Source organism: Artibeus jamaicensis, unplaced genomic scaffold, assembly GCF_021234435.1.
Source record: "Artibeus jamaicensis isolate MK-2021 breed Jamaican fruit bat unplaced genomic scaffold, CSHL_Jam_final contig_233, whole genome shotgun sequence".
Classification (NCBI taxonomy): domain Eukaryota; kingdom Metazoa; phylum Chordata; class Mammalia; order Chiroptera; family Phyllostomidae; genus Artibeus; species Artibeus jamaicensis.
In genome coordinates this window covers 25,431,541-25,503,391 of record NW_026521486.1, presented here as the reverse complement: position 1 = coordinate 25,503,391, position 71,851 = coordinate 25,431,541, and the positions used below count along the sequence as shown (strand labels likewise).

Here is a 71,851-nt window from a genome sequence, read left to right as displayed (position 1 = left end):
AACTTTTACATGTGAATATAATAGGATAAAGCAAATAAGTAATTTGTTAATGATGTTCGAAACTACCATATGCTGTGGCTCAGTGGATAGAGCGCTGCCTGTGTGAACCAAAGGGTCACCGATTTGATTCCCAGTCAGGGCACACGCCTGGGTTGCGGGCCAGGTCTCTGTGGGGGAGCACGAGAGGCAACCGCACATTGGTGTTGCTCTACCTCTCTTTCTCCTTCTTTTCCCCTCTCTCTAAATATAAAATATTTTTTAGAAGAAACTACCATATATACACATAGAATAAGCTAAAGAAAATTAAGTAATTGTGTTAATGACTAAGAGTGAAAAGATATAAAATCAAAGAGATAAAGAAAACTGTATTTGGATTGGAAATAAGAGTATTAACTCATGAAATATTTCTTTCCTGGGAGAATACGTATTTCTAGCTCCGCCCAGGGAAAAGGCCTCGAAGCAATGACCAACCCAATGAGGACCCCTAGTGCCCAGACTGTAACCTCCAAATACCATGTCTCACCAAAGAGAACGTGGGCTCCTTGGGCAAACAGGTCAGTTCCAATGTGGAGCAGGAGTGAGACCGGAAACCTATTCATACTAGAAAATAAGGACGCCACTGAAGTCCGCCGGGTCACAGGAAGACACTCCCAATGGTCAAAACTGAAACAATTAGAAGGGTCTCCCAGCAGTCAAATATAACACATTATCAATAAAAATGACTGCAATAAAGTAAAACATATAAAATACTGTATAGTCCATATTCAGAGGATACAAAAGAACTGAATAAATTTTTTAAAAAACTGAAAATGCAAGAAAGTTAATACCTCATAATACCTAATCTTTATAGAAGAACAGGAGTGAGGGATAAATACCCTCTTCTTCCCTCTCAAGCGGACACCTCCTGTGCTCTCTGCACGACTCCCCAAAGAGTCCTGGGAAGGACTAACCTCTAGTTCCCATAGTGGGATCAACTCAGTGAGGTGCCCTCAGGTTATCTTTTCCTTCTTTGCTGTTTCATTCTTCCTTCTCCTGTTCCTTCTCGAATCATTTTCCAAAATAACAGCTATCGTGAAACACCTTGTCTCAGACTCTGCATGTTTGAAGACTTTGGACTAAAACGGTTGGTAGTAGAAGTAGCTCTAGAAAGTAGACCCCGGGAATGAGATTCTAGAACTCGGTCACTTACAGGTCAGACATTGATAAGGGCACTATTACTGCTGATAAGTAAGAAAGAGGTAATTATAAAGACTAGAGTTGGCTGGCTTTTGGTTCATGGCTTTACAAATCTTGAAGGAAACAAAAATAAACACCATGTGCTCAGATGAACGACCCAACACATGCTGTGAAAGTGAGAAAAGCCTCTGTGGCCGTGGTTAAAGAGGTTCTTATGCTGTGTAGCCAAGGCAGGGCACACTTTTCCGAAAATTGAGTCCGGGATTGAATCGCTAAGGCTAGCAGAGCTCAAAGAATACTGAACAGCCCGAAGAGGTCTCATGTCACGGTCAAGGACCCGGTGTGATGGTAGTGTGAATCAGAGACCTAAGATGAGGATATCTGGGTGCATAAGCCTAATGACCTTGAGCCCTGATACCTCTTAATCCTCCAGGTTGGTGAAAGCAGCTCCCTACCCTTTGCCGAAAGAGAACATCCTCCATTCATTTGGTGATTCCTAAAAGATCTCACCTGTGGCAGATACTTCACATCATGGTGCTTGTCCTCCTCAAAATCTGGCTCCATCTTCCCTAATTGCCTTCAAACCAATTACCAGGGACAAGTCACAGCATAACCCAAGTGGGGAATTCATCTTCTGGAAGTATACTGTATACACAGCCAGTGAATCTGAATGCCTGGCCAACATGTATCAGCAGGAATTAGGACATGCATGGGAATAGAGCTTAAGGATGTTAGGGAGGGAAGAGTATAAGTAGGATAAGGGAGCAACTATTGACATGGAACTATTCTCAATGACCTGGCGCTCACTGTCCTGACAAGGACACCTGAAGTCAGTGCTCAGCTGCTCCTGGGACAACTCCTTAAAGCTGGGACTAATGTCGATCTGCCATAAGTAGAAATAAGTCCACTGCCTTGACAGGATATTGAGGAAGGTGTTAGTAGGTTCAGGAAAGTACAAATGTTCAAATGAGTGTTATACATGTTAGAATGAGTGTCATAAATGTTGGAATGAGAGAACCTGCTCCCTCACTGGGTTCCCCAGGGAGGCCCAGAGGGCACTTCCATCACAAGAGCAATACAGATAACACTGGTGCTGGGGCACCAGCGTCTTTGAGAAGTTCAGCAGTAATGCCCTCCATGCATCACAGTTGATTGCAGGAGATGCTGCCATGGATCGGGCTCTCTGTCATCAAGCAGGGTGATGGGATTCTGGGACAGCAGAGTCCACATGGTGGCACCTAATTTAAGAGTTAAAGTGAATATTTTTATTGTAATACAGACTGAACCTAAGTGATATTCAAGGTCCTTTGACCTATTATGGTTTGTGGCAATGGCTAATAGACTATCGTGTTAATAGGAGAAATATAGGGAGGTAACAGATTAGAAAATGTCCCAGTTTATATTGAAAAATTGAAAGTTGGTGAGCAAAACCTGATGCCGGTCACCACAACAGGTTCTTGCGATCTCATTTTCCAGATTTAGAGCATTTCTGAGGCTCAGGGCCTATTGAAGAAGATAGATCCCCTTGATAAAGGATCCTACAATGCCTCCATCAATACATACCATAATCTCTTCCTCAAAGGGCCCTGCAGCCATTTTCCAGGTATACTAGGGAAAGGGGAATACCCAGACTTTTTGGAGGTGATGCAGTACACAATCTGGGTTGATACTGATGCCAGGGGACCTGAAATGCCAGCGTGCTTCCTGAGTTAGAGGAAACTTAATGAAAGACAGGAGGTAAATGGAGGTCTAGCCCCAGTCCCTCCTGCAGTGGGTACAATGGGTACATGAACCCACCAGTAATCTGTCGGGTCCCTGAGTGCATCCTTGGGGTGTGTACTTTCCCATCCTTGGGAAAACCCTTGTCCTGGCCGGTACAGTTCAGTTAGTTGGAGTGTCATCCCATACAACAAAAGATTGCAGGTTCTATCCCAGGTCAAGGCACATACCTAGGTTGTGAGTTCGATCCCTGGTCAGGGTGTATATGGAAGGTAACCAGTCAATGATTCTCAGTCACATTGATGTTTCTCTCTCTCTCTCCTCTAAAATCAAGAAACATATTTTTAAAAGAGTTTTAACTTAAAAAACTGGGAAAGCCCTCAGATTTGGGTTTTGACCTGTTCAGTAAGAGGCAGTATGGTAGGAATGGCCATGTGAGAGCCTCCTCTGCCAGCCGTGGTCGCATATCCAAAGGAATACCGCACCCTGGGGAGAATCGCAGAAGTCAGTACCACCTTCAGCAAAGCAAAGGAGGCACCACAGCCCAGTTTAATTTACCATTCTAACCCTGAAAGTTGGAAAAAGAAAAAACACCGACTCTGACAACTGCTGATTTATGACTGCACACTTGTATAAACTTGTACAAACCAAGCAGTAGACTCAGTTGCAAGTTGCTCTACCAGATGTGATGCCTTTGGGGAAACAGAACAACACAGCCTCTGTGTACATTGTTGATCTGCTCAGTGCATTCTTTTCGATCGCTAGAGGGGGAAATCTTTTTTTTTAAAGATGTTTAAATGTTTTGCCCCACAGTGTGCTCACTCTCCCAGTCTCTGGTGTCTTTCATCACGGAGCTGCACTTGCACCTGGCCCAGGACTCCAAGAAACAAACAAACAAACAAACAAACAAATGAAAGCCTGTCCATCAGGAGCAGAAAGAAGCATGGACTTCTCTTCCGCGCCAACAAGGAGAACTCTCAGATGAGCAATAACATGTCTGAGTTGCAGCAGCACTGATGCCCTGCACTGACCTCTAGGGCATTAACAATGGCTGCTTCTGCCCTTCCACCTTTCGAATCTTGAACACATTTTTTTGCCACCCATTCCAACCTGGAACTCCACTGGGGATAAAATCTGAGAAATGTAGTTCTAACTCAGCACAAATAGCACAAACAGCACAAAGCCCCCCCCCATCAATTTTCATGAGTGTGGTGGAAATTTTTGTAGACAGTAGTTCTCAAATTCCATTGTACAGAATGAGTAAGCCATTCTGGTTGTCTAGTGCCATGTAAAACAGCAGCCGTTTTATTGTGCTTAGGGCTTCTAGGTGTTAAGAATTCAGACGAAGCACAGGGAGGATAACTTGTCCCTGTTTCACAACATCTGGGTGAGTGACTCAGCTGAAAAGGCTTAAACAGGTGGGGTTGTCCTAAATGGGTGGAGGCTGGAATAAGCCAAAGTCTTCCTCACCAACATGACATGCCTGGCACCTGGGCTGAGAGGACTCAAAGGCTGGGCTCAGCTGAAACTATCAGCTATCACCCCATTTTTTTAATGTAGCCTCTCCACATGGCTTCAGCTTTCTCAACAGCATGGCGACTGCAAGTAGCCTTTTTACAGGGTGGCTCAGTGCTCCAAGGGCAAACAAACGAGACAGGCCGGTGGCTGCTATAACTTACCTTAGAAGTCATGTAGTAGCACTTTTGTCACATTCTAAGTGAGTGACTAAAGCCAGTCCAGAGCCAAGGGAAAAGAAAATTAGACTCCACCTCTTAGCAGAAAGTATGTCAAAGGATTTGTGGTCATTTTAAATCTACAACAATGCAAGAGCTTTTAAAATGCAGATTTCAACTTTTCGATAAATACAGAAGTTGGTGTGAAAGCAGAATCTATCCATTATCTCTTAGAAAGTTACTGCAAAACAGCAAAGAGAAGGAGAATCACAAGCATAATGTTCAATAAAATTGAGAAACATTTGAAATCCTGGACCCCAAAGTAGGCAAAAAATGCTAAAAGCGGAAGGAATTAGGCAGGAAAATTCAGAGACGGGGAGATCACCCAGGGCTCTCAATCTCAGAAATAGTTGGCAAAGGCATTTCATCGAAGTTAAAGGTATACACTGAAGTGCAAAACCAAAATTTGTTTGCCACAGGGGGAGTAGGATGCACAGGTTGATTCCCAAAAATACAGGAGATAGTTTAAAGAAGAATCATTTGGACTAGGCATATCCCCTACGCCCATTCTCCTCCTCTTTCTCATCACCATCATCACCACCATGATCAACACCATCATCATCGTCTGACCATAAGAAGGAAAAGACACGATTTATATTGCAAATTGTTTTTATCTGGCCAAAGAGGAAGGGGAAAAGGCCTAATGGATTTCCATATATATTTCATAATTGTTTTTAAAAATGTTCCTAACTTGAAACACGTCCTTTCCCCTTTCCCACATTGACCTTCCATGAACCCAAGTCACTCAAAACTGAGTGATCAAAATGGAACAATATAGGAGCTACAGAGAGACAGAACAAGGAAAAATATGAAGGGAAGGGACAGAAAACAAGGGAGTCAAAAAACACTCAACAGAAAAATATTTCTATATAGATCAGATAAAAATTCGACCAACATTTTGTCATGCATTATAAAAATCTAATGCAATTATCACTGTAGAACAAAAGCAAAAGGCAGGGATACAAAAGCTTAGGAGAGCTCAGGAAGAAAGGTAGAAATACAAATAAAATTATCATAGCAAAGATGGAGCGAAGGGAAGTATAGACACTGCTGAAAGGGTGGTAAAGGAAACAGAGGGCAGGACTGTCCCCCCTGCACCCCAAAATGTTGATATCCTAACCCCTAGTAACTATGAATGTGACCTTACTGAGAAATATGGTCTTTGCAGATGATCAACTTTAGATAAAGTTATTAGGGTGGTCCGTAACTCAATATGACTGTCTCCTTATGAAAAGAAGTTTGGACCCTGGGACAGACACAGAAAGAAGGTGATTTGAAGACTCAAGGAGAATCCCATCTACTTGCCATGTAACGTCTGAGACCATCAGAAACTAGAAAACAGGCCAGGGAGAGATCTTTTCCTCCCAATCCTCAGAAGGAACTAACCCTGCCAACACCTTGACCTTGAACTTCTAGCTCTAGAAGACAATAAATTTCCATCCCTTAAGTCACCCAGTTTGTGTTACTTTGTTACAGCAGTTCTAACACACTAATTGAAAAAGGGAGATGGAAAAACCAACACCCTAAATTTATTATTGGTCATTGTCGGGAATTAATCAGCACTACCTCAAGAACTACAGGTGAAATAAAGTGCTGTAAATGACATGGTTATAATGGAAACCACTTACACACACACACACACACACAAATACTTTAGTCTTAACAGAAGGAACATACACAAAACAAAGATGCTATGAACTATGAAAAGAGAAAATAGAACTTAAAATTTTATGATCAAAAATTAGTCTTGTAATTAATGTTAAATGACTAAATTAACTTTTAAAAGAAGTTGTCAGATCAGGATACAAAGTGAAACTGTTATGTATAAGGGCACCTAACAGACACTTTCTACGCATATTGCTTTGTCCCCTTGAAAATGAATCCTGGGTTGCCAGGTAGAGCTGAGTCAAGAGGAGTATGCTTCCCCCAAAGATAAGCCTGACTCTATATTACCTTTGAATACACAACCTCATACGTCACAGATCAGTTTGGAAACATCTCTGGTGCTGATTAGACACTTACGGGTGGAGCTCTGAGTAGGAAGAGTGTGATTTCAGATACAGGGTGCAGGGAAGGACATTGAGGCCGTGGTAGGCTTCTTTGTCCACAGCTCGAATATGTGTGACCCAAATTCAGAAAAGTTGAAAATAGATGGCAAAGACATCAGAAAAATCTAACTGAATAGAAAGCGGGGGCTGTGATCTTCATATCAAAGTTGAATTCAGAGCAAAATATGTTAAGATTTTAGAAAGTACTTTATAATGATAGAAGATGTAATTCACAGTAAAGACACAAGTGTCATGCATGTCTGTACACCAAACCGCATTGCACCGACAGCCGTAGCACAGACCCGTCGGTGATACAGAAAGACGCGGGCAGAGCACAGTGCTAGTGGGAACCTCGAACCTCTTCCACCTTGGAAGGAGCGAGCTGGTCATGTCTCCTTCTACCCTTTTACCTTTCAAACCCCCCAGGGTTGCCAAATTACTACAACCAAAGGGGGGCACTTGCACTACACATGAAACAGTACAGTGTGACTTACAGGTAGACTTAGATTAGTCAAAAAACATATTTTTGAAACTCTAGAATTACCATTTAAAAAAATTAAACAAGTATAATTAATGAAGTCAGAGACTAGACAGAATGGAGTCATATAAAATGCTCAGTTAAAACCAGAAATGGCAGAAAAAGAAGCATCTGACAACAAATAGAAAACAATTATAAACATAGTTGGGATTCCTCTAAATATACCAATAAATACACCAATTAAAAGACAGAGACTGTCAGAGTGAATAAGCTTATTTGGAAAAGCAGAAAAATCTGTAGTCAATAACCTAAGTTTCCATTTTAGGAAACTAGAGAAAGAAGAGAAGTTTAATCCTACAGCAAGAAGAACAAGAAATACTAAGATTTACTGTTCCATGCTATGAGAAGAATATGCTACCATCTGTGCACTAAGGGACCGGACAGAAGACTGTGTGTACATATTTGCTGGTCCGTGCACAACACATACCTCTGGGAAACACACCTGAAACTAACGTAACAGTGCATGCTCTGGGAAAGGGACGTGGTGGCTGGGAAGCGTGCCGAGAAGGGAACTCTGTACGACACATCCGTCAGTACATTTTGAATTTTTGAAACACCTATCTTAACTCTAAAATGCACATGACATTTTGAAAAAGTTAACCATGTCCCAATTGCCCCTCCCAGAGATTCTGATTTGCAGCCAAGGAATCTGCATTACTAACAGGATCCCAAGTGACGCAAGAGATGCAAAGAGCATTCTGTGAGTGACATGGGCCCCGTCTCAGTCCCACGTTTCAAAGGATTCCATGAAAGGAGTCACAGAAATGAGGATGAAGACATCTGGGTGTCGATCCCAACAGAACGGGGAAATTACAACACTGTTCTGCACAGGATAAGATGGGAGGGGAATGTGCCAAAATTAAGGACAATCCGTCCACGTAGATGTAAGGGGGAACTAGATCCTTCTACCATTCTAGCTGCAACTTTAATATGCACTCTCATCAGAAAAGAAATAGCTGACCTTACAGCTGAGTTACAGACATAGTAAAGTTCCTCTCTTTGGATTCCTCTTTTTCTCCAAAATTGCTGATTATGATCAGTCTCTAAGTTTCAAATATAAGCACATTTTACACAACTTTTTTCTTCTCCCTTCTAAAAAAAATGTATTTGGCATAGGATGGAATCCTAGGCACTAATACACACATGCATGCACACACATGCACACACACACACCTCTCCAGTAGCCCTGCTCCTATTCCCACCTTCCCTGGACTTCTGCCCCTCCCGCCTCATCCCACCCCAGCCCACCTTCATTCATTCAACAAATACTTATTGCGAGCTAATGTTTCTGGCATAATTCTACATACCGGGGACAGATTCCTGATCAAGGTCCCACCTCTTATGGATATTTACATTCTAGCAGAAAGAGTCAAGCAAAAGGGGAAAAAGCACGGGAGTAAGTTTTCTCAGGTACTACGTTCTTCAGAGCGTTTTTTCCTAGTGCCGGTCCAGTGCAAGAGCACAAGCAGCCCCCGGTCATCACGCCTCTGTCTTCTCCTTCAGCCCGGATCAGTGCCTCAGCCTTTTCTCGTCTTTTAAGGTGCTGGCATTTTTAAAGATCACAGGCCAGTGATTTTACAGAAGTTTGTTGTACTTGGGTTTGTCCGGTATCTTTATAGCTGGATTCGGGTCACAGAGGTCTGGCTGGAATGCCACGTGGGTGATTTTCTGTTCTCAGAGTGTTAATGCACAGATGCGTCGTCCCTTCCAGGTGCTGTTCACTTTGATTGTTTTGATCCTTTGGGGAAGGTACTGTCCAGTTTCTCCACTGTAGTGTACTTTTCAGAGAAATACTTTGAGAGCATGTAAAAATCATGCTCCTCATCAAGGGAACTCTTTAAACATAAACACATTGATTTGTACCCAAGAACACTGGCAATAATTCTTGGCTCAATTTTCTGGATTATTTATAATTTCTTTAACTTTTAGTTTGTTTAAAACAGGATCCACAGAGGGTCCATACAAAGACCTTGGTAGCTGTGCCTCTTAATCCCTTTTCAATCTCTGACAAAGAATCATAAATTCTTCTTACAATCCTGATGCTCCATGGCTGAGAAGGAAGGTCATCATCCTATTTGCAGCACCCAGCACACAGAGCTCACATATTTTGGTTGAACTGTAGTCTCCTCACTTCCCTCATGTGCACACACTGTCTTCTGCTGCAGGTAGTGGCTGTGCTGTGGTCTCTCTAGACTAAAATCTCTCTTCTGGATGAGGAGAAGCTTGGACAGGCTCCAAATCGTCAGCATAGGCAAATTCCCAGCAAAGCCTGGCCCAGGACTGTTCACAGCCCTCTCTGACACTACCTCAGGGCCGAGCTATGCAGGACCAAGTGCTCCTTGCTATGACCGCTGAAGTGGAGAAGAGCTGCAATCCTGGCTGACATTCGACTGAGATATTTCAGTGCCATCACTGGGAATGGAAGAAGCTGAAAAAGCTCATGTCAAACAGTACAAACTTGGGTTGTGATGTCATATGGTATGGAGATGTGTATATGTGTGTGTGTGTGAGTATGCGTGTGTGTGTTGCAACAGAGGCTCGAATTCCCTTCAGTGCAGACTGTTATGTTTGGGACAACTGTTCAAACAGGTCACTGAGGGACTGTGAGGCAGAAACCACGGTGGGGGGTGGCAATGTTTGGGAAGCGGCAGCTCTCTGAGCATTGGCAAAACGAGTCTCGGTGTGTGAACTGAGGTCGTCTCTGTAGATCACCTCCTTTGGAAAAAATCATGTTCATTTTTAAGTATGAACTGGAACTGTGCTTTAGCTAAAAATGAATGTCTATTCAAGGGAGATATATCTGTCCTTATTTGTGCAATTGCAACCAAGAGGTGAGTGTCTGAAGCAGAGAAGAGTGCAGGAGAGACTGCAGACAGGCCTGTACTTCGCTCCTGGGGAAGGGCCGCAAAGATAACCAACCGCTGCTGTCCTACATACTGTACTTCTAAGGTTCTTCATTCATCCAGGTGCTCAGGACAAACACCCTATTTCACCAGCTAAACCCTATTAGTTACACCTTCAAGGTTGTCCAGAACTGAACCATGTCTCACCGTCTCGACAGCCCCCACCCTCAGTGGAGCCATCAACATCTCTCACCCACATCACCTCTTGAGTACCTGAGGACCGGTCTCCCCGAGTCTGCCCTTGGCCCTGCTGCTGACGGTCAACACCACAAACGGTCAACACCACAGCAGCAAGAGGAGTCCTTTAAAACCTCTCAGTGGTTTCCCATCTTGCTCAGAATAAACCCAAAGTCTGTACAATGAATGACCTATAAAGTCCTACATGGCCTGCCTTGTACCACCTGCATTAGTCAGGGTTTTCTGGAGAAACAGAACCAATTCGAGATAGACTGTAGACTATATTACTAAATACTACATATAAAACATCATGTATTATATGGCTCCACTATTATAAATACCTTGTTATATCTAATTTTACATGTAACATATGAAGTGATTTATTATAAAAGATTGGCTCATGCGATTACGGAGGCTGAGAAGTCCCATGACCTGCCATCTGCAAGCTGGGGGGCCAGAGGTGGAGGTTCCGAGTGGAGATCAATGTTCCAGCCCAACACCAGGCAGAGAACTTGAATTCTCTCTCACCCCACCTTTCGTTCTATTCAGGCCTCCACCAGACTGGCTGAGGCTCACCCACATTAGGGAGAACAATGTAGTTTACTGGTCTACTGAGCCAAATGGTAATCTCATCCAGAAACATGCTCACAGATGTACCCGGGACTCATGTTTAACCGGATTTCTGGGTATCTTATGGCCCAGTCAAGTTGACACATGGAATTGACCATCATACCATCCTAAGTCATTTTTCTTCCTTCTGAGTTTAAGATTCACTTATAAAGCACTTACTGCAGGTATTATCATTATTGTCACTTTACAGATGAGAGCCTTGAGGCACAGAGAGGACAAATAATTGCCCAGTGTCATCCAACTTGTAAACGGCGGAACTGAGGCTCGAACCCAGGGACTGTGCCTCTAGCGCCCATGCCTGTAGTCACTCTTGCTACCACTTCCTCCCCCTCTCAGTCACCTCCTGCCAACAGCCTCCTGGTTTGCCTCAACATACCAGGTACTCCCCATCTCAGGACCCTTTCATGTGCTCTTCTCAAGGACTTGAAAACCTCTCCCCTAGCTCTCTCCTCAATTGTGCCCTCATCTCTAGGTCTCTGTCCAAATGTCATCACCCGCTCTAAAGTGTGGCATACACTGACACACCCTTCTGCCTCGACACATACCACTTACCCTTTTAACTCACCTGAAACAACACAGTCAAAAACCCAAGTATAACTCAGCCTTCCGCATATGCGGTTTCTGACCACAGACCTAAAATACTCGTACACTTGACCCTGGAACAATGCAGGTTTGAACTGTACTGATCCACTAAAACATAGTCAAACCTGCATTGTCCAAAGGACAACTGTATACGTATTCGTGTATTTATTTACATCTGTCTGCCACACTGACATGTAAACTCCAAGAAAGCAAGGGTTTTTGTCTCCTTTGCTTCCCACTGCAATGCAGAACATCAGAGCCTACTTGGGAACGTAACAGGCATTAAATAACCTTTCATTTTGTAATTTAGAAGCAAACATAAAAGGAAGCAATTCCCTGGTAGGTAAGTGTCCGTGGTATTGATTTCATGCTATTGTCCCGGGATGGCTATGAACGCGGTCCAGCAGAAAATTGTAAATTATGTGTAGGCTTTATTTTTTCTCATGGGTTTTCTTTCACATTTGCATATTTAATGTGTGGTCCAAGACAACTCTTCTTCGTCCATGGTGGCCCAGAGATGCCAACAGGTTGGTGCCCTGGTCTAAGAGGAGGTAGAGGAGTAGTGACAATGGCTCCCTGCCATTGTCACTACTGTGGGCAGGAAGAAGGTGGGTCTCCCCTGAAGGTCAAAATAGGTCGGTAGTCAACACCTGGCAGGGAGCCTGTCCTGGACGAGAAGTGCTGACTGGGAAGCCATTCTTTACGCAGATGGGAGACAAAAGGTAATGAGGAGGGAAGTCCCTCTTCTCTGAGTCCCATTCCCTGGGGCCAGCACTCAGAAGAGTTTCAGTTGCACCAGGAGACACTACTAACTTGAGACAAGAATACCAATTATTTAGCAACTCTATGTAAAAACCTTAGTGGAATAGATTCCCACAACCTTGATAATAAATTCTAGCCTTCTTAGTATATGGTTTAGTATACAACTGTATTCTGATCCTTATTGCCAATTATTATTTGATTTGCCTCTGTCCTGCCCATAGGGAAAGGCTGGTACCTGCTCTGTCCTGCTACTTGCTCCGTCATCCTCAGAACCAGAAAAAATAAAAGCCATCTGACATGAGCTTCCGCAACTTCCCACCTCCAACCTACGAAAGCACATTCGCCTCTACCCATCTTTTCCTCTTCCTTCCTCTTCTAACAGAACATATATCCAAAATCCCACTTTCTGATTCACATCTGTTTTTAACTTCTCAGAAATATGACTAATCAATCACCTCACTTCTGAATCTTTTACATCTCCCATTTTCCTAGCTCCTTGCTTTCAAAATTAAAACTTGCTTCAGTCTTTCCCATGTTTAAAAAAAAAAAGTATCTTCACCCATCCTCATTTAGCTGCTAAGTAGTTCCCTCTCCCATTTCACAACCAGACTGTGTTATCACCATTTTGCTGTTGTCCACAGACTCCTCAGATCACTCAGTCTGGCTTTCTGTGCCCCTCAAACCTGCACTGTAACTGTTCTTGCCAAGGTCAGAGGCATTCTTGTTATTACATCCAGTAGACACTTTGCAGTCCCTTCCTCACTTGAATTCTTGGCAGTATTTGATATTGTTCATCACTCCTTGGAACACACTCTTCTCTTGGCTTCTTGGTTCAGTGGCTCCATGGATTTCCCCTCCTTATGTCACCACTTTCCTCATTCTCCTTAGTGCAATTGTCCCCCACTGCCTGTCCCCTTTGATGTTGGGGTTCTGCAGTGTCCTGTGATCTCTTGTCTTGTTCTACATACTCTACCTGGGCAATTCGATCATTTCCAAGGTGTCCATGACTAGCCAAAGATGCTGATGACCTTCCTAGCTACTTCTCCACCTACTGGCTTGGCAAATAAATCGACTTATTTTTTTCTGTAAAATAAAAGACACATTTTTCATTTTCACCAGTAACTTTAATGATTTGGATATTTTGAGTATGTCAGGTATCTCCCGCATGGTATAACATCGATTTTTCTCAACTAGTATCTTGATTTGATCACTATCAACCTCAACTGGTCTACCTGACCATGGAGCATTGTCCAGTGAGAAATCTCCAGCACAAAACTTCACAAACCACTTTTGACACATTCAATCAGTCACAACACCTTCTCCATACACTGTACAAATTGTTCTTTGCATTTTTTTTGCATTTTTACCTTTCTTGGAATAATAAAGCATAATATGCCAAAAATATTGCATATTTTCTTCCATCTTCAGTATTTAAGTGGCTACACAAAAATTCACCAATTTTGATTTCTTAAAAAAATTCATGCTGATATGACAGCTGTCACAAAACAATCTAACAAAATTGTTTCGAATGAACTTAAAGACAACAAAGCACTACTGGAGCCATCTTACAGAAAAAAACAAATGAACTTTTTAGCCAACCCAACACATCTCTCCCCAGAGACACTGTAGTCCTGAGTCTGATCTTCAGCCTCAGCTTTGAAAGCTCAGGAACTTGGCTTCCCAGCACTTCTGGGCTGGTTCTTCTCTCAGGGCAGAGAACTATATCTGAGGGATAATTGTCACATGGCAAAGACTCCAAAGATGTTAGGGGTTGTTTTCTCTGCATTGATATTATTGGTGGTATTGTTAACATATTTGTCATGAATATTTAAGTAAAATGTAAATTTTTTAAAGTGTACAAGTGATTAAAAAAAAAAAAGCCCATTCTGAAAGGGGGAGACCAGAAGCAAAATGCTCCGTATGCCCTGGTGCAGTACTTTACATCAGTGGAACAAGGTTCCATTACTCAGTCCTATTTGGGGGAAAGATTGTATGAAATGGCACATCCCCAGGATATGTATATACCTGAGTTTCAACTCAAAGTTAGAATAAAGGTAAAAATCAAAGTCAGCCAAATGTAACCCTAAAGTCACTGAACCTTCTTTGCTCATCTTATGCTCTCTTAAGTCAGGTCTCAACTCTGGCTTCCCTTATAACCCACTCGCCCAAGAAAGTGTGCTGGTTTAATGAACATTTCTGCAGAGATGGGGGAGGAGATCATCTCAATCATCTTGCATCAGAAAGGAAGACTTTCCAGTAAAGTCTCTGCCCTCAAAATCTTCCTCTCTCCTCAGAACTGACTTCTCTGCCTCTTTAACCCTCTCCTCACCAGCCTCTCTTCCCAGAGCCCCAGGTCTTGCATTCTTGCCCTTGTAAATTTTTATTAGACAATTTAACATGCATACGACTCTGTTGATAGGGTGCTGCTTTGTCCTGTTTTGCACATAAATACCTACTACCGCCAGTACTTCACTCTCAGTCTGGGTAAACTCTGCTTCTGAGGGCTCCTCCCATCAAGCTCCAGATTTCTAGTGGGTTCTTCTGCTGTAGATATCAACCCCCACCTTCCGCCCCCATCTCTTGAACTACTCTCTCTTTTTGGGTATCATCTCCAGGGAAACAACTACCAGTAGGCAGCTGCAGCAATTGCTCTGATTAACTGTGAGCGTCTTCTTTCCCATCCTCTTCAGTGCTTGGTGATTTGGGGGTTTGGGTTCATACTTCCCGCCCCGCTGCCCCAGGTGCCTAGAGAAGCATTAAGAGCAGCATGGCTCTGGCCCTACAGTACCTGCCTTTGAACCCTGCCCCTCACTATTAGTAGTTGTCTGCTCTGAGATGGATTACCAAGCCTCTCTTTGCTACAGTTTCCTAATCAGCAACATTGGGGAAATAATAGTACCTTCCTCCCAAGGTTGCTGTCAAAGTTAAATGAGATAAACTATATAGAGAGCACTAACAACGTACTGGCTCATATCCAGCCCTCAGTGAGTGTAATTAATTATCTCTCTCTTACCAAATTCTGCTTCTTCATTACATTTTATTCTTAAAATCACTGCATAAACAACACATACAATTTTTTTGTACACAGCGCATACACACTCAATATGCTTCAATGATAATATCTAATAAATTGCAAAAGAAAGTATTTCACAACATATCAAAGTCTTTAGATGAAGAAAAACATCTAACAATCTGTGCTTTAAAATGACGCATCCACGCACTGATCTTGAAGCAGCTGGGCTCAGTTGCTGGTCCCAGAACCGGTTTGGCCACGGGGGTGCAGAGAGAGAGAGAGCACAGTCCCTGGTAACCTTATGACCCCAACATTGCAGGTGTGAAACTGAGGCCTGCAGAGGTTAGGCAATTTGCAGGAGAGCCATTAGTCACACCAGTAAGACAGAGTTGTGTTGAAAACCAGATCTTCTGAGCCAATGTCTTCGGATTCACTGCTTGACTATGCTAAGCAATAGGCCCATTTCATTGCACCTAATTCAGTATCTATAATGGGTGATTAGGTCTAATTTCAAGAACAGTTTTGTTAATCATTCAACAGTTATTAAGCAACTCCTAAGTGTGGCAAACGAGAAAAAGCTAAATATGTCTTTGTCCTTTAAGGTTAGATTTAGTTTGCAGAGGAGACATGGCTGTGAGCAGGAAAAATATTTAGGAGCTCTTACAAAGCAACCTACAATCTCTTATGAATTGTGAGCTGCATGTCATTTCACACTTTCAAATCAACTGAAGGTTATGGTTTATTTAGTAGCATTTGTTTTCTTTCTGGGTGGCATATGAAATAATAGTGCCTCTTATAATCAATGGCATTTTAGAATCAAGAAATATAAAACAATTAAATGGCCATTTGTTAGAGTTATTGACAAATATTTGTTTAAAAGTATACCTTTTTTTATACGTGGTTAATAAAGTTATATCTATTACCACAAAGCTGGAAGTCATCCGTATCACCCTCATTGATTCCCACTGCCTGGCTCAAGGTTCAGTGTGCCTGGTCTCAAAAATGCAGGCTGAGCAGAAAATCCATCAGCCCTCCGCATTGGTTCAGAGCTGCCTGCACAAAGAATAACAAAATAGCAACAAAATAGCACAGCTGCAGACAGAAGGACCGCCCAGTGTTTCTGGAGACACAGTGAAAGTGGAATGTTCAGAGAAGTCGGATTTCCAGGGGTGAGCTAGACAGGGAAGACATCCTGATGGAGGAGGCACCGGTGTGGCACCGGGCCAGGGACATACCGAGGGCGTACGTAGATGGTAAAAGTCGGGCGACAGAGTGCAATAAAACCGTGGTGAACATTGACACCAGTCACGATTCCAATCCTGGACAAGCCACATACCGGTTTTTGACCTTAGAAAAGTCACGGAATTATTTTGAGCCTCGAGTTCCTCCCCAGTAAAATAGTTATGTTTAGTTGTGTGAGGAATGGAGATAGTATTTGCGAAACACTTGCAGGGGGAGCAGGCACTCAGTAAATGACACTAAAATTTAGTGGGTTTTGAATAGAAAAAAAGGAGTGAATGAGGAAAGCTCTGCTTTGGAAAATTAATGGGGAACCTGTTTTGAAAACAGATTGGAGGAAAGACGCTGGTAAGTACAACGGAAAGCTAGTGAAGTTGCCTTTTCAGTTGTCCAGAAGAGAGCTGGGGGTGGGAGAGCAAACTGGGGGAACCTCTGGGTGGAGACGCCCTGTCGGGCGCTCCAGAGGCGGGGCGGGAGGGGCTAGGAGACCGTGAACTTGGACCGCAGTGCCCGTGGGAACAGAGCCTTAGGGGAGGCCTGGGAAAGCCCGGGAGGAATCAGGGGCTGCTCCAAATCTGGCCTGGGCGCTGGACAGAAATGTGAGAGGAGGTAGGAAGCTTTCCACCGCCGCTGTCCCCCACATTCTTTACGGGGGACAATCAGGTTGCAGCACCTCGCAAACCAGTCTTAGAATAGAAGGAGGGGCTGAGAGCTACCAGCCGGGATCCCAAGAGTCAGCTCCGTCCCGAGGACCCCGTGCAGCCCCGCAGAGGCGGAGCGCCTCTCCCACCGCCCCGGGGCCCCACCCCCGTCCTTCCCACCGCGCAGGGTTCCGTGGGGCGGAGTCCGAGGCGCCCCGCCCTCCCTGCCCTTCCGCGCTACCCCGCTGGTTCGCCGCGTGACCCGCGGTTGCCCCCGTCGCCCCAGCCGCCTCTGCCGCCCCGCGTGCGGCTGTGGGTCCGGAGCCCCGCGGCGACACCATGTTGGGCATGATCAGGAACTCGCTGTTCGGCAGCGTAGAGACGTGGCCTTGGCAGGTCCTGAGCAAAGGGGACAAGGTAGGCCTGCAGGGCTGCCGAGGACCCCGAAAGGCTCAGCGCTCGCAACGCGTCCTGCTCGGGGCTGGAGAGGGTTCTGAAGGGCCGGTGGGACGGGAACGTGCCCGGATGGCGCGTTGAGATTTCTGCCGTGGGTGCGCCCCGCACTGGACTGGGAAGGAGGGAAGGTCCAGTGCCGCGGGGCCAAGGGATCTGCGGGGAGGAGGTGACACGGACAAGCCAGGCTGATTGGCTGGGAGGATCCCAGTTTGGTGAGATGGACAGCGCCTGTTGAATGCATTCGTTCATTTAAACATTCTGAACATCGCTTTCTGAGAAACCCCGGGTTGCAGAAAAGACAGAAAAAGTGCTGTCCTTGATAATTCCTGTGTTCCACGGAGACTGGCATCACTGCCAACACAGGCAAAGTGGCCTGCCCCTTCAGAACAAGGAGTCGGCCGCTAAATTACAATCTCCTCCCTGGCGGGTACTGTGTGCATGTAGTGGCTGTGCGTGCTCAACTTCGCACCCAGGGCCTCATTTGTTAAAGGACTGTGTTGTCTGGTGACCACGTCCTGGCACAGAAGCCCTCACTGGGACTCTGCTTTCCTTAGCAACTGCAGAGAGAGGCCTGCACTTCATCTGTGGGCGTTTGTTTCCTCAGCTATAGAATGAGCCCTTTAGCCCTGATCAAGGGTGACATTCAAATGCCTACAAGGAGCCAGGCAGCTGATGGAAATGAGTGAAGTGGGCCGTTTTAGACGGCAAGGCAGGGTGGCTCCAGGCATTGCTGCTACGCAGTGATGTGAACTAGACTGGCCAGATTTGTTTCAGGAAAACCAGCAATCCAGATTCTTAGTGTGAAATCTCAATTTGAAATTAACTCGTTCAACAAATAACTGTTCCTCGAGTGCCAGCTGTGCACCAGGCACTTTTATAGGCAGTGGGGATGGAACAAAACCGACATCATTCCTGTCCTCTTGGAACTTACACTTTAGTGGCTAACGAACAAATAAGTCATATGTATCAGATGGTGATTGGTGCTGTGAAGAAAGGCAGGCAGAGAGGAGGAGGAAGGAACAGGGAGCTTCCGACCGAAGCTGTGGTTTCAAGTAAGGCAACTGTGTCAGTTTTAACTGTTGGCAACTAAGGGCAAAGGCTCGTAAGCGCTGCAAGCAGAAGGATCTGTCTGGGGCAGGATCTGCCTGTGCACATGCCAGTCTGTGGACTCGGCCTAGTGAGCTCTGGGGTCCCTGTTGGCCCCAACACTAGAAGAATCCACAGGTTACCAACAACTCCCACCGAGCTTTTCTTTCCGGAGTAGAATCTGGCCCCCTTGGTCTTTTGGGGTTAACGGAAAATGCAGTGCAGGCTGGTGGTCTGGGCTGGTCTGCCGCCTGTTGCCCTCAGACCCCTTCCTCATCCACTTCCTGCTCGGCTCTATGTGCTCCACGTGGAGTGGGGGCTGACCCCTGTGGGCTGTTTCCCAGGCTCCAGATTCAGCTGGCTTGCTGAGAGGTTCGCCCAGTGGGAGGTACTAGTGGGAGACAAGAGGGCTGGAGGTGGGAGAAACCAGGATATTTCTCCCTCTCCTTCTCCACCCTGTCATGTTCCTGGTACAAGGGCTTCCCTGTGGCTCTTGCTAGAGAATCCACCATGGTTCTAGCTCAGGTACCAAGTAATCCAGGTATCTGAACTCAGGTCATAGATAATCCTCTCTCTACCTCTACTAGGGTGCTTACTAACCTCCGGACCCTGAAATTCCTCAGCTATGAGAATGACAGTGTCTTCTATGTAACAATTAATTAAGATACTTGTAAAGCATTCAGATACTTGTAAAGCTTTCATGTATGTGTGTGTATATATATATATATATATATGAAAATTCAGGGTGCTCTTATTCTGAAGAGAGCCTCTCCCTGAAATTCTCCCTTACCCTGGGAAGAGTCTAAGTGAGAAAGTGTTGTCTGCTCTCCTGGGCACAGCGGTGGCACAGACGGCGCCCCATGTGACTCGGGTTTGGGCTCACCAGATGTCCGAGACTGATTCCGGGCACCTGGGGGGAGGCCCAGGCGGCTGCAGACCTTATCATGTGCCTTCTGCGTTGCTTGGGGAGGGAGGGGGACACGCAGTCGCTTTGTTGGGTTGGGTGGGTCTTTCGGGTGCTCAGAGCAGCACTGACATCAACAACTGACATCCTTAGGGCGCTTGTGTCCAGCCTGTCCACACTGGGTGGGACCTGACGCCCTGGGTTTGAATCCTGGCTCCACCGCTTGCCCAACTGTAACGTGGGCACGTGACTTACTTAAGTGGCCCAGGAGCCCACAACCTCTTGTGCTCCTTCCAGCTTCATCTGAAGATAGAGATAAAAATACCGACTTCTTCACAGGGTTGCTGGAGGGATCAAATGAGTGAATCCATGTAAAATGTTTAAAATAATAACCTTACACATAGAAAGTACTAAGTGGGGTTGATGATGATAATGGTTGTTATTATCAATAGTTTCTTATAATGAGAACATTGGCTTTCAAAATTAGCAATGTATACGCACCCAAATGGCAAGAGGGGACATGAGCTTACAGAGGGACTTGCAAATCCCACACCAAGCAGCTAATTCTTGTCAGATCTCTGTCTGGGACTTGAACATGGCCAGGGTTCCCACTAAATATGAAAATTGGTGACCACAGGCCAACATCGTCTTCTGGTAACCAAATGGGAGCATGAACTAGCTGACTGTGGGCAGAGAGGGACTATTATTATGTTCTATGGAACAAGGAGCTGCACTTAAAGAAATCACACTTGAAAAATCAAATGTGTTAGCTGTATTAACTTGGCTGCTTTATTTTCTGCAGAAAGAGAGAGAACTCCACTCAGATTCAGCTCCTTAAAATAGTTTTTTAATGTCCATTCCTCAAACCTGTTTCTCAGAGATCCTGAGGGTTTAGCAAGAGATTCTGGACTTAGATGCTGTGAAAATTGGCAGTGGAGAAGCACCGGTTCTGAACTGCTGGTTCTGCCACAGAACCACCTTAAGGCATTGTGACCACTGTTCTCCAGGATAAATACAACTAGACGAGGGTCTCATCTCTCCACCCAGCTGCCGCTGTTGCATTCCTTGTCGTTAGAGTAAAAACCAGGCTTCGCTCCACTGCCTCCTTTCTCACGAATAGAGTGCCTACTGCGTGCAAGATGTAGAGACACAGTGGTAAAACAGTACGGACTATCCCTGACCCCATGGGGCTACGGCTGCAGGTGGAAGTTACAAACACTACCATTCCATTTTAATTACAATAAGTACTGTGTTGTGAACGGACAAGCAAGCACCTATACAAAATACCACTGGGAGCTTGTTTTTCATTAGGATGCTCTCTGAGGAAGAGACGTTCAGGTTGGGATCTGTTGGGGGAGTAGGGGTCCCTCAGGTAGAGACAGGAGAGGAAGCAGCAGGCACAGAGGCCCTGAGGCAGGGTTGACCTTGACATTTAAGGAAACAGCAGAGGGCCAGTGAGCAGGCACTCTGGGTGTAGCTGGCAAGGTAGGTAGAAGCTAGGTGGTCCCTGGACCACCTGGGATAGGTTAGGAACTTGGTCAGAGAAGGCTGTTAGGCAGGGGATTAACGAACACAATTTGATTTATATAGAATGTTCTGTGAATGTTCTCTGGGCAATCTCAACCTCATTTGCAGCTGTAGTCACCCTTTGTGCTGACGACTCCCAAATTTATATCCCAGTGCCGGTCTCTGCTGGTCTCCAGACCTGTTGGACACAATGGAAGCTCACTCAGCAATAGCAGGAGGCAGGTGGACTGACAGATAGGTAAGGGCCCTTCCACTCTAGAGCTGGCTGCCCTTGGAGTTCATAGGAAGGAAGGATCACTGAGGAAGAGGAAGTGGGGCTGAGTTAAGCCTTAAAGGATGATAGACTCTTTATGGGAGTCTTGGCTTTCTGCACCAAACTGGATTGCTTTATTAGCAGTCTTCCTGGAGAACAGGCTGAGAGCACACACCACCTATAACATTCCCCAGACACAGTTGCAAAATCCTATATTTAGATCACACACACACACACACATCAGTTGAACTCATTTGGGGGTTGAACGAAACTGACTTGCTGTCAGATCACCAGCACTGGTCTGATGGTTACACACCCAACTGCCTGTGACGGCCTGTGAGTTCTTCAGGATCTGGGCCCCGCCAGATCCTCTGGCCTCCTCTCTTGCTCAGCCCTGCTTGACAGTCACTGCTCCAGCCACCACGAACCATTTGTATTCGTCACCATCATCACACTGTTCCCTAAGTCTTCTCTTTCACCCCTGTGGTGCCCCCTATCTGGAATTGCCCTCCCTGAATTACCAGAGCATTTACGACATTGTATAATAATTTATATAATTCTCACCACCCAGCTAGACTGCCTGTACCACGTTGAGCTCCAAATCTGTAGCACCTGGCAGAGGTTCTCAATAAATGTTTATTGAATGATCAATGCATCAGTGGCCCAGTGTCCAGGTGGATGATCTGTAAACCCCTCAGAGTTAGCGTAACCTACCCAAACACATAAACACACACACCCAAGCCCCCAAACTAACCTAAGTAACTCTCTTCTGTGGTCCCACACTGCCTTTACACTCCTCTCCCCCTAAACAGGCCGTTATTTTATAACCTGTTTCCTGGCTACTTCTAGCAGACCGTGCCTCTCGTGAGGTCAGACATTGTATCTCCCGTCTCTGTTTTGCAGCCCCTGGCAAGTGTTACACCGTAGATGTTCCGTAGTTGTTGATTGACAGCATTAGATTAAAATGTAAAACTTGAGGACTTACTGGGGATGAAGACACTTTGACAATTAGGAAGTAATTTTCAATGATCTGTCTAATTCCATCATGTTTTCTTAACATGATACCCTGAAAAATGAACAACCTTTGTAATTTCTTTATTCACACAAGGGACACTGCTTTTTACTTATTTTATGTATATTTAAATGTGCCCACTCGGCAATTGGAATGAGCCATATGCTCTTCACAAGAAGCAGTTTGGAACTTTATTTCATTTGTTTATCGCCTCCCCTTGGAACGACTGGGACTGCCGGTCACAGAGGACCGACGTCATTGCAGAACATGGTCCTGTTTAAACCTTTCTGCTAGAAATTCTCCAGAGACATCCTTCAAAGCTCTTTTCATCCGGAGATGAAATACTGCTGCAGTGGGTGGCCTCAGTGACCTCCTTCCATGCAGAGAATCATTAGTTTCTGTGTTTGAACGTAAAACAGTAAAATGACATTTGGGGGCTTAAATTCTGGTTGCAGTTTCACATTTAGCAGCTGCATGGTCTTAGGCAACTCAATCTCTCTGGTCCTTCATTGCCTCTTTGGTAAAATTAGTTGGATTGGGTGAACTTTAAACCTCTTTCATGCTGAAACTCTGTGATTTACAGAGTAGCATTTCTGGAATTTAAGACATTATAAGGGGTGAGACTCAGTGGACTTTGAGTGAAGGCTGAGTCTGGTCTCTGCTGTAATAGACAAAGCCAGAAAGAGCAAAACACCTCAAGTTTATGTAACAATTTGCTACTGAAGGCACTGGAAATGTCAGACTCACTGAAGGGAGGGCCTCACAGCAAGGCACAGAATTAGTAGGCACGATGCCCCGAAGTCTAGGCCGGTCTGTGGCCTCTTGACTGTTGGTCTGGTATAATGTCACCCACAGGGTGAAAGAGAAGAGTCAAAGAACAGTGTGATGGTGGCGACAATACAAGTGGCTCATGGTGGCTGGAGCAGCGACTGTCAAGCAGGGCAGGGATGTTTATACAATTGGCACCTAGGGTTCGCTTTCCAAGTTTCCTGGACCCGTTCTCACTACTCTCCTTTAATTTTGTGTTATAAAAACATCAGGTATTTCTTTACATTCTAAATATAAAATTCTAATAGAACACACTGCACTTTTTCACACTACACAGGCCACACGCAGCCCTACAGTCCCGCCCCTCTGGAGGGACTCATTCTGTCCCCCTGGGAGTCGGGCGTCCACAGTCTAGGACGTCACAGGAAGGCCTATTTGACCGGCCTGGGGCGGCCAGGTCCTTTCTCGTGTCTACTTTTCATAATCACCAGTAAGAGTGACAGCTCTTTAGTCAATAAATTTCCATTGAACGCCTCACGTGTGATGCTCTGTGGCGTGGCTCCTGTCCACGGAGACTCAGCGGGTTTCTCTAGTGTTCTGCCACCAGATGGTAAAATCAATACGGAGCAAGTATTGATGGTAAAATCAATATGGAGCAAGTTTCTCTTCTCTGAGTGGAAATAATAAAATCCACTCAAATACAGTAGAATAAAAGTAAACAGGAGTAAATAGAAAAAAAGATAAGTATATCAGGATGCATCCTGTCCATAAGGGTAAAGTATTATTTTGTGAAACTGTTTCAATCATATGCATGTTCATGACAGGGTATGATGTGAACATGTATTTCTTGTTATGGACTGTCATTTTTTTAAAGTTTGAAGACACCTGCTTACCGTATATTCAGAAATACAAATTATGTTACTAAGCTATCAAATGGCAAAGAGGAGGAGATGACAGAGAGCTGCAGGGGTCTACACAGGAAAGAACGATGACCTTCGGCCAGGGACCCCACACAGGATGGTGATGAGGCGAGGCTGCTAGGGAGGTGGGGTCGTGGGGAAGTGGCCATGGAGCTGAGTGTTCAGGGGAGAGGCGGGTGCGATTCAGTGAGATGCGTGGGGAGAGGGATCGCATCTGGGAGCAGAGTGTGAACAGGACTACCCTGGTTCTTCTAGAACGGCAGCCCTGTTACTGGAATGAGGCTCAAATGGGGCCTTAGAGTTTTGTGGGATTGTTGTTGTGTCTCTGCGTTTCCTCCTTTCCAGTTTCCTCTTCTCTTCCTCTGGATCTTCTGTTACTCAGATATTGGATCTCCTGGCTTGATCCTCTGATTTTCTTTTCTATTTTCTACTTCTTTGCCTTCTTTACTTGACTTTCTGAGAGATTTCCTTTGACTTAATTGTCCAGCCTTTCTACTGAATTTTTTATTTGTTTTATTTTAAATTTCCAAGAGCTCTTTGATCTCTGAACATTCTATTTTTATAGCATTCTGGGAATGTTCTAGGTGCTATTGAAGGCAATATTTTCTCCTCCCTCTCCGAGAATACTGATTGCATGAAGTTTTTTCTGCTGTCTCTACATTGGTACGAAATCCCAGATCCTGTTTCTCATGGCCCTTTATACTCAGGGCTGTTCCTTCCACCCTGTGGCCATACTCAGGCAGTTAGGGGAAGTTCCCCCTCCTGTTGCTGGATTATTACTGCTTCCAGAGTCCTCACAGGTTGCTACTGGCCATCTCTTAAGCACTGTGTGTTCTCTGTCTCTAGGGAGAAGTGTCCTATGAGGAAAGGGCCTGTGAAGGCGGGAGGTTTGCCACAGTGGAGGTGACGGGTAAGCCAGTGGATGACGCTCTGCGGGAAGCGATGCCCAGAGTCATGAAGTATGTGGGAGGCACCAATGACAAGGGTGAGTGTCCCTGAAGGATGTGGCTCTGGTCTCAGGGGAGCATGGTCTCACTTTATCAGTGAAAAACACAAGGGAGAGGCCACAAGGCACCTGTCATGACCCGTTTCAATGGCACGCGAGCCTGCTGGGCTGCCTGACGAAGGGAGCTCCGGGAGACCACACTGACTCAGCCCAGGCCACCCCTGGCTTTGTAGTATCCCTGCCTGATATCACTGAGTTCCAGTGTTTCTCTTAGATAAGGCCTTTTTGTTGGTGGTGGTGTGGGGGGAGGGGGTTAAACCCTACAGTGCTCATTCTTTGGATTGCTAGCCTGGGGGAAGTGTGCCCACAGAAAGCCAGCCACAAAGGGAGGGCCGGCCTCCGACTCCAGGCTTGTGCTCCCAGGCGGGAAATCTCCATAGTCAGCCCCCTGGTGGCTTGGACTCCATGGGGTACTGAGGGACAGCGAGTGATGACTACCCCTCTGGTCCCTTGCTCTGTTCCAGCAAAGAAACAGTCAGAGCCCTGGGCAGGTGGCTTGGTTGGTTGAAGTGTCATCCTGATGTACCAGGGTTGCAGGTTCGATCCCCGGTCAGGGTGCATACAGGAATCAACCAATGATGCATAAATAAGTGGAACAACAAATCAATGGGTTTTTTTTTCTCTCTCCCCCTCTTTCTCCCCACTCTTCCTCTCTGTCTCTAAAATAAATTTTTTAAACAAGGAATAAAGGCAATAGTCGTGATGAGCATTTAAAAAAAAAAGACAGCAGTCGGTGCTGGCTGCCTCCCTATTTTAAAATGATAGGCCTGAAGTTCCGTGTACCACTTAGCATTAAATCATATGAACTTAAGTTAACTTTTACACTCTCCAATTTGGACTGTACTTTGGAATCACTGCAAACCCAAAATGGGTCAGAAAGCCAGGTGAAAACAGAGATATCGCGAGAATTTTTAGGATAGTTTTCAAGCTGATAACTTAGGTTAGAAACCTCAGTAGCACTTACGAGGACCACAGTAACCAGGCTGTAGATGATAAGTTGACCTGTGGGAGGTCAGGAAGGAATCCTTTTCTTCTTAACACTATCATAACATTTTTTTGTACAGAAATATGTATAAAGTTATAAAACTCCTTAAGGAAAGTCTTAAAAAGAACAAAACAGCACCCCTCATCCATCTTTTCTAGGACAATCATGTCTTTTGAGGGGTATTTCTTTAGGGCTCTTTTAAAATATAATCATAGTGTTTGTGTAATTGCATATCCTGCTCCTGCTACTTATTTCATCACTTTTCCCCACTATTGCTAAATAGTCTTCTTCAGCATAATAATTACTAGCTATATTAAATTGCTTCGTGTGCCTATAGGTTACTTAGATATATTCCGATTTTAAGCCTACTTATGTGGCTCCTAGTTTCTCATAATTATAAATTCTGTTGCAATGAATATCCTATTACCCATAGTCTTTTCTGTATTTTGGGTATTTCCTTTAAATTGATTATTTAGATAGAAAGTAACTAGATACTGATATATTCACAGTCTTGATATATATTACCAAATAATTTGTTTTTCCGAAAGAGTGGAATCACTCACTACACTCCAATTTCCAATACATGCAAATTGGAGGTCTTTTGGGTCTGTCTGGCTGCATATTTTTAATGTCTCGAGTGTTTACTGTTGACTTCGTGAACAGAAAGGATTGTCGCGGAAGGAGAATGGGACAGCAGGCCTTCCGCAGGCCCGAGCGGTTCTGGCTTCATTCCCACCGCACTCCTTGGGTTTCCCTCTTTTCAGGAATCGGGATGGGGATGACCGTTCCCGTTTCCTTTGCCGTGTTCCCCAGTGAAGACGGCGCCCTGGAGAAGAGGATCAAAGTCTGGTTCCGGATCCCAAACCAGTTTCAGAGCGACCCGCCGGTTCCCAGTGACGAGAGCGTGAAGATCGAGGACAGGGAGAGCATCACTGTCTACTCCAGGTGCGGGGGCGATTCCATCACGCTTCGATAAACAGTTACCGCAGGAAGTTTGGTTTCCATCTGCCACCGCATGTACTTACCAATTATTTTTCTTGAGACGAGCACTCTCTTAATAACTTTCAAATGTACAACACAGTATTGCTAGCTGCAGTCACTTTACTGTACATTACATCCCCGAAACTAGTTTCTCTGAGAGCTAGGAGTTTGTGCCTTTTAACCACCTTTACTCCGTTCTCTCACCCCCGACCTCTGGCAACTGCCGATATGGTCTCTGTATCTGTGAGTTCTTTTTTTTTTTTTTTTAATATTTTATTTACTTATCTTTAGAGGGGAAGGGAAGGAGAGAGGGAGAGAAACATCAATGTATGGTTGCCTTTCATGCATCCCCTGCTGGGAACTGGCCTGCAGGGAACTGGTCTGCAACCTAGGCATGTGCCCTGACTGGGAATCGAACCGCGATTGTCTGGCTCACAGGCCGGCGCTCAATCCACTGAGCTACACCAGCCAGGGCTCATTTTTTTTTAAGTCCACATGTAAGTGAGATCATAGTACTTGCTATTCTAACATTTCATTTAGCATAATGCCCGCAAGGCCTCTATCCACATTGTCACAAGGGGCAGGACTTTATATATCGCATCTTCTTCCTCCATTTGTCTGTGGATGGCCAGTGACATATTTTGCCATGTATGATGCTCACTTTTTTGCCCAAATCTTTGAGGAAAAAATAAGGATGCACAATATACATGGGTGTAATGATTACATACCATGGGTATGATAATGGGTATAATCATCCCGTGTATAAGGTGCACAAAAACATGGGTGCATATTATACACAGGAGCACATTAAACACAGCAGAATACGGTAAGTTGTTTCCAGGTCTTGGCTATTATAAATAATGTTGCATTGAACATGGGGATTCAGATAATGTCCTAAGATAGTAATTGTATTTCCTTGACATATACACTCAGAAGTGGAACTGCCCAATCACGTGGGAGTTCTATTTTTAAGTTTTGAGGACTCTCCATACCATTTTTTCATAGTGGCTGTACCAATTTATATACCCACCAACAGCGCACAAGGGTTCCCTTTTCTGCATATCCTCAACAATACTTGTTATTTCCTATGGGTTTGTTGTTGTTAGGGGAAGGGAGGGAGAAAGAGAAGGAGAGAAACATGGATATGCAACAGATACATCTATCCATTGCCTCTCACACGCCCCCTGCCGGCGACCTGGCCCACACCCCAGGCATGTGCCTTGACTAGGAATCAAACTGGCTGTACTCAGTCCACTGAGCCACACCAGCCAGGGCTCCCGTGGTTTTGAGAATAGCAGTTATGGTGGTTTCGTTGCTTTCTGGTATATTTCAACCTTGACAGTTCTTGTTCTACAGCTGGAATTAGTCGTTTCTCTAAGGAACCCTGGTTCCTTATGGTGGGAAAGGATATCTATTTAAAAGGTACTATTAAAGCCTGGTCTGTGGAAGCTTCATTTTAATTCTTTGAAATCTAAACAGATCAAAGTAGCATCTGGTGTGCAGCCTGGCTCGGTGAATTTTCTTCTACCCTAACCTGCAGTCCTAAGTTAGCCTACGATCATTCCTCACCTAGCCACTTGGTGTCACTGCACAGTCAAATGTTCATTCAAAGGTACCTTACCATGGAAGGCAGAGGCAATGGGGAATCAGAAGGCAAAAGCCCTATTTCAAATGAACGCATTCGATGACAAAATAAATTCTAAAACAAAAGCCTTGCATCCTGAATTCAGCCGTCCTTTTCTCTAACCTTGTGAAGGATGTCCACAAAGGGATTATACATTTACTCACAGTATTAATTCACATGCTTTTAAAATGAATAGAAGGCTATGAGAAAAAAAATAACACTACCAGAATAGTTTCTGTTTGCACCAGAGGCAGTAGAATTATTTTTACACTTAATGAGCAGCTCCTTCCACCGCACTGCCCTCCCGCTGCTGTCCGTAAACACCACGTAGGTTAGAGCACAGCCTCCTCTCCGCCTTTCAGCACCGGCTTCTCATAAAGACCAATAGCAGCAGAGGCTCAATGGTCTTAATGAAAGTTTCATAGTTTTAATGAAATGTCTGGGTATATAGGAAATGGTTAAAAACAGAGAGTTCATTGTCGGGGAGACCTGGCTGCAGTCCCAGCTCTCCTGCTTAATGACTAGGACTTTAGCTTGTTATTGAGTCCCCTGTGCCTCAGTTTCCCATCTGTAAGATGGGGGGAAGAGTACCACGCTCATGGGGTTGCTGTGAGGATGGGTTGCGACATCTGTAACGCCTCTGCAACGCTGGATGTGAGGCGAGCGTGCAGTGGGTGTTCTCTACTTCACAGCTTCGCCTCCCTCTGAGAGTTAAAGTTTTCTTAGAATTAACAACAGAAAGGGCAAGTGGCTACAAATGTATCGAGTTCAAACCTCAACTCTAATAGTTGAGTCTTATAACTCTGGGCTTTCTGAGCCTCAGTTTCTCATCTATAAAATAGAACATGTGGTGCATTACTGTGAGGGTCCAGGGTCCTTGCCTTGCCTGCATTTCTCTATTTTTCCTTCTTCCCCAAAGACCTTAGTCCCCTCCCATAGCATCACTTGTCACCCTTTCATCAGCAACTCTCCAAACTGACCTCTGTCCAGCCCTTGGATGTCTTATCATTCATCACACTCGTCTGGCTCATCTCAAAGTCCAAGGTGAGGGCATTTACACATTCATTCTTTCATTTAAAAAATCACGTCCATTTTTTACCTATTCTGTACCAGGAATTGTTCTAGATTCCCAAAACCTAGCAGGGACCAAGCAAAGTGATTGCTCCTTGAAGTGGGAGAAACATTTGAGTGGAGAAAACACACAAAAAAACAAATGTCTCAAGATAATTCAGTGAGTTGTTTTGGAGATAGGAACTGGTATCTGTGGATTGAAAATACAGGGAAGCATATTTCCACCCCAAATAAAAACATTCTGCCCTGACCCGTGTGGCTCAGTTAGTTGGGCATTGCTGCACAAGGCGAAGGGCCACCAGTTCAATTCCCAGTCAGGGCACATGCCTGGGTTTCAGGTTCCAGTCAGGGTGCCTCTTTCTCTTTCCATGTTTCTCTTTCACATTGATGTTTCTCTCCTCTTTCCCCCTCCCTTCCCCCCTCTAAAAGTAAATAAATAAAGCCTAAAAAAACCCACTGTCTCACGCATTCCTGGGAGATGCCTCAGCCCCAGTTACGTGGTGTCCTCGTTGGGCTGGCTCTCCCTGATGGCCAGAGACATCGGCTGGGGGTAGGTCTGCCTAGTTTTCTGGGGAGCAGGCACCGTTCTGGCATAGGGTGTCTATCAGCAAAACGGACAGATGACAAAGTAATGCCGTCTTTGCCCTGGAGGGATTCACATACCATCTGGACAGACATGTGACAATTATGCTATGTATGTTTGTACTAAGTGGGAAGTTTGGTCCAATTTGACAATTGAGTACTTCTGATATGTAAGCCGCCTCACCTCTTAAAGTCCTGCCAATGATAAGATTCTGCTATAAAACCTAATCATCTAGTGGTGTGGCTTTGGGTTGGGGCGCGGGGCAGATGGGTGTGGCCCTCGGGACACTGTCTGGGGTGGGCGCCCCAGGACCAGGGACCTGTTTCCTTCCGAAAAAGAAATTTTTATTAAATTAATCACCTAAAATCTAAACCATTCACTCCCCCAGCAACTGGCCAGTTGCCCCACCAGTCTTTTACAAACTGGTCCTTGGAAGGGGCTGTGGTCACCATTTTTGGGTGGATGAGCTTGAGTCCACAGGGCTGGCACTGCCTTTTCTCCCAGGCACCAGCCTTACTCACAAATCCTGCTCACTAAGAGGTATCGCCACCTAAACCTCCTCAGCTATCTTCCAGGTCAACCTGTCCAAGACCGAACTCAACTTTCTGATCCCCTGTTCTCTAACTGAAGGTCCCCTCCATTCTCCTACCCATCCTATTCAAACGGCATCCTAACTCCTCCACTTGCCACATCCAACTACTGGCCAAGCTCTGGTCACCTCCTAGTTGCCCCTTCCCTTCCATCCACACTGCCATGGGTCTCCATCACCTCTGGCCTAAACAACTGCCAGGGCCTCCTGATTATTTCTAGTTCTCCCTCCTCTGCCCTTCTGAGGTGCTCACAGGCAGCCCGAAAGCACAGGGCCGATCACATCACTCCCCCTGCCGCTCAGCGCCGGCCAGGGGCAGCCGCCCGCCTCTGACCGAGGCACACGTTAGGACCGGGACAAAAGCAGTCCTAACTGCTTGACGCGAGCAATGAAATGCTCCTCCCCCCTGAGTGGGGGATGGGTGATCTTTGGGTTGCATCCCCAAATGTTTAACCAAGGAGGGGAGCCTAGTAAAAATGCCTTGACGTGGCATTTACTGCCCTCCACGCATAGCCCCACTCCACTGTCCACCGATCTCTCAGAGCACCCCACCCCCACCTCCCAAGGGCTCCCTGAACACACACACAACATCCGCTTCCATAGCACCGCTCATCCCGCTCTTCTCAAATGTCCTCCCCAGTCTCTCTGCTCATTGCAAGCCCTGGGAGGACGGGAATTTTTGTCGTATGGTTCATTGCTAGCATTAAGAAGAGATACTCAATAAATAGTTGCTTAATATCACATCCTCCATAATGCCTTCCCTTTGTGTTCTAAGCCAGATCATTCCCCCTCACCCACCCCCAGATCATTCTGTCTGTGCCTTTCACCTCAATTCTAGAACCTTCTGCCCTTTACATTGTCTTTATGTCTTTCTGCCCCGACCACCACAATTAGCCCTCCCAAGGGCAGAGACATCTGTATCATCTTTACGACTCTGTAGTGTCTGGCTTGGGTTTCATGCTCAGTGATGCTCAGCTCACTGAGTTTGGCCCGACCTGATACTAAGAAACTCCTTATGGTGTTAAGCCTCTTTCCTGTTGACATGAGACTGTCAGCTGCTAGTCTTACATTTCTTTGGCCTGGCACAGAGCTACACGTAGGGCAGACTCTCCACGAATCTGTGTTGACATGTCAATTGCTAAAGCTTCAGACCAACTTGTATGGTCAGGCTCAGAGACACTCCATTTCTCTTTGTTCCTCACTGCCTGTCTTTATCAGACACTCCCCAGGAGACAATGTGTTAGGATTATTTGTGTCCTTGAACCTGCATCATTTCCTCCCCCGACTCCACCTCTAACTCTTCCAGACCCTTTTAGTTAGCGTCTCTTGTATTTCTGGAATCGAAGACGTGTGTTATGTCCTTGGTTGCCATGGTAACCAAAAAAATCTTCATTAGGAATGCTGAGCTCTGATGTTGGGTGAGATAAAATACAGCGCCCCCAGGAGAGCTTCTTTGAAGATGGGGACTTTGAGACTTGTTAACAGGCTTACAAAAATAATATATAGACTTCACGTTTATTTCCTTTGAGGAACTCCAGGCACTTTATGAGCAAGCCTTAACTCATACTCACACACGCTCGTGAATCTGGAGAGCTGCGGGCGCTGCGTTGTTACCCTGCGAGTCCAGCCTGGAAGCTGAGGCGCAGAGGAATGAGGCAGCTTGTCCCGGAACACATGCGTGGCAGCCAGGGCTGGGCTTCCTTCATTTATCAGGGCTGTGTGCCTGGTAGGGTTTGGTGTTCTGGCTTGGTCACGCTGTTCTGTGACTTGGTTAGATTGACAGGAAGAAGAACACATCTATTCCACAGCCCACCCAGCTTTGCTTATTGCTAGTAGAGGGCTTCCAGGATGAAGCAATAGCAAAATTTTTATGCACCAGTATGTCTGTCCACATGGGGATAAATATAAACAGTTGGGGTTTTTTTTCCCCCTGATAATGAACTTAGAAATCCCCCAGTGCTGACATTCTCTATACCCTCTCTGCCGGTCTTCTTGTGCTTCTCAGACAGCTCCTTCTCAGAGTCCTTTGCCAGGTCCTCGTCCTTCCCACCGCTTGGAGACTACAAGTCCCCAGAGCACTTTACTGGTTCTCTGTTTGCTCTCCATCTATGCCTGGTCTCCCTCCTTACCACGATTCTAACCAGCACCTACTCTTTGGTAAATCCCATATTTCTCTCATCTCTTAGACTCATCCGTCTCTCAAATCAATAGCTCTGATGCCAGTCCTTCCCCAGTTCTAAGGAGATTTTCACAGTGCCTACCATGCACTTAGGTACACAGTCATCAATGCATGACTGTATTTCACAGAGACAACTTAAGCACATTGACATGCCCCAAACCAAATTACTGACCCTCCCAACCCTCCTCCCAAAGCGATGCTTCAGCCTAGAACCCCTACCTACTCCAACTCGTGGCATCAGTCCAGCCAGAGGCTTAGCTGGAAGCCCTGGAGCATCTCCGACTCCCCTCCTCCCAACCTCCACTCCACATCCAGGCACCTCTCAAATCTCCTTTGTCCTCGTCACCTCACCCTGGGCTGCTCCTGGCCCCCAGCGACTCCGTTTCTCCTGCCCCTCCACTGCCACCGGAGGCGTCTCTCCAAAATACAGTCTGATCGTATCAACCTCTTACTGTAAAACCCCTTCATAAACCAACCTCTGCATCTGGGGTCAGGATCAAAGTCCCTTCACAAGGTGCCTCCAGCCAATCCACTGTTCCTGCTTGAATTCCCTCTGCTGTCCCCTTAGTATGTCCTTTGGGTGTTTGTTATGGGCATACGTGAACCTGGAGGCAAACGGACTGAAGCACTATCATCTTCAGGTCTATCAGCCTGAAGACAGGAACTTCCGTTGTTTATCCCAGAATCGTTCATTTAGCCAAGGAGTCTAACATGTGTCAGGCACTGGGGTCGATGCTCACACCAGTGAGCAAAAAAGTGACAAAGATCCTTGCTTCGTGGAGCCTGTATTCCACCAGGGAACTCAGGTCATAAGCAGTGACCACAGTAAGTACAGATAAAGTAGATAAAAGGAAGGAGAAAGGGGAAGGGGAGAGGGTTTGTAAGATTAAATAGGGCTTTGCCATAGACCTACTGGAGAAGGTGAGATCGCTGACGGAGCCATCTTTACCAGCAGGCCCTCTTCCTGACACGATTTTAGATGACCATCATACCCTCACCTCCGGAGTCAGGGAATCGAGTGGCTGTTCTGAGCAAACTGTGAAGTAACAACAATGGCTACAATTTCTTGTGAGCTCACCGTGTGTCAGGCTCTGGGCTGAGCAGTTTACACAACCTTTTCTCCTTTAAGGTTCACAACAGCCATCTGGGACAGATGCTTTCGTCCCCATGTAACAGATGAGGGAGAGATTAGAGGAATTAAAGAGTTTGCCCAAGCCCGTGAGCTAGAAAGTGGCAGAGGCGGGAGCTGAGCACACGGCTAGCCACGTTCTCCTCCAAATGATGAGTGAAGACAGTGGGGAACCACTCCTTTGGATGTTTCCCAGAACCAGCAGCTTCACGAGCCAACATCACCCACTTCCACACAAGAACAAGTTAGTATCACAGCAGGAGAGGGGCTACAGAGAGCCCCTCAACGCCCGTACCCTCGCCCAGCGTCTGATTACTTTCAGACAGGTGGTTCTCAATCTGTAGACATACTTTGAAAATAATTGCAGTGTCTGGCAGGCTTTGCTTGCCTGAAAAGACTGCCTTAGTGTTCATCCTCCGTCTACTAATCCAGCTTCCTCTCATTTGAGCCTCAGTGAAGCTAGAGCTCGACTTTCTTCATCTGCCTTATAATTTTTCTCCAATGTATCTGAGGAGCTGAGTCTCCTCTGTTCCAAATTAGTCTCAGCCCTGTCCCTGGTCTGTAGCTGTTGTCTAGACATTATAATAACCAATCTCTTAAAGATGAAGTCCTGGGTGTTTTCACGTCAATAACCCTGTAATCAACGTGGTGAATGCTTGCTGAGCGTGACTAACCACTTGGAAAAGAGCAAAGCATGAGTCAGAGAACCCCACCAAAAATAACGCATTTGGCCTAATCTTGGCCTGATGCAGATTCAGACTTTTGAGTCATAAAGCTCATTAGAAATGGGCATGTATTTGACTCTAATAAAGATTTTAGGGCAACACAGATTCAGAGTGGTGTATTTAGGGCAGGCCACAGGATAAATTCTGGAGCGTAGGCAGCTGACATAAGGAGAGAAGAATAATCTTGAAAACAGAGGCTCTACTGCTTTCCTGTCGCCACCTTCTGTCATCAGGAGAAAACCCTGATTTTAAAATAAGTCTTTTTACTAGAAAAAGAAGGCTTTCATGATTTGATTGGGGAAGGGATTTATTAGAAGTAGTTTGTTTATTTGGGGGATGCTTAAAGCTTGCCCAGGGGCTCCCACAGCTTCCTCAGGTCCCCACCTTTGGTAGCTCTGTTTCTGAACGAAGCTGCTGCTTCTCACTGCTGTGAGGGGCTCACTGGTCCGAAAACAGCTCTGCTGGGGGAGGAACCAGTCACCTACAGCTGCACCTGGACTCCCCTTTATCCTGCCTCCTGGCTGGAGGTCTCCCAGCTGGAGACTGAGGCAGAGAAGAGGGGCAGCAGTAGAGGGAGCTAGAGAAAGGGGTGAAGGTCAGCTGCCATCTGTGGGGAAAATCACAGGAAAAGGGAAGCTCACATTTCGTGTGGAAATACTGTGTTTCAGGCTCTGCATCAGAGGTTTTCACAACCGTAATTGCCTTAATGCTCATAACAACTTTGGAGGGAAAAGAAAACCTACCCCAATTTAACAAATGAGGGTCCACAGCTCAGAGAGGTCCAATCTACCCATCTAGGAAGTAGCGGGCTCACAGTCTTACCATGGTAGCTTGACTGTCAGAATAAGCACCTGGAGTGACCTTTTTGGAAAGACCCCCATATCTCGGAGACTGTGTGCTTTCTTAACCAGCCCCTTGCTCTTGTACCCTCAGGCAGTTTGGGGGTTATGCCAAGGAAGCCGACTACGTAGCCCAAGCCGCCCAGTTGCGCACCGCCCTGGAGGGCACAGCCACCTACCGGAGTGACATCTACTTCTGCACTGGATATGACCCTCCCATGAAGCCCTACGGACGTCGCAACGAGGTCTGGCTGGTGAAGACGTGAGCCAGTGCTGCAGGATCTGGGCTTGCGCCCACGCACTGGGTGGGCTTTGAGCTGCAACTTCAGCCCTGCCAGCATTCCTTCCAAGCCAGTTACTGCCAAATTTCTGAGATAAGCCTGTTCAGTACGCTGGGGCTCTTTTTCTCCTGGTGGGAAATACAGCTGAGATAGGCCACATCCCTCTAATTGATCTAGAATATTCTGTGGTAGACCAGGAAACCCCCAGCAGCATTTTCCCAGCTATCTGGGCCTCAAAAAACTTGATACTTTAAAATTCTTGAATCTGCATTTTTTGTAATTGAGGGGGAAATGTAATTGTGTAATCTTTTATCTGTGATTCTTATAAGAGCTTTGTTTTAAAAAGAAACTGAAAATAAAGTTCTTTGACTTAAACAGCTGAGACAAATCCTAAGTATAATTATTTCAAGATTCTACCACCTTTGGATGCCAGAGTGGAGGGGGTTGGGGGACTGGGTGAAAGATAAAGAGGTTACATACAGATTGGTAGTTACAAAATAGTGGTGGGGATGCAAAGTACAGCACAGGGAATATAGTCGATAATATTATCATAATTATATATGGTGCCTGGTGGGTACTGGAAATATCGGGGGAAGCACTTTGTAAAGTATGATCCTCTAACCACGACACTGTACACCTGAAACTGATATAAAATAATATTGAGAGTAAACTCATTGAAACATAAAAAATATTTTTAAAGATTCTACCATCTTATAGATAATATAATTATCTATAAGCGTTACTGATGGTGTTTACTGCGGCAGGAACCCTCCAGGATGTAAACCCAAAGACCCCAGGGTAGGAGGACGTGCACCGAATGCCTGGCCCTCTCTGAATCACAGATACCACGGCTGTGTGGTAGTGATTCCACGATCGTCAGTGGAGGGTCCTTTTTGCAGCTGTGGCTTACGAAGCATCCAGGAGCCAAAAAAAAAAAAAAAAGTAGCTGGAGGAGAAAATTTATCAGACTCTGACACACAACCCTAAAGGTGGGGAATTCGCCCTGAGGAGGTGTTCGGGGGAATGAGATGGGATTAGAAAAAGCTGGGGGCCCAGTGCCATTCACTGATGAGGACAGAAGTGAAAGAAGCAATATGTAGTTTGCCTGCAGAGAGTGAAAGGGGACCCAAGGCAGCATGAAAGGTAGGGGAAGCCAGTGAGGACAGAAGTGCCCGAGGGTCACAGGGCAGGTCGCAGGGCACATGGAGGGCGCACGGACCTTCCAGGGGTCACCAGGGCCAGCCCTGTCCACAGCGCTCCCTGGGAAAGCGGGAGTAGTTTTCCAGAGGGCCCAGCTCAGCACCCCCTGCAGATTACTGCTTGAGCAGTGAGGGTTCCACAGGGTGCCCACGAGGGAAGAAATAAAAGTAGGCTTTCTCAGCATGAAGGATTGTCATTGGACACAGCGGGCTTGGCTGAAATGAGGCTTGGGACTGGGAACTGCGTCCTCGCCGGTCCTCGTGCTGTTCCGAACAGCGCCCTCTTCTGGGAGACGGGCCTGCCTGACTCTGAAGGCCAGTGGGAAAGCGCACCAGCTCGGAGCCTTGGCCACCTGACAGACCCCATGCTGGGTGCCTTACACCTACCCCGTCTGGGAGGCCTGTATTGTTATGACCCCCACACACACACACAGACAAGGGGGCTGAGGGGCCCACGGGCTCGGACCCCGGACTCAGAACCAAGAGAAAAATGCAGCCACAGGGGCCTTAGTCATGTCAAGGATTTGAATTTTATCCTAAGAAAACTGACAAATCAGTCGATGGCTTTCAGCAGGAACATGATACCGTCGTGTTTGAGAGGGAAAATTCGGTCTTCATTTCGGAAAAAGGTTTGGAAGTGGATGCGCCAGGAGGCAGGGAGACCAATCAGGAGACTCTGCATAAAAGATGATGGAGGCCTAAGTGAGGATCACGGTGTAGGGATGGGGAGAAGTGGGCAGTTTGGAGGGAGAAACAGATCAACAGGAGGTGGTGAGCAACAGGTGAGGGAGATAAAGGAGAAGGCGTCAGATTCAGTGCCCAGGACGGGGCTCCACTCTCTGAGTCGGGAGGGAGCACCAGGTGAGAAGCAAGCTGCCTGGGACTAGTGTCCAGAAGAGAGAATGCAGGCCAGTGGTTCATCCGAGTGAGGCTCTCTCATGGGCCGTTGGAGGCATGTCTCTTGCTAAAAAGAGAAACCCAACCTGAAGATACATGGGTGATGTCATCAACATACAGATGGAGTCGGTGCATTATGGACGCTGCCAGGAAACGGCTGGAGGGTAAAGAGGGAAGAGAGCCTGGGTAAGAATCTGGAGGAACCCCAGTATTTAGAGGAGAACTGAGCAAAGGAGCCAGACAAAGATCTGAAAGAAACTGCCAGTGGTACAGGAGGAAATACAAAAAAACAAAAAAAGGAGTGAGAAGCAAGTCCTAATGACACTGTGTCCCCGTCCCTGCTGGTACCGTCCGAGGACACGTCACCAGCTTTCTTCCCTGGCCTCCTCCAGCGGCCTCTGAACTGATCTCCTCATCTCCACTCTCACCCCCCTTTGGTCCATCTTCTACCCAACATCCACAGGGGTCTTTGCTTAAAAACTCACTTTGCCCTTAGACTAACAGGCAAACTCCGTTTTAGGACCTGCCAGGCCGGGCCCCTGCCCACTCCCCTCATTCCTGCCTTTCACATCTCTCCCTGCTCCCTTAGCGACAGTGAGCTTTCACTTCCTTGACCACTCTAAGCTCCTTTTGTCCAGGGCCTTCACACTAGCTGTTCGGTCTAAAACCCTTTCCACCTCCTTTTCAAATGGCTGGGTCTTCTCATCCTACAGGCCCGAACTTAACCCCCTTCTCCTCAAAGAGACCTCCCACGACCCCTCTATCTATATAAGATAGGCACCCCCCCCCCAGAGTTCTCCATCACAGCATTATCTTTTTTCTTTCCATCATAATACAAACCACCATTTGTTATTTTTGGACTTACTCATCTCCTTTTTTTCTGTGTCTCACACTTAATAATGTTAAATAAGAAGGAGCCCATACCTGCTCTGTTCTCCATTATATCCCAGCCCCTAGTTCAGGGTCACATATCATTCAGGGATGCAGGAGGCTATAACAGAAAACTGAACCAACAGTAGCTTAAACTGATAAGGTGCTATTTTCTTCAACAGTAAGAAATGTAAAGATAGCTTTAGTGGCTCAATGGTTACATCTCTGTGCTGGCCTTGCTCTTTCCCTCATGACTGCAAGATGGCTGCTGTAGCTCCTGCCAGCTTATCTATGTTTAAGGCAGAAAACAGGAGATAGGAAGAAAAACTGTATGTCTCATTTGGAAGGAACAAATTTTAAGAAAGCATTTCCCAGAAGCTCCTCAGCAGATGTCCACTTACATCCAATGCATCAGAACTGATAGGTGGGCCACACATACCTGTGGTGGAGATGGGAAAGTGTATGTGTTTGGCTTTCCAGCCTCTGTAGTGGGTAGCAGCAAAGGCGAATGATATTCAGAATGGCTTTAGGGCAGTTAATCTACAGTGATTTCTGCAGTGGGACAATAAGTAAGTACACCTGGAGTCAAGAGTTTGGGAAGGTGAGAGAAGTGGGAAACAACTGGAGAGATTGACTGAGGCCGGATTGCAAAGGTTTTAATTCTACATTCTCACTTCTGAGCCACTCGCAAATAGATCAGGAGGATGGTGCAATCTCTCTCCCCACTGTCCCCTGCTTCCTTCATCTCCCCTCTCTCCTTTGAAAATCTGAAACAGTGCAGCATCCTCAAAGTGAAGAAAGTGGTTGTCAGTCCCCTCCCCCACAGCGAGGACATAGGGTGATAGGACTGTGTGGCTGTAGTGATTAAGAGCAAAGAGGGTCAGGAGCTGAGGAAATAAATTGTTCATTCTCATTCTGTATTCAATAATGAAAAACCGAACCACAGAGACCAGGGTTGCTAATTGCCAAACTTAAAAAGCAGTCTCTTTCCCTTACTCCAACCCACTCTTTTGTCAATATCTTTTCAAAATAGACACTGATGGAAAGACTTTCTGGCCTCATCTCACTCCTCCTTTCCTTGGGGTCTGCAGTAGAGCATATGGCCAGCTTTTCAGATCGTTGTATGATTAAGTTGGAAAACAATGACTGGAACAGTACAGACATTAACAAATATCCAGACTATGCTCTGGGCTGAGTGCTCAGGACAGGCTCCTGGCACAACCTCTCTGAAACTGCACCCGTAAGAATCCTCTGCCTCGTGCCCCAACCCATCTCCCTGTGACCTTAATACCCTTGAGTACTTTGTGAGCAGCACCCAGGACACTTTGTCCTGCGTGTAGCACAACACAATAGCACACTCACTCCCCTGCTCACGTGAGTGTTTAAGGGCCATCGGGTGACTGTGTGTATAAACACGTTGGCACACTTCGCTGAGCTCAGGGAGTTGTCACCACTTGTTTAAGAAAGACGTCCCTCATTTACATTTGGCTTCTCCATTGGTGAGTAATGTGCCTTTGATCTCCGAGCCCAATAATTAAAGCTTCACCGCATGCCCCATTGATGGGTATTTATTGGGTCGAATGCCATGGATTTTGCCTTTGAATCTATGTTCTTGACTAGCTCCAGTTTGTTTTTTCTTTAGAAATGTTTTGTTACTATAGCAACCGTCACTCTAGGAATTTAGGGACAGACCCAAGCAATGTCCAAAAATGCAGACTCAAGAATCGGCTCATGTCAGAGAGGAGTGCCAGAGTGGACTGAAGGGGTGGCAGGCGTTGGTGTGAGCCGTGTAAAGCTACCTCATAATCAGACTGGAGGTAGAACTTGAATTAGGTTTTCTCTGGCAATGGATTAATTAGACTGTCATCAAAAAGTCATTTTTTTAGCAGGCTCAAACCCCAGCCTCTTCCCATATCATGCCTCATTCTCTCTCCAGGGTTCCTTACCCTCCAGGGACAAGAGAATAAAGCTGGTTTCCCTAAGGCACTGCCCACCTTCCCCCCAAGCCTTTGCTCACCCTGCTCCCACACCTAGAGTCCCCTCAAGCCTGCCCACCCATCCTCTACCCACCCCTCGAGTCCCAACCCAAGAGTCTGAGTTTTTCCCTGAAACAGGACGAGGCATGATATGAGAAAAGGCTGGGGTTTGAGCCTGCTCATAAAGTGACTTTTTGATGACAGTCTAATTAATCCATTGCCAGGGAAAACTTAATTCAAGTTCTACCTCCAGTCTGATTATGAGGTAGCTTTACACGGCCCACACCACCTGCCGCCCCTCCAGTCCACTCTGGCACTCCTCTCTGACATGAGCCGATTCTTGAGTCTGCATTTTTGGACATTGCTTGGGTCTGTCCCCAAATTCCTAGAGTGATGGGCCTCTGTGATTTATGTTCCCTCCACCAGCCACATAGAATAAAGCTATGTGCACAATAAATGCTCAGTCTTACTAATATGGATTAATTTTAAAGCATATTAATTTAAAAAAATAAGAGATATTGATAGCTCGTATTACTGAACATTCACCATGTGCCAGGCACTAGGCAAACCCATCCCATGAACTACCTCATTTATTGGACACAACAACCCAGTGAGGTGGCCACAGGCACTGTCCTCTGTACCCCATTTGCAGATGAACTGGGGTGGCATACTTGGGTTCAGCAACATGATCCCGGCTACACAGATGGCAAGTGACCAAGCCAGGCTTTGAACTCAGGCAGTTTAACTCCAGGACAAAATACGACCTAACACTCAGTTCAGCGTCTGGTTTCCTTGTCGGGCAAGAGAGGAAATGAAATAGAATGTGACTCTCCGAGTGAGTACACTGGGTGGATGCTCCCTCCCGCCTGCATAATTTATTCTGAAGCTCAGCCAAAGTAGCAGTGATATAATCCGTATGTCCCTAGGGTATGTGCCGCTGCCTGGAATTTAGATGAACAAACTCCGTGTACTTAAAACTCCAGAAATAGCACGAGTCCCCAATAGCCACCTATTTGCCACCTGTTAGATCAGAGCCCTGTGTGTCTTTCCTCCCCTTTGCACTATCAATTAAGATTCAGCTAAAAGAAGTTCTTATGCCACCAATAAAAACACAGGACCATTTCCCCTCCTTAAATAAAATAGTGCTTATGAAAAACTTTTAAATATAAATGTGTGTTTGTAATCATGCTGCCCCTGCTCTCACTTTAGAGTCCCTCCTTATGGGCTGCCAGATTGTGGGTGTTTGCCCTATGAGTGGGGGGCCCTAACCTAGAAGGAGGGCCAGTGACGGTTCAACCACTCTGGGAATCCAGAGGACACTTCAGCTCTTGGATGTCTCTTCCAGGGCTTCATGAAGGAAGTAGAGTAAAAGGAGTCCATCCCATACCTAGAAGAGGCTCGATGGCCTTTGCCAAACACCATCCTTGACTCTTCCCCTCTCTCAGAGGACGAGGCATCCCACCTTCCATCTGAGGTTAGTCTGGTCGCCTGTGCTGGGGGCCAGCTCTCTCCCTTCCTTAGGCATTCCATTCTAGCTCACTCTGTCCTTGCGATTTCAATCTCTCCCTCCTCCCTGGCTCTCTCCTCTCAACACACCTGGTATAGTCATGCTCGTGCTCTCCAGTTAAAGCCAAAAACACTTCCCTCGACCCTGTCTTGCTTTCTAGGTACCAGCTCAGTTCTCTCATTTCCATCACCAGTTGCAAATTACACACCAAGTGTTTTCTTTCCTTTTATTCCATTCACTCTGTTCATCCCCATTTACTTCCCCTGACTCATTCACAAAATTTGCAGGCACCTAACCTAGTCCTTACCAGGTTAGGTGGCTCCTCTGGCTCCTCCACATCGCTGGACACTAACACGGCTTCTTTCTCCTTTGTGTTCCTCGTTTGGCACCTGTGACCTGTCATTCTCCGGGCTCACCTACTTCAGACCACTCCCCTACTTTCTTCATGGTCTCCTCTCTCCCTGCCCAGCCCTTCAGTGCTGGTGTTCTCTGGGTGACACGCTCCATCCTCTATTACCACATCCCATCACCCTCCCAAGATGAGCCCATCAGTGATGATGCAGCCCACGCCCATCGGTTCTGGGACATCCAAGTTCTGGTGCCTCCCAAGGATTCACTTCCAGCCCATCTCTCTTCCTGACTTCATTTTATTCTACACCCTATCTCCTTTCAAAAATGTGACCCTCAGGCATGCGGAAAAAAGAAATGGGTCCATTGCTGAGACATACACTGAATAGTCTCTCTTATTGACATGAAGACTTAATGTACCTTTGAAACTGTAACTTGTAAGGGCTTATAAGGAATTGATAAGATTCATTCTCTTTCAGGGCAGTGTCTCTTTCCAGTAGGAAGGGAGATGGAAGTATTCATTTATTCTTCAAGTTACACACAAGTCGGTGTACATAAATCTCAACAATGTGTCAGCATCTCCCCAATTAGATATGATTTGATTTTCTTAAGTGCTGATAGTACTTATTTTTCCACTCTCAGTTCCCAGCAGAACACCAGCACAAAAGCTTACCATATGAGTGTGGGAGGGATAAATGAATGAATGTGTTTCCACTTTAGGCACTGCTCAGAGAACACTGGGAAATGAGGCAGAGAGGGCTAGCCTGTCCACCTGTATGCTACCCACTTTAGCACGTGTCTAGGATGCTAACAGGAACCTGGCATATGAAGAAAAGTAGAAAAAGCCCTGGATGGTGTGACTCAGTGCGTTGGAGCATCATCCCGTAAACCAAAGGGTCACAGGTTCAATTCCTGCGTTGTGAGTTCAGTCTCCAGTCAGGGCGCATACAGGAGGCAACCAGTCAATGTTTCTCTCACATTGATGCTTCTCTCTCTCCTTTCCCTTCTCAGCAATAAAAAAATTTTTAAGAAATTAAAAATCAAAATGAAAAAGATAAAGATAAATAGAAAAAGGCAGAAATAAGTCCATCAGCTCCAGGCGCATATGTCCCCTGACGTGGACACGCCAGTAACTCACCGATATCTCAGACTTGACGTGTCCAACACTAAACTCTCGGTTTGGACTCTCCCATCCCCAAATCTTTTCCTCCCTCAGTCTTCCTTGTCTCTCTAAATAGCACCATTCACCTGCTTGCTCAAGTCAAAAAACTGGAAATCATGTTAAAGGGAAACAAATAGTTTCCTTGTTTGCTGGGGGGTCCTCCCCCCATGCAGCTATCACCCGAACTCCAAGAGTTTTTCTTGCCAACAACGTCATTCCCCCACCTTGGACAGCCCTCATATTAACTTGATCAGCTGGCCAGTTGTTTTCTGTCTCCTCCCCATTTCTCTTACTGAAAAGGGAGGGGTGGGTGAGGCAGAGCGGGACCCTCCGGGAACACAAGCCCGCAGTGCCCCCAGCCAGGCCGAGCCAGGGGAGCTGAGAGGAAGAGTGTGGAAAACCGACCACATGCGTTTTGCTGACCCTCTGTATCCTCCGTCCCTGTTAACCCTGCTTTAGCTCGTGCTTGTTTACGGTATTTGGCTCCATTCTCTGGCTTAACACGGTCTTGATTCCTTCTCCCCATTCATTCATTTCACAAATATTTATGGAGCCCACACTACATTCCAGGCGCTGTTCTTGGATTTATATTTACCAGTGAACAAAACAAAGACCCTGACCTTGTAGAGCAGGGGTTGTATAGATAGTGAACAATAGACATAATAAATTGTTCATTGCATTATATTTTAGGGAGTAAAAAAATGTTATGGCAGAATTAAAAACTAGAGCAGGGTAAGCAAATGGACAGTGCTAGAGAGCATGGGATAGAGAGGTTATCGTGAAATCTCCACTACTGAGGTCAGGGGAGGCCTCAGAGAACAAAGATTCGAAGGCAGTGAGCAAGTTAGCCATGTCGATATCTGGGGGAAGTGTCTTCTCAGCAGAGGAAATAGTCAGTGCAAAGGTCCCACGACGAGGTGTTCTGAGGAACGCCAGGTCAGAGAGGCTGACACAGGGCGAGCGAAGAATGAGGTCAGAGAGGCAGTGAGAATCGCTCACCTGCCACCACCCCCGTCTGCAAGCAGCTCTGTCCCTACAGATAATGGGCCCTGAGTCTCGGAGGTGTGGCTCCTCAGACACAAGCAGGGCAGCTGGCACAAAATAGATGCTCAGAAAAGTCATTACAAGGATAAAGAAGCAAACAAATGAATGAATGCTGGTATTGTATTGCTAGAAAGAGGCCCTTCAAGTAAATAAATGGCTACTTTAGTGTATAGACCTCACATGTGAATTTAACATAATAGTTCACTTAATTTGATAATTAAGGTATAAAAGTCCTTTACAATCAGTAATGTTCCTAAGGTCCTTTGCAATCAGTAACGTTCCTAATTTGATAATTAAGGTATAAAAGTCCTTTACAATCAGTAATGTTAAAAAGTCTTATTTAAGCTTTGGTATGACTATGCAATCATTTTGATTTCAAAACTGTAACTCAGCCCAGACCAACTTACTACAAACGTCACTGATGTCTGTCCTCTGTGTGAGTACACCCTCAGGGGACAGGGGCATCTGAGTTCAGACAGATGGAGAGACTCATCCAAGATGAGAGAGCTAGTCCACCGCCAACGTTGAAACCCAGGGCAGAGTCCGGGCCTGAGCTCATTTCATGAACTAGTATTTTTTCAATTTCTTTTTTTAACCCCAACCTTCCATCAAAAATACATTTTACTTTTCAACCCAGCACAAGCGTGCGCACACACACAGGAAACGTGTTTTGTGAAAGAACGTTTCCCATTATTACCAAAGATAAAATAAAAGCATAGTAAAGTGAACGTGGCATATCGTTTTATGAAGAGTTATATAGCATATAAAATCCAAAATAAACAATACGAAAACTAAATTTAGAACTAAACTAAAACTAAACTAAACCTCTGCTGTGTTCCAGCAGAGGACCTGAGAACAGGGCACTACGTGCCTCTGGCGCCAGGTCCAGCCTCATTCCTGTTCTTTTAAAATCCAATCAGAGTTGAAACTTCGCCCAGACTGGTTGTTGTGATTGGTAATACAGAAATTCTACTTAGCCCTGAGAATCCTTCCTAATCTTCATCCAAATAATAACCGTGAAGTCTCGTAATCATTCTTCAGTATAAACATTAAGTGCATTTAGTCTCTTCTTTGTTTGCCAAGTTTAAAACAATTTTTGATTCGGAGTTTTGAAGGCGAATAGATCTTTTATTCAAATGTTTTTCTTTCAAGCTTCAGATTTTCCTCTAAAAAGTAATGATTGTGACTTTGAGAAAAATGTGAGGTGTAATAATATCTCTAATTTTATTTTATTCACACTGGCTTTATATGTTCCCTTCTATGTGTTATAATGATATTGGGAGCAAAAAGTATTACATTTATATGAAAGATTTAAAGACTTGGGAATGAAAGTCCTCCCAGTGGAAGCTGGTGCCTCTGGGATTATCTGATCCTATATGGATGTGTGGCTGTGTCTTTGACTAGGCTTTTTAGAACCCGGTAGCAATAAATGTTAGCTTGTAGAAAACTCACAGCAATGCAGATAATTCTCACATGTAAACTTGTACATAAATTCTGTTCCATGAAGACTTAGTTGAACAGCTGGAACAAGAGGGTCCATTTCCCAGAGGGCTTTTCCATCACCGTGATAGGTGCTTCAGCGGGGGTGGCTGAAGGCTGGGCTCTGCTGGTGCTGTCAACTGAAGTACCTGCACGCTGGCTCTTTGAGGCCTGGGACTCTTCGAGCATGGCGGCCATGTCTCAGACGAAAGCATCTGGAGATAAGTAGACCAAAGCAGTAGACCAAGAGACCGAGGCAGAAGCTGCAAGGCCTGTTGGACCTGGTCTCAGAACTCATGCATCATCACTTCCACCGAGTTTTATGGGTTCCCAGAGAGTCGCTAGGGCCAGCCGAGATTCAAGTGGAGGGGATTCAACCCCATCTCCTGTGGGAAGGAGTATAGGATAATTACAGCCATTGTTAAAAACTGCCGTGTCTTTTGGAATCCTTGAGTGTGTTTGACATGCTAAAAATATATTAGTTTTCTCCCAAAATTGTAGTTAAGAGTGCCCCCAAATATCTAGATATGCACTTTTACTGTCCAAATACCCTGTGCAAAAAGATTTGACAAATGAGGTAGTCTTCCAGTTCAAGAAATCTAAATCTTATTTCTGAGTTTATATATTGTGCTTGGCTTAGTATTTTACCTTACCACGACCAGGAATTCCCCCTTATATACTAAGTGGGTATGGTCAGCTCCGACCTCTGAACAAAATGTTTCTAAAAGTTTTGTTCACTGACATCTCATTTGATTTCAATAAATCCATAAGATTCAGGTAAAATTTGCTTAGCTGCCAAAGTTCCATGATGAATAAGCCATGTTTGTTAGTCATTCTGAACAAATTTCAGTAACTGCTATATTTTCTGGCCATATTTGTTGCCCAAGCTTGTAATCCCTTTATGATTTTCCCAGTTTAAAGAATATTAAATCAACAATATACTTTTCCAACTTGGAAATTGTATCTAATCCAGTTGTGAGTAAAATTAAACAATACAAAACAAACTTCTATATAAACTATATCATATCTGATCTAACTACAGGTGCTTCTGTCAAGTTGAATCATAAAATCTGTGTCAGACTCTAATGGTGTTAAAACACTGCTTCTCAGATAAGTCACAAGGATGTAAGGTCAACAGAGGAAACCCAGGCAACAACATCACAGTAACAGTGGATGGTGGACCACAGATTTGTGTGGTGGCAGATGGTTACTAGACTTATTGTGGCGATCACATCGTAAGAAATAGAAATGTCCAATCACTATGTAATGTGGCCTGTCAACCATACACTAATCTAAAAATTGCTTTTCTATGTTCAGCAACAGTACAGTTTGATGAGATATTATATATATTAAGAGGTATAATTTTAAGTTTCTCAGCTGATTCATTATTTTATCATCAAGATCATATGTATTATTCCATACATCCTGCAGGAATAATTTTTAACATTTGTGTGACTCATTTCTTTTTTTAAAGATTGTATTTATTTATAGAGAGAGGGAAATGGAGGGAGAAAAAGAGAGAAACATCAGTGTGTGGTTGTCTTTTATGCGCCCCTCACTGGGGACTCAGCTCGCAACCAAGGCGTGTGTCCTGACTGGGAATCAAACTGGTGACCCCTGGGTTCACAGGCTGGCACTCAATCCACTGAACCACACCAGCCAGGGCTATGTGACTCATTTCTTGTTTTGCCACCTAATATACTTCTAAGTAGAGAATCATAAGGCTTTTTTTATTAATAATGAATGAAAACTTAGTCACAAACTAGAAAAAATATCAAAAAATCTTTCTTTCCAAAATATACCCTGAACATTCATAAACGAACTCAGTCTTGAAAATGTACTGATTCACATAAAACACGGAGGTTCTTCACAACTAACTACACATTGTATTAATATACAATGCAACTGCACAATGGTTGCACCCCGATAAAATATTGATCAAGTTAACCATAATATACCAGAAAATAAATGAAGTGCCTGGGGCCAGCTACCTAATTCTCAGGGCCCAGTGCAAATGAAAATGTGGCCCCCCTGACTGAACATGGGTGTGTGAATCCATTTTTCCAAGGGCCAACTGTGCGCCCCATGATGGACAGGTGACCCCAGGTGGAGTGTGGCAGCGGTCATGAGGCAGGGGCAGAAAGGGGGAAGCCTGGGAACCAGGGTAGCGGCGTGGAGCGGACAGCCGAGAGCCTGTCTCAGGAGGCTGAGAGGCAACAGAGGCAGGTGCGCACATGAGCCAAGGCTCTAAGCCCCAGCACGTACTTCTTTGTGCTTCACTTACAAACACCCAGATTCAGAGCTAAAGTTATTAAGAATTTCAAGACGGTGACCATAGAACATTAAACTTCAAGCATGGGACCCTTCTGAGTGGGGCACCCTGAACAGCTGCGCTGATTGCACCCCCACACAGCCAGCCTGGGAGATGACAGTGAGCAAAAGAGCAAGCGATCCATCCTGGCCAGTGCTCCCTGTCCCCCACGGCCAGTCCTGACAGCTGCAGACTTTGCTGCAGGATGAAGAATATCTGATGCTCTCTCTCTCATAATATATTCTTTTTTTTGGTATTGAACTCCATCTTTTCTACTTTTCAATTACAGTTGACACACATTATACTAGTTTTGGGTGTATGACATAATGATTATACATTGACATAACTTACAAAGTGATGACCCTGATAAGTCTAGTGCCCATCTGACACCGTACATAGTTATTGAAATGTTATTGACTATATTCCCTATTTTGAACTTTACATCCCATGACTATTTTTATTTTTAATATTTAAATTTTTTTCTGTTAAAGTGTATATTTGATATTATTTTGTGTTAGTTTCAAGTGTATACTACAGAAGTCAGACCGTCATAATCTATTCTCTCTTTTTCTTTCTCATCATGTCCAATGCCTCGTCTATTTCAGGGCCTGCTTGGAGGTAGGAAGTGTCAGGAAAGGCAGCCTGGTATGGCAGCAAGAATGTGACCAGGGAACAAATGTAAAGAAAAAAGAAAAAAAAAATGTGAGCAGGAGTGAGGCAACCCTGGCTGCCTCCTCTACCACCCCATCTGTTCAGTGCATTCCTTTATTTCTCCGGGCCTCTGCTTCCTTATTATTTATTTCCTCCTGTAATCAAGTTGGCTTCCTTATTATTATTAGTGGAAGGATCAAAACAGGGGAACCCTAACATCTCCTCCAGCTCGGTTTCTGGGAGAAGGAAACAACACAAGCAGGGGTTTGACAAGAGGCATCTGGCCCCTTGACTGTTTTATCTTCATTTTTAATGGACTTGTGGCAATCAATATTCTTTGAGTCATCAAAGCCACAGCCAGACTCTTTGGTGTGATGTTGTTGCCACACAAAAGCCAGAAGAAATGAGGTGTGAGTGATGTGGAGGTATGTGGGTGAAGGGGGCCTCATTTCCTTAAGGCCTAGCAGCACGTGGGTTAATTCCATAACTCCAGATTTTTAAATAACAATAATTAGCACCTAAGACAAGTTCTTTTATGTGGTCATTAACCCATTAATTCACCTGCCTCAAGCCAGAAGGTCAGGAGGAGTCTCCTTAGAAGGCAGGCTGGCCAGAACACCCCAACAGTGAGGAATGACCATGACTAACCGGCAAGAAGGGGCTGGGAGGACAGAGAGGTCACCCAAACAATTCTCTTGGAAGCATGAAATGGGAAATCCTCTGTTGTTCTACTGACGGCAATTTAACCACTCACTAGGCTTTTCAAGCGAATTCTCATGAATGTCACAGTTCATCATCTAGAAAATCCCTTTATCCTTTCATATTAACTTTAGATTGCCTTTACAGCTTCGGTCTGACCAGAATTACACCTAAAGCAAGTAAAGGGGAGGACTCGCCTCCCTAGAATATTCTTCCCTCAAAGGCAAAAAATAAAAGGCTTTTTAAAGTTAAGACATCTGTAAAGCAGAACCCCACTTCAGAATGACTTTGTCTTGGGTCCCGACGGTCCTGACTTATTTGCAGGTGGTTTTCACTAAAAAGCACCTGTTGGAAAACACACTGCCAGAAAGTACCTTCACGAGCCCGGAAATCTACCGTTAGGGTCCTCCAACGAAGCAGCCCATCCACCACCTAGGAGGTGCTCCACTCTGGGCCAGTGCCGTGGGGGCATAAAGTGTAGAACTTGATCCCCCTGCCCCCCGCAGCTATAAATCTAATCAAGAGGATGAGACCCACACAACTAAAACAAATTTATTAATTTTTTAAAATGCATTCATTATGTTTTTAATTCATCAATGTCCATGAAATAGGGAGAAAAATCTGGCCTCTGTCATTTTGAGGAGCACGGACCGGACCCTACCTGGCTTTCCGCTCACAGCAGAAGGAGGTGAGTGAGAGCTACAGTGATCAGGGAGGGCGGGCGAATTTGTAGAAGAGATATCACATGCCAGATCTGAAAGGTAGGACACGGATTTGGGGAGGAAATGGGGTCAATGGCGATAAAGCACAGATGATAAAAAGGAATAAAGCAAAGGCAGTTCAGGTCAGGGACAAGACCTAAGAGAAGGCAAGCAGATGGGAGCTTGTTTCTTTGGGAGTCCGTAGGAAAACCAACTTGAAATCACAGGGCCCGGAGACCTGAAAGAAATATGGGTGGGAGAGAAAGGCAGGGCCAGGTCAAAGAGTGACTTGAAACCACATTAACAGGCACTAATTTGGGGTCTTTAGAAGTCCCTTTGTCAAAAGGCAAATATCCAGGAAAAGAACGACGGAGTAACTGGGAGCAGGGGCAGAGAGTGGGGAAGGGCCTGCAGCTGTAGGCAGGACATGGCACCGTGTGCTCCGTCACATGTCAGCACAGGAGGAAAGGAATGTGATGTTCCAGTATCAGTGGGTGAACTGCCCATTCTGAGTTCTATCTAGGCTCCTCGGAATGCCCGGGTGGAATGAGATCCAGTGCAAACATGTCTGACACAGGGTGAGGAGAGGAAGGATAGAGGGAAATTACACCAAAGCCCACGCTTGCTGCACATCCAAGGTCTGAGGGAGGACTTCCGAGAGAGAGGAAAAGAGAACAGCAGAGAAGACAAATGTCCCCTAACTCACAACTTTGCCAATCGCTGGCCCTCTAAATGCACATACCCTTCTTTTTGGCCCAGTAAAACTCTTCCTCCTTTGTGGAATGGATGCTCTTTTGAATCTTATGATCAAAATCAAGGTGTGGGAAAGAGCCTGAAGGCAGCTTTTCAGGGAGCAGGTCAGAAGAAGAATGAAGGATCCTCTCGTAGGGCCAACTGAGGGTCTCTCGCAGCTTCCCCAACACAGCGCAGTATGTGGGGGGCAAGCGGACTTTCCTAAATGCTCAGCCCCTGCAGGACCTCCCTAAGACCAAGGTCCTCTAGCGAGCAGCAGAATGGAAAATAATTGTCCTCACCAAAGAAATCTCCTAGAAAAGTTGCTGTGAAACTGGAATAGGTGTGTCTTTCTGACCTTCTGGTTCTTTTTATAGGCACTGCAGGAATCTGAGTGCGGGCCTCCAGTCCTTCCGCCCATTTGGGGAGAGAATAAAGAAGCTGAGGTTGTCTCCTTCTTACTCATTGGCAGTTACGGCCTCGCAGCCACCACAACCTCAGCTTCCAGCGCGGACACAGAGAAGGTAAGTCGAAAGGAAGGGGCCATGCCCTCAGCTATAAACCTGGGTCTCTCCAGCCATCTGGCTTGGGAATAACTGAAGAGGAGGAGAGCTAGAAGTATTCAATGGCAAGGTACATCTTTCTAAATAAATATACAGAATTTTTTCCTAAGCAACCTCTGTTAAGACATGGATTTTGGTGCTAAATTATCCAAAAAGTTATTTAAAGGCAGGAACCATTTTGTATAATTCTTTGATGAACAAATAGTGAGCATTGAACAAGAACATGTTGCACTGAATTGACTTGAATTTAAAGAAGGAACGGTTATTAATTAATATTACTAGGAAAAATCACCTGTCTGTCTCCTTCAACCAGTGCATCAGTGTCTTAAGTGAGCCAGTGATCAACAGCCCTTGTCCTGGAGCCTGAGATGGCTGGAATTCCATCAGTCAGGCAAACCTTGTCACGTACCCCTCTTTATGAAAAAGATTCTCCATCAACTTCAAAAAGCCTTGGTGGAAATCGTGACATGCAAGTGGATGAATTATCTGGAGCCCCCAAGTAAAGATTGCTCTGTTTTTCCCAGCGGGACAGAGCTAGGATAGTTTTGATGGTTTACTAGTTTGGGGTTATTTCACTCAGTACATCCAGGTGTCTTTATTTGGGACTGAGAGACATTATAGTGGCCTGCATACACCCAACAGGCATTCTTGTGGGTAGATAGAAAGTCACAAGTTTGTCTCTTCTTTCTTCTGCAGGGAAAACAGAAGTCCATTTTCGTGAAGTCCACCTACCGTCACTATGTGTGAGGACTTCACCAAGTCCACTGAGGACTATTATTTCCTCTGTGACACAGAGGGGCCCTGGCGCATTGTCCTGGAGTGCCTGGCAATAATTGGCATTGTGGTTACAGTTATTCTGCTCTTGGCACTTCTCTTCCTCGTGTGTAAGGTTCAAGACTGTGGCCAGTGGAATGTCCTTCCCACCCAGATCCTCTTCCTCCTGGGTGTGCTGGGGCTCTTTGGCCTTGCTTTTGCCTTCATCGTGCAATTCAATCAGCAAACTGCTCCTGTCCGCTACTTCTTCTTTGGGGTTCTCTTTGCTCTCTGTTTTGCATGCCTCTTGGCTCATGCCTCCAACCTGGTGAGGTTGGTCCGGGGTGGTGTCTCCTTCTCTTGGACCACAATTCTGTGCATTGCTGTTGGTTTTAGCCTGTTGCAGACAATCATTGCCATTGAGTACGTGACTCTCATCATGACCAGAGGGATGATGTTTGTGCATATGACACCCTGCCAGCTCAATGTGGACTTTGTTGTGCTCCTGGTCTATGTCCTTCTCCTGATGGCCCTCACGTTCTTCGTCTCCAAAGCCACCTTATGTGGCCCATGTGAGAACTGGAAGCAGCATGGAAGGTTCATCTTCATCACTATGCTCATCTCCATCATCATCTGGGTGGTGTGGATCTCCATGCTCATGAGGGGCAACCCGCAGCTCCAGCGGCAGCCCCAGTGGGATGACCCTGTCATCTGCATTGCCCTGGTCACCAACGCCTGGGTTTTCCTGCTGCTGTACATCATCCCTGAGATCTGCATTCTCTACAGATCGTGGAAACAAGATTGCACTGTACCAGGCAACACCTGCTCGGTGCCAGCCTACAAATGCGGCTTCAGAGCGGAGAACCAGGAACTCTCAAAAGGTACCTACCCAGAGGTTTGGGAAGCAGGGAGGTTCTTCTGTGGGAGAAAGAGGGGAGAAATTGTGCAACCAAATGAATCAGGAGAGAACAAAAAGGCAATGGTCAGAATGTAGTGGATGACTAAATACTTCAAGCACAGAGGTGCAGACCACCAGAATCAGGGTTAAACTTTTATGAAAAATGAGTTCTTCCAAAATACAGAGACCAAGGGAAGGAGACCAAGAGAGAAATGAACCAAAGGCCCTAAGTAAAGAGGGTGTGGCTTGGCGCTCATGCTGGGGAAAGAAAGACACCCACTCATATAAAATGAGTCAATCAGCCCCAAATTAGGCTTGGGGCATGCAATTGCATGACATATGATGCTAAGCGCAGATGTTTGGGCCGTCGAGTACAGAAGTCAATCCTGGCAACAGTGGTTGACATTTTAAAGGTCAAGTCTCAAAACGAACTTGCCCAAACATCATAATACATTGATTCGCAGGACTCCTTACCTCGTTAAAGTTACAAAGCCCAGTAACTTCCGGATCACTACTTTTCAAACTATTCACTGCTTAAAACCCTTCAAAGTTTATAAAAAGTGACAGGAAGAGCCATTAAATCAGAATTCTAAGTAAAAGTGCAGATCTACAATTATTAATAAAAATAAAGCAACTTGCTTATGCGACATGTTCATACTAATTTCTGGGTTCCTAATGTAAGACCAAGCCACCTGACCCTCCTTTGTTAAAGAATAAAATGTATTACCCATGACAATGAGGAGGCTTGAACACTAACACCCTGGGGGAAATAGTGGCTAATTTCAGTCATCTGGAAATATGTCAAGACTCATTATTTCCTTTGTAAAACATCTGGCCTATTATTCATAACCAAGTATCAGAGTTTTACATCAATTCTTGTGTCTTAATAGGCATCTGATTTTTCACAACTTATTTCTAATGTGCAAAGATGATGTTATTATGTATATTGTATAGCACACATCATGTTCACTAGGCTCAAAAAATTAATAAAAGCTTCCCTTTTAAGTGCTACACTTTTTTGAGCTGTAATCTATTGCTAATTACATATTCAAGTTCTATCCTGTTCAGAGGGCTGCATCCATTCATTCTCTTCAGTCCAGCTGACCGAGGGTCAGACACTGCAGTGTGTGTCCCCCTGTAACACGTTTTCCTTGCTTGTTGATGACGTGCGATCAGACCGCTGAGGTTTTGGCAGAATCGCGGACTCAGTCTTTCTGGAAACTACTTCTCATAGTTCTCACCAGAAGACAGGATAAAACTTCCTGTGTTTGTTTTATTGTTGTTTTATGTTTCCAGGAAACAAAAGTCAGAGAGAGGGGGAGATAGAGAGAATTCTTCAAGTTTCATAAAACCTTACACACACTGGGATTTGTCATCAGCAATATTCCATGCCCCCAAAAATGTGGGACAAGCGTTTAAAGTGTTTTAAGGAACATCCTGGTGGAACAGAAAGGGCTAGCAAAAGTGCGGTGTTCCTGGTACTACCCTTACTGCTCAAGCACGGCTAGAAAATCCACTGCTGAGCAGGAAAGAGCCTGCCAGTGATAGCCATTGTCAATGTAGTTTAATACTTGGGGGGCAGGGAGGGGGCAAATCAATAGTGTGATAGAGAGCTCAGAGACCACAGTCCAAAACTGGGCAGAATAACCAGAAACTTAAGCTTTAGAGAATGTAATCAGAATTTAAATCACCTGGAAAAAGCACAAAAAACAAAAATGAGAAGACTGACAAAATCGCAATAAAAAGTAGAGGATTACATCTAGCTAGAGAAAACGTACAAATAGATACAAAACAGATAAGAAGTGGGCAAGTATAGTATACTAAGTACAGTGTAAAAACAATTACTTGAAAAACTCTAAGTGTGTCATAGGTCGGGACCTGCACCAGGAAAGCAGCTTAGCACTGTCTTTGTTTTTGTTTTCTCAAGAAACAATCAGCGTACTATGTAAACAGACATGTGGTCAGCAGGAACAGTCAGGCCATTGTGCTGAGCTTGGGTCAATCACTAACGAGAATCCCCTTCCAGCTCCGGGATCCACTAGTGAGAAGTGTGGGGAACTTGGAGAGCTTTCGGTGGGAAACCACAAAGATGACTAAAGGGTTATAACCTCAGACCTGGGTGGAAGTGCGATGGCAGAACTGCGATGGCAGTTCTTCACCTGCCTTTGTCATAAACTACTTAAATTCTCTCTCTCTAAATTCTATACAAAACATGACATCCTGTTTGAATCCATGAGGCATGCATGTGTCGCGTGACTCTTCTGATTAATACTGTTCCCAGCTGTGACTCCTGTAGCATAAATCTGATTTACCTCTGGGTTGTGGGACCAAATTATTCACCTGAAAGAAGAGTAAGAACGAGAGGGGATTAGCAGGGCGTTACATGGGTACGAAGACCTCTCTCCAAGAGGCTGTTGTCCTGTTTGCTGTCTCCCACTGAAGGCTATGGGTAGAAATGGACTCAAACCAAAGCACAAGGGATTTTTACTACATATGAAAATAAAAGTTGGTAAACACTAAAACGTATCAGCAACAGGGATTAAAGACTCCATTTCCCTGGGAGTCTTTCAGAAGATTAGGCTTTATCTCTCTGAAGTGGCTTATGGACTTAATTCCAAGATACACAAACATCTAGATGGGGAAGGAAAATGCAAGCAGGACACCTTGTTACTCCAGGACACTGAACAACTGGGCTTAGTCTTTGCTGCTATAAATGTGCTCCTAAAAAGTGGTATATTGATTGACCTTTTAAAATTAGTTTTTCTTTTAACTGAGAATTTTTAATGTAAGTGAATTTGTGGAGACCATAAATATAGTAGAATATCAGCCGTGAATTTTTTTAGGCTAGGAAATCTCCTGTTCTAATAATTGCTGACTTTATCTCTTTTAGACTAATTAGAATATTATTATATCAAGGTTGCTAGAAGCAAGACCCATATATATCTGAAAGCATCACATTATTGTGGGTATTTTTCTGTCCAGTGTTCGAATGTGTACAAATCTAGTATAATTTGACAAAAAAAAGAGTCTATGTAATATGAAAATGGACCCATGACTATACAATGATATAAAGCAAGAGAAGAAAGTTTTTGCAAACATAAGCTCTTTGAGTTGTTTTCCATATAGCAAATACCACCTTTTTCTGAACATGGCCCTTTCTGACAATTCTCAACATTTTATTCTTCAAGGCCCCACCTTACTGTGAGATTCCAATTTGAATGGTCTCAGGGGGTATGATTTTTGTTTGTTCTTTCATGGGAACAAGTAGCAAAACCATGCTTTTTTTCACCCTGACGAGCTACGGGTCACGAAGAGAGAACTGGCAAAAAATATGGAGGAAGACAGTGAGCTAGAGAATTAAGCTTCTCTAGTTTATGATCTGGTCCGATAAGAATGTTGAATGAACACTGGTTACCATGAGACTGAGCAGGAAGGAGTCTTATTTTGCCACAAGGAACAAAGCTACACCAGAAATTCAGTACATTCTGCTGTGAAGAAAAAGAGAACATTTCATATTTTACAAGGTCCAAGCCCTCTAAAAAAATGCCACCCAGCAAGAGGAGGATGTCAGAGCATCTACTATGACCATTCCACCAGCACCACCATCAATAATCATATACAAAGTGTAGCACTGTGATGTTTTCTATATATCATGTCTTACTCCAAGGGCCTCATCCACCCGAATGTTAGTTGATTTTAACCTTCAAAACAATCCTATGAAATAGATTTACTATTATGATCATCATTATCCCTCTTTTACTTCCATCAGGAAACAAAGGCAGCAAAAAGTCAAGCAATCGGGCCCTAGGTAACACAGCTAACCAATGAGAGAGCAGAGACCACGGCTCCAATGTCAGAGCTGACAAGTGTGAATAACTGGTGGCCCAGCGATGTCTGTGACCATCGAACAACAAATATGTACCCACAGGTGCCTCGCCTTAGACACGAGCACAGCTACTCTCTTCATAAAGCTGCAGTCCTGTTGAGGAGACAGACATGAAGCAAATAACCACCTACGTGATATTGTGCCACAATACAAAATTATCTAATGATGTTTTGTATTATGTCCAGTTTCTTAAATGGAATCAATTTTGTAGAGTATCAGGCTTATAGGGCCTTTAGAAATGATCTAGTTAAAGCTTTTTATTTTGCTCATGAAGACAGTGAGTCACCCGTGGTCATGTGGTAACACTGGAGAGAAGGCTCTGACCCAGGCCCCTGTTCTTTCTCTAGAAAATGATGATGAATCTTCAGCCTCTTTAGTTACTAAACACAGATGAGCTTCTTCTTCATGTCCAGTCTTCCTCAGAAGGATTTATTTTTTTATTATTTTGTTGTTGTTGTTAGAACAGCCACAACAGAGAATTCCTTTTCAAAGGGCCAAAAACCTCTTTGCAAGCCATTAAGTCCTCTCCTAGTCCTCAGGTGCTGTTTCCGGGTGAACCTCTGACACTAACGCAGCCCTTCCCTCCTTTGGCTTTCAGCCCGAGACAGTGATGGAGCTCAGGAGGATGTAGCATTAACTTCATATTCAGCCGCAGGTAAATGTGCTCGTCTGCGTTCACCACGGAGGGCCAGAGCAAGCTCTCCTGCCTCAGGAGAGCAGACAGGTTTCAGCTCCAGTGGCTTTTATTGACCTGAGAGAGGAGTGGTAGGGCAGGGCCATCCCTACAGGCATGTGGAGCGGGAACCATCTAGATTAAACTACACCAGGCCAGCTCAGTAAAGGCGAGGCAGGCCTTTTGCCTCTGCCGGAGCCCCTCCCTGTCCCCATCGCCACTGCCATCAACAATATATGTGTGCTGATGCAGGTGAGTGTCCCTAGGCAGAAGAGCAGCTTGAAGGGTTTGTTTGAGGGTAAAGAGAAGCAAGCTCACCGCTGGGCACAGTGGGGAGTTGTAAACATGCGTGACTATTGGATCTGGTCTTAGTATCAGTTGTTGACCTGGATCCCCTGAGCCACACCAGCTGCCCCTCTGAGTCACTGTCTGGCTCTAGCTGCCCAGGCAGCCCCAGGAGCTGGGCTAGGTCTGTCCCCATCATCTGGATGTCCAGAGGGATGTGCTCGCTTTAATTATTTTGGTCAAAAACTAAGAGAGTGCTACAGAATAGAACTGGAAGTAACTTGCATTTGTGCCATGATGGTTTGAGGACACACAATCTAGACAACCAAAAAGACCACACTGGGACACAATTCTTGTATTATGGGGACCAGAAGGAACTAAAATCTGAGAGTGAAAGTCATGAACTGTACTAGGCAGCTCTAGGCTGATCCCTCTGGTCAGTTCTCTGAGACTTTGCCTTTTCTTGGGATGACACACAGTCCAGGACAGAGCAGTATCATTTGCTATAATTAACCCTCTGCAGGGCATTGAATGACAGGAACATCTTTATTATCCCCTGTGAGAATTTTTTAGATTACTTTCAATTTCCAGTGATCAGCCATTCAAGAGTCTTGCAGAGAGATTCTTGTTAATGACTAAGGGGGACAATGGTAAAGAAGTTCTGATATGGGTAGGCTCAATTTTTTCTTTTTTTTTTAATTAACAAAGTATTAACTGATGGTAAAATGATAGTATTTTAAACAGTTCTAGAGATATCATCCCTATGCTGGCTCAGAACGTTCATGATGGCTTTTCTTCCTTTCTAGACTGTTGACTCCACACAAGAGTATTTCATCCCACGGGCTAAACTAGGCCTCCAGCAAGATGCGGCATTCTAAAGTCCACAGGATACGGGAGTAGTGAAGACCCAGAAGACCATCCTAATACAGCCCTGCTGGGCCACTGGGGAGCCCACAGAGTCACGCTGCCAACAAAATAACAACGCGTCCTCCCTTCTCTGCCTCCTGCTTCCATCTGGACCCTTCATCAGAAGACTGCCTTTTCAAGCATAATTACAATCTTGCTGGCCACCCTACTTGACTATGTGTCTCTTTCTTCATTCACATCACTGAAAAAGTTATCCCTTCCTTAGCAATGCTACAACAAATTGGTTCCTCTTACTAATGGAACTGAAAGGCCTTGGTCTGAAGACCTTGGTCTGGCAAGAAATTGCCATGCCAATATGACAAAGTTTAAAAGCAACTCATTACTGGAATACTCTTCTAGTCATTTTTTATAAAAGGTCCCTATGTATAAGTGACACAGCATTTGCAGTAAAAGTCAGAGCAGAATCCTCAGGATCCCCACAATTGGGCATTTTAAATAACGCGAACATTCCATGGACTTGCAAACTGGCAGGCTTCCTCCCAGGGTGTCTGCACCCTGAGACAGCGTTATGATGGCAGATGTGGCCGGGGTCAATGACCTGCTTTGATGAACCAATAAGAGCAAAGGAAGAGCCATCCCAGCTGATGCTCATAAAGGAATTTAGATGGTGCACATAAAAAGCAGAGTCTGCCTGTCTTGATGTTTCTAATGAACTGATGCTTCTGCACTAATTACTTTGCCTTCATTTCTCATGCAGCCCCACATGGATTCATCTGTCCTTAATACGCATTTGTTATATGTAAACCAGAAGTCAGAGGTATGCTGCCAGAAGGGTTCTAAGGGACCAATTCGGCCTTCTGACCTGCTAGAGAAGGAAACAGAGCCCAAACCACATGGCAGTTAGAGGTGGGCCAGGTTTTCCAACGCAGAGACGACTCTTTTTCCCACTCTCAGAAGCTTCTCCATGCCCGTGTTTTTTGTATTATCAAGTAAGGCGTGCCCCTCCCGAGAGCCAAATGTGTATTTTGAACCATGGAGTGTTGAGCGCCTGCTGTGTGAAAGATCGTTGAAAAATAGCTGAGACTCCATATGTGAAAAAAAGCCTTTCTAACGACCAATGGACAGCATGGGTTTTTGAATATCAGCAAGTATCTCCTAAGAACGGGCAAGGTACCAGAAACTGTTCTCAGACTCAGGCCTAGGCAGACAGTGCGGACAACACTGCTTTGATAGGTCTTACATTTTTTGTGCAGGAGATAATATAATGCAAAGAACTTCAGGAATACAGCTCCCTTCTTTACAGAAAGAAAAGGGACTTGCCCAGGATAACATGGCTTGTTAGTGACATCCAGCTAGAATTCAGCTGCCGTTCAGGTGCTCACTCTCTCTACAATGTTCCATTTTCGTATATTTTTCTGCCACATTCAAATTAACTGCTCCTCTTTGAAATCTGTGCCCTGAGCAATGTTCTTCATTTGTTTGTTTGTTTGTTTGTGTGTTTGTTTATCTTTAGAGGGGAAGGGAAGGAGAGAGGGAGAGAAATATCAATGTATGCTTGCTTCTCGTGGGTCCCCTGCCATGTGCCCTGACTGGGAATTGAACTGCAATCCTTTGGTCCACAGGCCCATGCTCAATCCACTGAGCTACACCAGCCAGGGCCTGAGCAATGTTTTTAGCACAAACCAGTACCTAGGTAAATGACCAGAGTTTGACCTTCTGCTTTTACTGGTAGTAAAAAGTTGAGAGAAAATGTTTAAACATTAAGACTCAGATCTATCGCCCTGACTGGTGTGGCTCAGTGGGTTGGGAGTCATCCTGCAAACCAAAGGGTCACTGCTTAGATTCCTGGTTGGGGCATGTGCCTGGGTGGTGAGCCAGATCCCTTGTTGAGGGTGTGCAAGAGACAACCAATCAATGTTTCTCTGCACAGCAACGTATCTCTCCCTCTTTTTCTCCCTACCTTCCCCTCTCTCTAAATATAAGTACATAAAATCTCTTAAAAAAAGATAGACCTATAGATTAGTTGGCATACTACTTAACCCCCCACATGACCTGATTTGAGAGGGAACAGCAAGGCCTGCAAACTTACATCTCTGGCAGAAAACCATCATCACTTAGTCTCCTAGTTTTCAATCCTAAAAGTGATGACAATGACACCTTCAACATAGTCTTGTTTTGCAGGCAGGAAATTTCTCTGTTGAGTCAGCTGACAAACTTTAAACATGCTGAAGCCATACACAATGGCTGACATTATTTCCCAAAATTTTCCCTAAAATTAGTAAAGGTAAAATTGAACCTCTTTGCACCAAACTGCCTCAGAGGTGTACAGCACAGTTTTACCAAATTTTGGGTTATATTATATACTAGTTAGGTTTGGGGGGTTGTACAGCTGCAAGTCATTCCTTCGGGCCGTCTCAGGAACGAAGCTGTACCATAGGGTTGCACATGGCAGCAGGGAGACAACGCTCTCTCTGGGAGCCCAGTACAGCCGCTCGTCCGGCTTCATGGAGGTAGAACACTGTCAGGCTGTGGAGGAGCTTGCTGGCCCCTGCCCTGGTGCGCAGTCCCCCCTTCACCACTCTGACACGTTCCCCACTACCAGCTGACTGATACTCTTCCTGTACATCGTAATTCAGATTCCTGAGAGGGAGTCTGATTATAGAATAGTTTAGTGAAAATACAAGTTTATTTCTTTTGAGTTTATGGAGCAATTCACATAAAGCTAAAAACTCTAATACTCTTCTAAGTTGAGATCTATGAGAAACCACTTAAAAGAATAAATAAAACTATGATTAGCCTATTGTACTCAATTCCTCAATTCAGTAAGTATTACTTGAAGACCTAAACTCACTGACTAATATGCATTGGGTTACATAATTGAAAAGATACTGGTCTTCCTAAGTATTTTAGATAGTCCTCTTCTGATTTTATTTATATACTGACTTTACATATTTACCCAAAAGTATCAATGAAAAACTTTACTATAAAATACCGTTCTGGTGTGTACATGGCTGGTTAGCTCAGTTAGAACATACTGCTAATAAAATAACTGCCTGGTAGGTATTTTTTAATATGTCTTTCATCTTGATACTTTTCCTGATCCAAAGAACATCAAACATTTATGTCCCTCCACATTAAATCTTATGTTCACCCCATAAACTTAAAGGATCTCTACTTATCACACCTTATTTCAGCCTGTGGTGTAGTCAAGCTAACTTTCCCTCATTATTTCTTTGTTCTTCTTTTAAATAAATGCTCCCTTTTCCTAGGATTATTTCTACTTCATATTGGTCAGATTCGTGCCTTTTTATCCTTCTTTTCATTATGCCACAGTCAGTTCCAAACCTACCTTTTCTCAGAAACTTCCTCTGGTGACAGGGGGACCCAAGGTTGTCATACACCAACCCAACCTAACTTACAGCAGAACAAGGTTCTTTTTTTCTTCAAACTTAGATGGTAAACAAGTGTTTCTGTAGCATCTTTCTCAGATAAGCCTACATATCAATTTTTGAAGCACACAGTTAATGAGAAATAAGTGAGAAAATCTCTTTTGTTTCCTTGGTACAGAAGCTCCTGTGTTTTGCACTTGAGGGAGGTGCTTCTCAATTAACATTAAATGGGAGTGATCACAATGACCTTGACTTTTGAGAAGTAATACTTGACATCTGAGTAAAGAAAGACTTTTCTTGGAATTATTAAACATGTCTTAATGGGTCAGGCCGGTTTTAAGCTATTGGTCTCTTGTGAGAGATCATGTTTGCTGCTCTTCAAAGACAGATTAGTTAGGATTAAGTTTGCATTTTAACACGTAGCATAACTCATTTGAAGAACTTCAAAGTGGTTACCTCAGGAGGCACAGAGATGCACCATTGCTTAAAATATTAAAATGCCTTTCCTGGACAGCCTTCAAGAATGTCTCACTCTGGCAGGTGTAGCTCAGTTGGCTGAGGGTTGTCCTATAACCAAAAGGTTGCAGGTTTGATCCCCAGTTGGGGCATGTATGGGGGCAACCGATCAATGCTTCTCTTTGACACCGATGTTTTTCTCTCCATTCCTGGCTGCTTTCCTCTCTCCCTAAAAGCAATGAAAAAAAATACCCTCAAGTGGAAAAGAAAGAAAGAGAAAGGAAGGAAGGAAGGGAGGGAGGGAGGGAGGGAGGGAGGGAGGGAGGAAGGAAGGAAGGAAGGAAGGAAGGAAGGAAGGAAGGAAGGAAGGAAGGAAGGAAGGAAGGAAGGAGTCTCAAGAAAATCAGTGGAGTTGGATTACTATGGGAATTAAACTCTTAGATTGAAAAAGTGAGTTTAATGATGAATTTCCAATATTGATCTTATCCATCACTCAGAGAACTACTAGCTGCACTTTGGAAATGCCATTGGACATTGTTCTGGATGTTTCCAAACATAATGGAACTATCAGACCTTGATCCATATTTAGTATGTGGTTAAATCAACTCAGTGTTTGAAAAATGTGCACCGGACTGCCAGTGGTTGAATCCTCCAGGCAGACTTTTTTTTTAATGTGAAAATTAAGAGAATGCTATTGACTTCTATTCTTGGAGAAAACCATTTACGTGTAAAAGTTTGATTTTTCACATGAGATTTACTCATACTTTATTTTACCTCCTGAGAATCCTTTCTTATGGGTTCAGATACAGCTGAAAAATTTCCCCAAAAGAACACGCTTTTGGGTTTTAGCTACAGTTGTATTGCCATGTCCTGCTGTGATAACTCATTTTTCTAAATGCCAAAACAACCAGTTGAAGTAGCTATTTAGGAAATTTTAAAAATCAGTAAATTTTAGGAAAAGCATCATAGAACTCAGGTGGTCCTAAGGGCTGTTTGCCAAATGTTTGCAAACTCTCATGCCTTCCTAGCACATGGTAGGGTTGCACTTTTCACCCCTTTTGAGGCTGAGTGGGACAATGACACTAACTCTGGTTAACAAGCTGGAGCAGAAATTATGACACTTCTGAGACTTATGGTCAAGACGGTGGCATAGGTAAATGCAATGCTCAAATCCTCCCACTACCACATCAAAATTACAACTAAACTACAAAGCAATCATCATTTAGAACAGCCTGAAATCTAGCTGAATGGAAGTTTTACAACTAGAAATTTAAAGAAGAAGCTACATCGAGGCTGGTGGGAGGGACAGAGACAGAGAACGAGCTGGCCCCACACCCACATGTGGCAGATAAAAATTAGGAGGGATATCTCAGCTGTGAAGGTCCCCCTGAGAAATGAGGGGTCCCAGCCCCACACCAGGCCCCCCAGCTATGGTTTCCAGTGCCAAGAGGAGTAGTCCCCATAGCTTCTGGCTCTAAAAACTGGAAGAGATTGTGGCTGAGTGAGGGCTTTGAGAGGGCTTTGAGAGTCCCAGGAAGTTCCTATTAAAGGGCCACACATGGATTTACTCAGACTCACTCCCTCTGAGCTTCAGCACTGGGGCAGCAGCTTGAAGGGCACCAGGAACATAGTGGGAAGAACTGAACTGTTTAGCACTTAGGGTTAGAGCCAGAGAGGCAGATTTCTGCCAGACTAAAGTGCTGATAGAGGCCATTGTTCCTTTTCTGAGACCCCCTCCTCAACAGAACCGGCGGGTGGGTGCCATATCTGAGTCTCCATCAACCTGGCTCACAATGTGTGCTCAGTACTAGAGATTCCCTAAGGCCCCACCCCACCCAAATTTGGGTCCCAGCCAATTTGCTTTCAGGGCCTTTTCCACATAGACCCATAAGAATGGCCTATATTGGCTTATGCTTCAAACTTTCCTAAAATTTCTCAAACAAGCAATGTGCCCTATACCTCTAGCTAAGTAGCTCAGGCCCAGAACTAGCAGCAGCCAGCCAACCTTGGTTTGCAGCTTGCCCTCACCTGAGCACCTCCAAGCCCAGCACAAGCAGCAGCCATCTGCAGATTACTTTGTAGCTCATGCCAGGTACCTGCAGACAGAACACAGGTGACTCTCCTGTACCTCCTGAAAGGCCCCAGAGCCAGTCCACCCCGTGCACAGCTTCAGACCCCATAGAAGCACAACCCAACCACCTCTACAAATGACACACTCAGGGGTGGGCTCAGTAGGCACCAGAGTCTCACCAAAGTAAGTCCTGCTCTGTAGGGTGGATCCTGCACAGCTAGCTGATTCTCCACAGTGGTTGGTGGTTGCAGCCAGTCCTTGCAGCCAATTAGCCTGGGGGTAACCCCACTGATGTGCCAACAGCAATCAAGGCTCAGCCACAATAGGAAGGTGTAAACAGCACACCCATGAGGGACACAGCTGGAGTGCCCAGTTTGTGTGATTGGGGAGGCTGGGCAACTGGACCCTAAGAACACCTACCACATAAACCACTCTACCAAGCCCAGGAGACATGGCAGCTCTATCTAGTACAGAGCAAGAAACACAAGGAAACTAAGAAAATGAGAAGGCAAAGAAACCTTTCCCAAAACTCCAGAGAAAGAACTAAACAAAATGGAGACAAGCCGTTTACTAGATGCAGGGTTGAAAACACTGGTTATAAGGATACTCAATAAACTTAGGGAGAACTTCAATAGCATTAAAAAGGATATGAAAACCACACACAAAAGAAAACAGTCACAAATGGAAGATACACTAACTAAAATGAAGAATAATTTATACACAACCAATAGTAGAGTAGATGAAGCCAAGAATGAAGAATAGTTTAGAATATGGGAGGCAAAAAACACCCAATAAGAACAGCAAAAATAAAAATGAATCTAAAAAAAATGAAGATAATGTAAGCAGCCTCTGGGACAACTTCAAACGTACCTACATTCACATTATGGGGGTGCCATGAGGAGAAGAGAAAGATTAGGAAATTGAAAACCTATTTGAAAAAGTAATGACAAAAAACTTTCCTAATCTGGTGAAATAGACATACAAGTCCAAGAAGCACAGAGAACACCAAACAACTCAAAGAGGCCCTTACCAACGCACATCATAATTAAAATGCAAAAGTTTAGAGACAAAGAGAGAATCTTAAAAACAGCAAAAGAAAAGCAGTTAGTCATCCACAAGGGAGCTCCCATAAGACTATCAGCAGATTCCTCAACACAAGTTTTCAGGCCACAAGGGACTGGCAAGAAGTACTCAAAAGTGATGAAAACCAAAGACCTACAACCAAGATCACTCTATTCAGCAAAGCTAACATTTAGAATTAAAGGGCAGATAAAGACCTTCCCAGACAAGAAAAAGCTAAATGAGTTCATCACTACCAAACCAGAATTACATGAAATGTTAAAGGGTCCTCTTTGAGAAGAAGAAAAAAATATTAAAATATGAATAATAAATTACAATACATATCTATCAATAATTGAATCTAAAAATATATAAATGAACAAGCAGAAAAGAAACAGACTCATAGATACAGGGAACATTTTCATAGTTGCTGGATAAAAGGGGGACTGGGTGAAGGGATTAAGAAGTACAAATTGGTAGTTACAGAGTAGTCGTAGGGATGTAAAGTACAGCCTAGGGAATGTGGTCAATAATATTCTATAACCATGTATGGTGTCAGGTGGGCAAGAGATTTATTGGAATGATCACTTAGTAAGTTATTTAAGGTCTAATCACTGGGGTGTACACCTGCAACCAGTATAATAATGTATGCCAACTGTAATTGAAAAATTAAAATGATTAAAAAAAGAAGCTATGACCCTTACTAGGTCAGTTCTAGGCAGAAACAATTAATTGTTGGTGCAAGACCCTCAAGAGGCTTTTTTTCCCTCCACAGTGGCAAGCGATGGTTCAAATAGTGGCTGTTCCATCAACGTGCAGCATGAGCAAGAAATAAAACTGTGTTATTTGAAGTCACCATGATTTGGGTTATATGTTGCCTGTGATAGCTCAGCCCAGCTTGACTGACATAGTACTGAACGAGTTGTTTGGTATCCTCAAGTAAAACAAGAAGCTGCTTGCTGGACTGTTTTACTTCACCACTTGTTGTTCTGATGTTCTTCAAAGACACCCTTAAAGAAGAACCACCCCATTCTCAACTGACACATGCCAGACTGACACGCCAGCCATGTGGCTCTGCAGTTGTTTACATGGTTACAGCTCACTGAGATGGTTGCCTTCATAAAAGCATGCAGAGGGTGAGGTAATGACCCTGTCTGGGAGACCAAGGGCAAGACAGACTTCACAATGGAGGTCAAAAGCTTGAGTTTTGTCTTATAAGGTGGATAGGAACCCATGGGGCACAGGATGGAAGGAATGATACTCAGAACAGCCACTAACTGGGAGTCTTCATGAAAGTTGGAAAAATGTGCCCCACTCTGGGCAAATGAATTAGGAAATATTCCCCCAACCCTGCCCCAAGGACACAGCTCCTTCCCCTGGTACAGGGTTTGGTAAGAGGAGTAAGGCTGAATTCCAACCCCACGCACCATCTTGACCAGATCTCTTTGTACAGTGCAAAAATTAACAACAGCAAATAAAAACACAAACAAACAAAAACTATACATTTGACTGCAATGACCCCAATCTGCAAAGCACAAAAAAAGATGCCTGTGTGAAGGGGTAGCTGTAAGTCAGGAAAACCAAGGCACACTGGAAGAACTGCCAGGCATTTGTTACTGCTACAGCATAAATGATGAATGGGGGCGGGGCAGGCGATGGGAGATGAGGCTGGAGAGCTGGGCTTTGTTGCTCACACGGGGCTTGTATCTCGAAGGAAGGAACCAAGATGTGGGTGTGAAGGACACTGAAAGGAGTGGCTCTTTGTTACTGGTGTGCCAAGCTGTGTTGGAACCTGAGGCAAAAGGCAAAATGTGAGCCTTGTATCCACTTATGTAAATACTCTTCCATGTTTCGAACCACGCAGAAAAAAGTTAACACAAACTCTCGAAAAATCCCGAGCCCTTCATTGCCCGGTCTGTTTGCACACCTTGGTCAGCCCTCACAAACCCACGGGAGGACTGTGCCAGCCACACCCACCTGGGAACCACAGCCTGATTGGACACGATGGCTCCTGTTGTGAAACCACACCAGGTTGTAAAGCAAACACACCAAAACGGCCTGTTTTTATAAAATGTTGATGGGTTGTTTATCTTGGATTCTTTGGCAGTAATTATATTTTTAAAATTTTTTATCGAGCATTATTGATCTTGATCACTGAGGGTCTGGACACTCACCTGAATGTTGTGCCCAAGGTGAGCACCTCGCCCCTCACCCAGCCGACCCTGAGCAGCAGACTTGGCTCCTGTGGGAGGAAGGGCAGCCAAGCTGCACAGCAGAATCACTGGAGAAGCTCTGAAAGTTCTCCACGGTCTGACCTCACCACAGACCAGTTAAAGCTGAATGTCTGGGAGTGGAGCCCAGGCACGAGTGTGTCTTAAAAATCTTCCCAGATGATTCTGTTTTGTAGCCTGGGTTGCAAACCACTGCCTTAAGCTGATATTTAGGGTTCGATGTGAGAAATGAAGAAGACGGAGATGCGAGGATCCTGGCCTGAGTAACTACAAGGCTGATGATTCCACCAGTAGAAGAGGCAACCCAGCAGGGGATGGAGAGAACGGCAAATGAACACAGTGTCGGAGCAGCGGAGTTTGAAGTGGAAACACACGGATGAAGAGAAGGCTGAGAAGTTCCAGGAGACAGAGAGAGAGAGGTTCAGGAGTGAGCTTAGAGGTGGAGGAGGAGCTTGTGGAAGGAGATGTGAATGTACCAGGAACATAAAGAGAGGCCTCGAGCATGCGTAGTTCTGGGGGCTGCTCTGCCCCTCAAAGGGATTCCCCCCGATACCTTTGCCTCCCCATCTACCTTTCACACTGGGGCGTCCCCACCAGGATCCCTCCAGAGAGGGAACCTGAGTACTGTTTGCAGAACCACACTCTGGCCATGAATGAACTACCGAAAAAGCATACTGAGATTCTTCCTATGGATTTGAGGTCAAAGGTTGGGAAGACAGCTGCTAGGACTTGCCTGGGAGATGGTGGGTCAGCAAAAGACCCACAAATGGGGCCAACGACCCAATGCCTCTACCCAAACCTGCCTAATCAGCACAATCAGCTGGGGAACTAGTTACAAACAAACAGTTTTCATACCCGGACCCAGACCTACTGAATCAGAAGAACCTCCAGAAGGGGCCCTGGGATTCTGCATTTTTAAGTTCCCGTGTGACCCTTAAGATAGTGTGAATTTGGGAAGTCCTGCTCTGTTGAAAAAATAAAAAAAAGGCTTCCTCTCTGCTCTGGTTTGTAGCAAAAACTGCCCAGGCTTTTCCGATTTGGCCCAGGAAGGTGGAAGGTGATTGGCCTGATGCAACGTAATCAATCAACGGGAAGATTTTCTCAGTCTGTCAGGCCCTTGGGGACATTCAGCTTCCAACTTGCATCTTTTTTTGCCCCTTGTCTGCGTAACGTTCAGCCCACTCCTACCCCAACCGCCGTCTGCTGCACCCACACTGACCGGTCTGCTTCCACCCAGGACACACTTGCCCCATTTTCCTAAGAGGAAAGTGGTACCAGAAGCAGCTTACCGCCTTGGAATTCAGGAAGGTGAATCCTTCCTGAGCCTATTTGCTGGCACTCCTACCTACTTCCAGTTTGGGCTCCAGGGGTGTTCAGCCTTGGGGCGTCTTCGGGCCACACTGGAAGGAGAGTTGTCTTGGGCCACACATTGAATACACACACACCAACAAAAACTGATGAGCAAAAAAAAGTTTTAAGTAAATTTACAGTTTTGTGTTGGGCCTCATTCATAGCCATCCCTGGCCGCACGCAGGCAGCAGATGGAACTCCCCCGCCACAGGCCGTCTGAAAGGTGCTTGGTCATCGTTTGGTTCAAGTCAGTTTAGAAAAATAACGCACTTGGAAAACAAAAAGAAGATGGCAATTATCTTTCGGGGCACTTTATGTAAAAGGCTTCTCTGATTTTTTGCTTTAGGGCAAGCTTTCCTCTTTTTCACATTTGAACTTTGTTCTCATGTTGTTCTCCGAGGAAACAGCACTTTCCCAAGCTCGACAAAGGAATGCCTCAGGGAAATAAAACTTGGACCTGAGCAAAGGCACTCAGCCCAGAACGTAGAGAGAGTGTCCTTTCTTTCCTCCAAGCCCCAGGCATGTGAGCAGCCTTTATCACGTTGGCTTTCCCTGTTCTTTCATGAGAATGAAAAACTTGATCATGAGTCAGCTGAAACTCATCAAAATTGTTCAAGGATAAATTGGCACAGAAAACACAAGGGAAAATCTGACAGCAGTGTTCTCTGAGTGAGATGCCATAATCTTAATTATGACAAGCAAACAAAAAAATACCTTCATACTAAAAAGTTTATTTTTTTGTTAGCAAATGCTCGTGTGTGTGTGTGTGTGTGTGTGTGTGTGTGTGTGTGTGCAGATGCTGTGCTGGGCCCTGAGAATACAGCAGAAAACAAAACAATTCCTGTTTTCCCCAAATCCACAGAATCATGGGAGGAAAACAAGTAAGACAACAAACAAAGGTAATTCCAAGCGGCCTGTTCTGAGGGAAGCCGACGGGCGCTGTGAGGAGCAGCTGCCCCGGGAGACCAGCACCAAAGCGACCGGCCGTGGGAGGCCTCCCTGGGGAGGACTTCTGGGCTGAGACGCAAGTGAAAAGGGCATGGGTTTGAGGACAGTTGGGAAGAGTCAGGGGAGGCTCCAGTGGGAGGCATTTCGAGCTGGGGACCCTCAAGGGAAGGATTTATGGAAAAACTTGTTTCTGGCCCTGGCTGGTGTGGCTCAGTTGGTTGGAGTGACATCCTGCAAAGCAAAAGTTTATGAGCTTGATTGCAGTCAGGGCACATGCCTGGGTGGCAGGTTCCACCCCCAGTGAGGGTGCGTACGAGGGGCAACCAGCTGATGTTTCTCTCACACATGGACGTTTCCCCCCCCTCCCTCCCTCCCCTTCTCTTCCTCTCTCTAAAATCAGTGAGCATGTCGTCCGGTGAGGACTAAGGAAAAACAAACTTGTCTCTCTCCCGAGTGACTGAAACCGTTAAGAGCTCTTAACTTGAAGGCTCAGGACCAAGGACCGGCAGACCCAGCAGGTGCCTGGAGTGGATTAGAGGGTGGGGAGCTGTGAGCTCTGCCTGGGCTCTGGGGCAGCCGGGCAGGGTCTGAGGTGACCCGAGACCCGGACTGGCTCTGCCCGCTTGTGAGCAGCAGCATCCAGTTACCCTGTGACCCAATAGGTCACAATAATTGGGAGGCCCGACTGGGGGCTTTAGGCCCCAACCGAAGAGCCGTGGGATTACAACAACCATGCACAGAGGCGCATCCTCAAATTTTTTTCACCA

At 45.2% G+C, this 71,851-nt stretch overlaps 2 protein-coding genes across 2 annotated transcripts; both read left to right on the top strand.

The window, feature by feature from the left end:
- Positions 1-17,375: 17,375 nt before the first annotated feature.
- Positions 17,376-36,458, top strand: HEBP1 (heme binding protein 1). Its single transcript, XM_037136633.2, has 4 exons — positions 17,376-17,578; positions 24,934-25,072; positions 26,843-27,023; positions 35,893-36,458. The coding sequence occupies exons 1-4, from the start codon at positions 17,501-17,503 to the stop codon at positions 36,062-36,064; spliced, it is 570 nt and encodes a 189-aa protein (XP_036992528.2). The 5' UTR covers positions 17,376-17,500; the 3' UTR covers positions 36,065-36,458.
- A 16,466-nt stretch (positions 36,459-52,924) lies between these two features.
- Positions 52,925-58,505, top strand: GPRC5D (G protein-coupled receptor class C group 5 member D). The gene is made up of 2 exons (XM_037136602.2): positions 52,925-53,852; positions 58,354-58,505. The coding sequence occupies exons 1-2, from the start codon at positions 52,958-52,960 to the stop codon at positions 58,503-58,505; spliced, it is 1,047 nt and encodes a 348-aa protein (XP_036992497.2). The 5' UTR covers positions 52,925-52,957.
- Positions 58,506-71,851: the final 13,346 nt, after the last annotated feature.

What these genes read in the sequence shown, in the direction of transcription:
- HEBP1 (XM_037136633.2), top strand. Translation starts at nt 17,501, where the DNA reads ATGTTGGGCATGATCAGGAACTCGCTGTTCGGCAGCGTAGAGACGTGG. An exon ending in TCCTGAGCAAAGGGGACAAG is followed by an intron (nt 17,579 to 24,933) that starts GTAGGCCTGCAG and finishes CTCTGTCTCTAG; the next exon opens with GGAGAAGTGTCCTATGAGGA. An exon ending in GGGAGGCACCAATGACAAGG is followed by an intron (nt 25,073 to 26,842) that starts GTGAGTGTCCCT and finishes CCCTCTTTTCAG; the next exon opens with GAATCGGGATGGGGATGACC.
- GPRC5D (XM_037136602.2), top strand. Translation starts at nt 52,958, where the DNA reads ATGTGTGAGGACTTCACCAAGTCCACTGAGGACTATTATTTCCTCTGT. An exon ending in GAACCAGGAACTCTCAAAAG is followed by an intron (nt 53,853 to 58,353) that starts GTACCTACCCAG and finishes TTTGGCTTTCAG; the next exon opens with CCCGAGACAGTGATGGAGCT.